The 72,089-nt window shown below is 37.6% G+C and overlaps 3 protein-coding genes across 3 annotated transcripts; 2 read left to right on the top strand and 1 right to left on the bottom strand.

The window, feature by feature from the left end:
- The first annotated feature begins 5,075 nt into the window (after positions 1-5,075).
- Positions 5,076-9,236, top strand: LOC113302051 (protein phosphatase 2C 29-like). Its single transcript, XM_026550895.1, has 4 exons — positions 5,076-7,152; positions 7,823-7,936; positions 8,426-8,690; positions 8,929-9,236. Exons 1-4 carry the CDS (start codon positions 5,224-5,226, stop codon positions 9,051-9,053), a joined length of 2,433 nt encoding a protein of 810 aa, XP_026406680.1. The 5' UTR covers positions 5,076-5,223; the 3' UTR covers positions 9,054-9,236.
- A 380-nt stretch (positions 9,237-9,616) lies between these two features.
- LOC113302052 (pentatricopeptide repeat-containing protein At5g46580, chloroplastic-like) lies at positions 9,617-12,202 on the bottom strand. Its single transcript, XM_026550896.1, has one exon. It carries the CDS (start codon positions 12,174-12,176, stop codon positions 10,029-10,031), a length of 2,148 nt encoding a protein of 715 aa, XP_026406681.1. The 5' UTR covers positions 12,177-12,202; the 3' UTR covers positions 9,617-10,028.
- Positions 12,203-64,234: 52,032 nt separating this feature from the next.
- Positions 64,235-66,866, top strand: LOC113302584 (NAC domain-containing protein 71-like). The gene is made up of 5 exons (XM_026551518.1): positions 64,235-64,938; positions 65,224-65,504; positions 65,602-65,925; positions 66,032-66,314; positions 66,411-66,866. Exons 1-5 carry the CDS (start codon positions 64,782-64,784, stop codon positions 66,521-66,523), a joined length of 1,158 nt encoding a protein of 385 aa, XP_026407303.1. The 5' UTR covers positions 64,235-64,781; the 3' UTR covers positions 66,524-66,866.
- Positions 66,867-72,089: the final 5,223 nt, after the last annotated feature.

Raw genomic sequence — 72,089 nt, 5'->3', positions numbered from 1 at the left:
AATGGCATCTTCACCTTCAGGCATTAGCGAGTAATGGAAATCCTCTGAAGGAGACTCAACCGCAGACTTCCCCTTGGCGGTTATCTCCTCACCCGCGCAAGTCTCGACATTACCACCCTCAGCATGACCACCTGCGTTCTCAGCTTGCTGATCAGTGGTACCTTCTTTGCCAAGATTCCCAAGCACATCCCAATCATCATTTGGGAAAGCAATGAGAAGTCTTCGGCAAGACCCATGGAAGCATTCACATCAAAGGATTCCCCCGCGGAATATATCCTACCGAAAGAAAATTCAGGGGAAATAACGGGCAGAGTACCCACACCAATAATATCATCGCCAACAGGTGCAGATCCACCCCCGCCAGTACCACCAACGGTAATATTATCCTCAGCCTCACCATCACCACCCGCGGCAACTTCTTCTTCACCATCACCACCCGCGGAAACTTCTTCTTCACCATTACCACCTTCGTCATCAGGGTGAGAAGTGTCGGTACGCTCTTCTCCATTGGACATTTCTTCATCCTCACCATACCCTTCGTTTACGGAACTCGTAACCTCCTCATAACCCTCAGCCTCACCGGTAACCGCAGTAGAAGATTGTTTGGGTCCAAGTTTTTTCTTCTTCGACACCTACAAACCAGTATACATCCCACAAAGGCTCATTTTTTCCCTCACTTCAAAAATGAAAATTATTTCAAGTAAGGAAAAAGGGGAAAATAGATAGAGAATATAAGAAGAAACTATACCTTGGCAGCAGCAGCACTCTTCGTTGGATGGGTAGCACCAGAACCCTCCTCCTCATCTCCATCAACGACATCAAGAGCATAAGGAAAATTCATGCCCACGAAATTCGGACGCTAAGGACAGAAATCTCCATAACGAGGAGGAGGAGTTTCACGAGGCTTGCTATTTTCAGAAGGACGCCAACCGCGTGGACCCGGAATCCATCCATAAGCCCAAGGACCAACTACCTCAGTAACAGTAGCATGCCATTCATAATCATGGTCACGCTTAATCCTTTCACGAGCAGGAAAGAGTTTCCGTTTAGCATATCCCTCAGTACCAGGAACATACTTCAGCTTGGCATCACTCACCTCACTCAAAAGACGAATTTCACCACGGGGAGCAACAATATTACGAAGACTAACACTCCACGGCTTACGGTTTCTGCTGTTGACATAATCCCCAAAAGAACTGTTAAAATTCTGAGGAGTGTACCACTCTCTCTCAGCAGGATTTGGAACATAGCAGATTATCATAGTCTCTCCTTGCTTCGCAGGTAACATTCCTTCAGTGAACGAAGATAATTCCCAGATAGTTGTGACACGGAACGATTATGAGTGTTCGTGGAAGAGCCTTCGCGACTAGCCAACACGTCATAATAAAAGGAGTCACCCGACTTATATAGGGGCAACATGAGACCCACCTCGAAGGCTCCAACCGTAGTCAACAGATGAAACTCGTCAAACTGATAATTAGCAAGGAGCTCGTAAGTGATATCATCGTCAGGGGGATAGAAGCGAACTTCAAAAGCTTGAAGTTCATGTTTTTCCTTGAACATCTCAAGATCAATATGCTTGAAAGTGACCTTCTTCTTACCAACTGAAATGTTGCGTATCACGGGGACAATTTCTTCGTCGTCTGTGGAATCAGAAGTAGGACTCAATTCCGAAGCTTTCCTTTTAGAAGGAAGATTTTTAGACGGATCAGCTCTCAACATAGTACCCTTGGAGTACTTCCCTTTGAAAGAAACCGCGGGAGGAGGCGGCAAAGATTTCTGCGGAGGCACTGAAGGAGGAGCCATTGAACGAAGGGGCGGAGCATCCACTATTTCAGTACGAGGAGGAGGAGCCCGCGTACTCCTAGAGTCATCACGAGGAGGAGCCTGCGTACTCCTAGAATCTTCACGAGGACGAGAAGGGGCGCGGTTAACAGCATACCTAGATCCAGAAGGACCCTTCGGCATATCCCCTTTCTTAGTAGGCACAACCTTCGCACCGGAGGAAGATGAAACCCTATGACCCCGAGGATCCGATTGCGAAGACTTGTAAGGACCTTCCCCAAGTGGAGATCTGTCAGAATCTCGACGCGGAGGGGATCTTGGCGGACTAGACGGCGGGGTTTGGTAAGGAGCCCGCGGACGATCAGACATATCTACAAGGAAACACAAAAACAGTTCAGAGAAGAATACGAGGAGATCACTAAAGATCAAAAAACCCATAATTGATGGTTCATCCGGATAAACATTAAAAACCCTAAGAACTAAAAAATACTCCATCCGACCCCAGGGATAATACTCAGATACAGACTCACAGACGTTGTAACAAAGAACAGGGGCAAGCATATATGCTTCGACATGTATGATCTTCATCGCAAAACCAAAAATACATCAGCAGGAGACAAACGGGTAGATACATAGATAAATCAATGATGAACAACTAATGAAAAACCCCATACCTATATAGAAGAGGACGACAAGCACCAACCGCAGTCGAAGAAAGGAGGATCGGAGATATCAAAATAATTGAATGTTGTTATCTTCAAAATTGAATGCTAGAGAAACAGAAATAATACCCCTTTCAGATGATAATAAATTGAATGATGTTATCTTCCTCACAAGAATGATGATAATAAATGACTAAAGAACAAGAATAGAAAACAAGAAGAGAATGAACACTGACAAGAAGAGGATAAAAGTTTTTTTTTTCACATTCTCTTTCATATTTATGAAGCTAGAGAAGACAATAACTGCTCCTCGTACCAAGGAGAAGTTACGGGGAAAGTTAATGCAAAGTGGGAAACGTGTAGGACTACCTTTCTTCTTCAAAATTGCAAAATACTCCCAAGTTAGAAGAAGAGGGGGAAATTGTATGTACACCTTTCATCATCCACCACGTGTACAGAAAGAGACACGTGGAAGGCATGCAAAACAAGATATCAAAACATGATAGCAAGCATCTCATCAGAAGATGCCACCGGTCAGCAGATCTGATGGTCAGGGACAGAGGATCACAGAGGTATGATGGCTCAGAGGAGCACCAAATAATACCCCTTGGGTGTTATCACACCCAATCCCGAGGAAGATCCCAGATCAACGGCCGAGAGGAAGTTTGGCTGACACAGATGTGACCAGACAAAGAGACACTTGTCTGACACGAGCAGACATCCATCTACCCACATTAAATACCAAAGAGATATACACGTGTCAATCAGCGCGTGGAAGAGGCGAGGATAATCCTTCGTATTCAAGCTCAGGCCGCGGCATATGCCGAAGACCTCTGCGTAATAGGCACAAAGCACAAGAAGATAAGATTACAACGGCGCCTCAGAAATGGGACCCACGTTCCAACCCTATAAATTCCCCTCTCCATTAAGAGAGAAGGGGTCGACCAATTGAGGGCAATTATAGGAGAATATAGGAGAGAGAAATAGGAAGAGTAAGTAATTCCCCTACTTACGCAGACCTATGTATACTCTAAAGTCATTCGACTATCTTTGTAACCATTCAATACATAGTGAAACACCAACCCCGTGGATGTAGGCCTTAGTACTGAACCACGTAAATCTGTCTTATTTACATTTCAGCACCTTACATTCAGCGTTAAACTTCATATGCTTTACATTTATACTTGATTCTTGGTTTATTCCTTTATACGAACATTTTTTATGATAATATTCGACTAGACAATGACAAACCCGAAGGCTTCGAGTCGATGAATCGATATAATCATCCCCGTTACGCAAACGACGTACAATTATAGAATTAGGATGTATGCGAATATTGTTTGTGAACACGTGGATGGCTTCGTGATTTATGTGTTCACAGATAGAATTCATTTTCGCATCTTTTAATGTGTTTGCTGATGACAAAAGGAAATTAGCGGGATATTCTTGTGATCAGGGTATCTTAGGGCCTTTGATAAAAGTTGAGATTAAAATATCAATTCTAATTATTATGACAAGAACATGTTTGTGAATGAAAACGAAATCCTTAACCAATGCTTTCACATCTTCGATTTGATTTGTTTACTTTTCTTTGTTTTGCTTTTATTTTATTTTAGTATATAAAAATCAGAAAACCCTCCATTATTTTATATAGGAAACCGAAACATCTTAACAACCTAAGACCTCTCTGTGGGAACGATCCTTTCTTGCCCTTGCTATATTTTATATTTTGAGTAGTGAGAAAGTAATTTATTTTTGACGTATACGACAACGATCATTCTCTATCTCGATCGACATATTCTTTCAATCTCTCTCTCGATCCGTCCGTATCTTTCATCTCTGTTTCTAGATCTGCTTCTCTGAAATGAAAAATGAGAAGGCTATTTCAAGTATATTTATTTTTGTTTAAATGACATCAGTTATTGGCTTTATTTTGAGACCCTGACAATTTTTCTTTTACCCCTCTCTCAGCTGGGCTTGAAAAATCCGAATCCATCTGAAATCCAGGACCAAAAAAATAAGAGAGTAAGGAGAGGATCAAACACTTAATTCCCACTTTATTTATTTTGATAGTATGTAATATTAGCAAGAAAGAGGTGGAAGTAGAGTTTCTCATTAAAAAGTGCATGTCTGGAGACACTCAAAAGATCCTCCTAAAATATCAAAAACGACTATACCTCCTTAGATTGTAGTGGGAAAACATGACAAAACGTTACCAACTAAGATGTTTGCTAGCTGCAGCTAAATACATCTAAAATAATTACACTCACCTCGCAGAGAGACGATACATGGATAAAAATCTTCGGTCCTATCTATTTAGACTGGCTAGATAGGACGCTGCGGCGTCTTATGTTGTGTACATCAAACTGTTGAAACACACTGATATAACGAAGAGAATTTTTAGTCAGCTTCAAATTCCGGACTGGATTGTAGAGCCTAGAGACGACGGGGGACACAATTACAAAAAGTTAAGAAAAATAATAGATACTTTCCACACTGGACCTGGAAAGTCAACGTGGCATAAGAATGACATGGATATCTTCAACCAAAACAATCAGATGTGACCGTCCATATAGGTAACCCAACAGTAGCAAACAAAGAAAAAACACAGAGTTTTAGAAAGAGAAAATAAAAAGAAAGAAGAAGAAGAAACAAACAAGAAATTAAGTTACTACTACTTCACTAGAACTAATTCTTTTCTCTCTCATAAATTTTTCAAAAAAAAAAATTGTTCAAAGGATTGTGTGAATACTTAAACTTTGAAGAATCAAATGTGATGGGAAGTGGATTATCGCGCCTATTCCCATGTTTAAATGGAAATCAAAATCAAAATCATCATCAAGATTTGATTTATACAGGTACAGAACCATTGGATGAAACCCTAGGTCATTCATTTTGTTATGTACGTTCATCAGCTCGTTTTCTTTCACCAACAAATTCAGATCGTATTTCACCTAATTCTCAATCACTTCGTCTTTCTCCTTCTCATGAACCCCAAAATATTACTTTGAAAAGTAAACCTAGTAGTTGTTATAATGGTGGTGAACCGAATTCTTTTTTTAAATCTATATCTGGTGCTACTGTAAGTGCTAATACATATACTCCTACTACTATACTTCATCAGAATGATCATAATTACGAAGATGCCATTGATACTAATAAACCAACATTCATCGATGGTTTTGAAAGTTCTTCATCTTTTTCTGCACTTCCGTTACAACCAATACCTCGCGGTGGTGGAGGAGGAGATGCTTCTGGTTCTGGACCACTTGAACGAAGTGGGTTTTTGATGTCAGGACCGATTGAACGAGGTGCTCTTTCTGGACCTTTAGATTCTACTACCGCAAGTAATAATGATTCTTCTGGACAAATTCATTTTTCAGCTCCTCTTAATGGGATTTATGTTAAAAGAAGAAGAAGGAAGAAAGCATTATCAGGAATTCCAAAAGCGTTTATTAGAAATTTATCTTCCGAGAAAAAGAGACCTTGGGTTGTTCCTGTTTTGAATATTTTTAATAAGAAAGATGATGATAATAATATTAACCATAACCATAGTCATGGAAATGATTCTGAGATGATGATGAAGAACGAAAGCAGTAATGTTCAGTGGGCACATGGTAAAGCTGGTGAAGATAGAGTTCATGTTGTGGTATCAGAAGAACATGGTTGGCTTTTTGTTGGGATTTACGATGGTTTTAATGGTCCAGATGCACCTGAATTTTTAATGGGTAATCTTTATAGGGCCGTTTTTCATGAGCTTGAAGGTTTGTTTTGGGATGTTGAATCAAATGAGCAGCCAATGGGTACTACTAAAACTGAATTGAATTTAGAGAGAGAGGTGGTAATTGAACCAGCATTGAGAAACTGTGTTGGAGAAGCAGGGAACGATGGTGGAGTAGCGGAATGTGGTAGCGACAATTTGAATTCTGAGAATGCTAATTGTGGGTCTGCGAAGAAAGTAACATTTCAATCTGATGAAGCTGTGCCAACAGGAGTAAGAAGAGGGAGATCTCTTTGGGAACTTCTTGCTGAAGATTATGCAGAAGAAGGGCTTGATTTATCGGGTTCTGATCGGTTTGCATTTTCTGTTGACGATGCTGTACGAGTGAGCAGCTCTAGTCCCATTGTTAGTAGGAGATCGCTACTGTTATCTAAATTGAAACATGGGTTCTTGAAAAACAAAGATAATCAGGGTCACAGTAGGAGGTTTTTCCCTTGGAGATATGATATGGAGGATAATAAGGAGAAAACAGAAATTGATAATAGAGTTGAAGAAAATAGTTGTAGAAGCTATAGGAAACGCCGAGTTGGTCCCGTAGATCATGAATTGGTTTTGAGGGCTTTGTCGAAAGCTCTAGAAGTTGCCGAGCTTGCCTATTTGGATATGACGGATAAGGTCCTTGAAAAAAATCCGGAGTTGGCATTGATGGGTTCGTGTTTGTTGGTTGTGTTGATGAGAGATGAGGATGTGTATGTGATGAATCTTGGTGATAGTCGTGCTGTAATTGGTCAATATAAACAAGAAGAAATTCCTTCTAGTACGAAAACTATTACACGAGGTAAAAGTCAATCAGATGTGGAGGGAATTGTTGAAGACTCCACTGTTGTTGGTGAAGGAGCTACTCCTGTAGTGATTAAAACTAGTCACACAATGAACTTAAGTGCATTGCAGTTATCTACTGATCACAGTACAAGCATTGAAGAAGTAAGTTTCAATTTCAAAACAGCATGTTCTGGTTTGGAACTTTTGAGAACCCACTTGCAGTATCTAAAAGTTGTTTTTTCTATCTTTCACCCAAACATTGACTATAAAATTACCAGGAATCCTTGGTGGTTTTCTATTCTGTTGGAATAGATGCTCAACTGACTAGTGCTTGTAGGAATTTCTTGGGAACTGAGATGCTGTAAATGGGAACTCCTAGAAATTTACCAACATTTAGTTACTGGTATGTTTTGTAACCTGTGGATATGATCTATCAAGTAAATTTCAGGGTTCATGACAGACATTTAAGCACTGTTCAAGGTTAAGTGGTAGGTCATTATTCACACTGGCCTAGCAGTAATACATCAGGTATAGGATTAAAGCCCTTGTTAGTGTGTTTAGACTTCACCCTCTTGAATAAGTGGACATTTAAAATTAGGATTTCCTATGCATTATGGCTTAAATTTCCTGTTTTGCTACACTGTTGTCAATGTTGTATATCAGGTGAATTTCCCTTGAGGTCCTGGTGAGTCATATCTTTTGTATGTGTTACTCATTGCTATATAATCTTTGTGATCCGCATGATGTATGTATAAGTCTTCTTTAATAATGTATCTTATTCTTTCATTAACCTACTTTCTGCACATTCTAATGCATGCTAAAAAAAATGCAGGAAGTCCTCAGAATAAAGCAAGAACACCCCGATGACAGCCAGTGTATTGTCAATGATAGGGTGAAAGGTCGTCTGAAGGTCACCCGAGCCTTTGGGGCTGGGTTTCTTAAAAAGGTTAACCTTTTTCACTCTTATCCCAAGATCCACCCTTTTACTATTTTAAATTTTTTTAATGGCTGTCTATCTAAATATGAAAAATTCTCCCTAATGACGACGGCTAGGAATTTTGGGTCTCTAGGATATACTGTTCTGTGTCTCCTGCTTAAACGACCCTTTTCTATGCGCAAAATCAGATGAAAAGATAGTTGCTAAGTGGCCTGCGGATCCCTTGTCCTCTAGGACCCACTGCAAGGTGTCTTGGCTATTGAACTGGGATCCACTGGCCTCATAGCAGGCAGGTTTAAAATCTTAGCTGAAAACTTCCATGCAGTTTCCTTGCGCCATCTAGCATCATAGATTGTCAATGCGAGATAGTCATTCTCAGTATTTGAGTTTGATTGGTGACTTCCTGCATGTGGGGTATAACTGAGAAGTACCTCTGATGCTTTCATCCTTGATAGTTTTGGTTGTTTGCCTGACTCGTGGTGTTTACCTGCACTGCAGCCCAAGTTGAACAACGCTTTATTTGAAATGTTTCGGAACGAATATATTGGTACGGCGCCGTACATATCATGTTCTCCTTCTCTCTGTCACCATAAACTCGGTCCTAGTGACCAGTTTCTAGTTCTCTCTTCAGATGGTCTATACCAGTATTTTAGCAATCAGGAAGTAGTTACTCATGTTGAATCATTCATGGAGAAGTTTCCTGATGGCGACCCTGCACAGCACTTAATCGAGGAGCTTCTTTTCCGTGCAGCAAGAAAAGCTGGTAAGAAACTTTCCAATGATACCTCTGTGTGTTGCAATCATGTTATCCTTTGCGCTCATCAGCCAATTTCCATATTTTCATACTCAAATATGACATGCATGGGATTTTGACAAAATTTCTCAAAGTTCAGTTGGACAACTTTCATTTATGTAAAGATTTGTATTAGTCTAAATGACTAAAATTTAAGACACAGACTTTTGCAATTCTGAGATCTGAATGGTTGAGCTTCTGCTTGTAGGCATGGATTTCCATGAATTACTTGACATCCCACAAGGAGATCGCAGAAAGTACCATGATGATATTACTGTTATGGTGATATCACTTGAAGGAAGAATTTGGAAGTCGTCAGGGAAGTATTTGTAACATCATACCTTTTTGTGGTTTCTCAAGTAGCTTCAGCATTTTCAGGGAATAATCTTTAGTGATGTGGGTAGTACAGTTAATGGGCATTGGCCCATTTTCCATGGGTTTCAATGAGAATTCTTTTCCCCCGTTGGTGTTATCCAAGCGGTAACTTCATGGTGATTGCCCAGGCAATTTTTTTGATGTTCATGAAAGCTCTTAATTACTCAATTAGTTGCAGAGTTGGTTTCAAGACGAAACGTAGGAACTTGGAGATTGGAATTTGGAAGTCTTCATGTTAGATATTTAGTCGTCGGTAGAAAATCCTGGTTTTCCTTTTTCTTTTCTTTTTTTGGTTTCTCTCTTTCCTTTTTTCGTCTTTTTCCTCTTTCTCGGAGGTAATCAGAGGTAATTCTGTGTCTAGTGGGGGTTGTCAAAAGTGATTATTGTAATCTTGGTGGTGGGTTTTCAGCATAGCGGTTTATATGAAGAAAAAATGGAAATTTTCTCTATACTTGTAGCTACCAAACGAGTAAAGACAATAGAATGCCCAATTTAAAAAAAATAAAATGACATGAGACTACTAAAAATAGAATGCCCAACAAATAAATAAAAACCCAACACGAAGATTTCCAACATTTTGTTACCGTAAGCCAAGATTTTACTAGCTCGAAACATTGACTGTGAAAGCCTGAAAGGTAGTTATGAATAGCTCTCTAACAAACGTTACACTAAATTCTCATATGGATACAAGGATTGCAAACCCAAGAAAAAGGTTTTGCGAAGCGACGACTGACTGACGCACAGTTGATGGAAATTTTGCCGCACCCTTGTTTCATGCAATCCCAAGATCACTTTAAACCACCTCTACTAGGTGCATACTGCATTCCTAAGCCGAGAAACAAAAAGGTTTCAAGAACTGATTCTTGGTGAAGACTGGAGAAATCCTTCTATCGTTCAAAATTTGATTGCCGATGAGCACTGCAAAGCTTCCTCTCACTGGACAACAGCAGTGGGTTGAACACTAGACTGCACCCATGACAACAAATCTTCTCTGGTTGCAGTGAAACAACCAGCTTTTTCGTCACTTTGCCTAAAGGGAACACCTAATCTCTTCAAATGGGAATCAAGAGACTGAGCCAATCCTTGAGAGAACTTGTGTGTTCCTGCACCAGTATACGCGGAAAATACCTCTGGCAATTCTTCTTTCTGATTCATAATTTTTGTCAGAGTTCCCATCCACTCTTCAAATGCGGTATGAGCTGCACCAACAGACAACGACCTAAGATTCAATGTCCATTCCTCTGTTGTCTTTGAATGTAAACCTGGGTACAGTCCATAAAGAGTTCCCAGGTAAAGCAACTCATGGCCTCTGTCATGGAGATTTGTGTTCCGACATATATCAATTAAGCAATTGCAGTATGGTCTCCTCACTTCTACTGCAGCTTTATTTAATATCTGTTTGAACTCCTCTCTGATTTGATCAAAATTAACTTCTTTGTCACCAAGCATTTTAACAAATGCAACCAACTTCGGGTTGCCTTTCTCCAAACAACCTAAGACCATCTCAACTTCCTCCTCTTTTTCGCAAAATGTAACCACAGACAATAAACAACCACACAATCTATCATCGGGTTGAATTCCTCTTTCAACTGCATACCTAAAAACCTTCACCAGTTCCTCAACCCTCTTAGCTCTACCTAGACATTGAATCAAACAAGTACAACCCATAACATTAAGCTTGACTCCCGTCTCACGCATTTCACCAAACAATTCCATTGCATTATCTACTTTCCCTCCTCTACCATGAATATTAAGCATCGCTGTATAACTCCAACTATCTGGCCTACATCTCTTCGAACCCTTCATTTCTTCAAACAGTTCTTCTGCTTCTTTTTCCAAACCAAGATCAGCACACATGCTAAGCAAAGTATTGTAAAGCATGAAATCCATTTTCCACTCATTAGTCTTCATTCTCTCCCAAAGCTCTAAAGCATCCTTCCCCCACCTTGCTTTACCATATATCTTAATCAAAGCTGTCAAAGTTTTCTCATTTGGTGTAACACCAGATTCCACCATTTCTTCAAAAAGAGTTCTTGCTAAACCTGGTTTTCCAGCCTTCCCCATTGCTTCCAACAATGTATTATAAACAACCAAATTTGGCTCAACTTCAAGTGACTTCATTTCCTGCAAAACATACCTAATCCCATCATAATCACCGGCTTCACCAAACATTTTACCTAGTATTGAAAATGCAATTGCATCAGGCTTCCAACCACTAGCTCTTCCCCTTTCATATAAACTCAAAACTTCTTCAACTTTCTTTAACTTTGCATAAACGTCTAAAATAGCTGAATAAGTAACTTCATCAGGAATCAAACCAGTTTTATACATCTTCTCAAACCATTCAACAGCTTTATCAAAGAGCTCACATCTCTTAGCACAAGTAATAATAGTGGAGTAAGTAATATTATCTAGCTCAATTTCTTTCTCAATCATTTCATAAGCGAGATCTTCAATAAGCTGAAATTGTTTACTAAATCTTAAAGATTTCATAGTAACATTATAAAAGATTGTATCCATTGGAATAAAATCTTCTTGAGTTTTTAACCAGTTGAAGAAGAAGTAAGATTTTGGCCATGGTTTTAAATAATTAAGAATTGAAAGCGCATTTTCTTTAGTTAATGGTTGTGGGTTTTCTTCAAGAATAGCCAAGAATTTAGACTCAGAAAATGGTGTAATGTCATTTAATTTTCTGCAATACTCTCTGAGGTCTTTGAGCTGAGGATTATAAGAGTATGAAGGACGTTTATGACGTTGTAAGTTAAGTACAGAACGTTTGGGTTTAGATGGATTAACCCAGATTGATTTAGGTTTACTAAGAAGATGTGGTTCTGGGTTTGGATTATCAGATAAAAAGTTTTCAGATAAGGGTTTTAATTGATCGGAAAGTGAAGGGTTTTGTTGAGATTCTACAGATTTCGTCGGGGAATTGGTACAGAGAATTGTAAATCTCTTTTTGATTGGGTTTCTGAAATTATTAAGAGAAGAATGATGAAAATAAACTGAGGGATTTTTGTTCCGGTGTTGAGAAATGGTGAAATGAAGATCAAGAGTAGTAGAAACAGTAGAAGAAGAAGCCATGGTGTTGTTAGAGCAGACAGAGGGAAACAGCAATGGGGAAGGTAACATTATCCTCTTCTTTTGTATTTATTTTTGGTGATGCCGTGCTTCGCGCTGTAGGGTTTTGTGGGAAGTCCTAGACTCTTGGCCCTCCTTTATTAAGGCACTATTTGGGCAGCGGTATTCGGTGACAATACCGAATACATACGACTTAAAGGCCTATGCAAATAAAGTTTCCATATTGAACGGTGAGGAAACCCTCACTTTTTATTAGCCGAAATAGATTTTTTTTTTGAGTTTTGTGAAACAAGCATTTTGGTGAGGACACTTAGTAACATATGATTGATTTATGAAGAATAGGAAAAACATAAAAAAGAAAACCAAATTCAATTCGGAATTCATGACGTGACAATATCTAGGTGAGGACACTTGGCAACGTATGATTGGTTTAAATATTACAAACTCAAAAAAAAAATCTAACTTACCGTATTTGGAATTTTATGGAAGCCAAAATTCAATTTGGAAATCAAGTACCTACTATACTATATTATATGACTCTTTTTTTCCAAATTAATATATCAAGGAGGAAAATAATCAACATATTACCACATATTTTCTGCAAAAATAAATAAATAAAATCTGCATTTTATAGAAAAGTACTTAAAGAAAAACCTTCAAAAATCTTAGTGTTCAAACCCCAGCTATATAGAGTACATTTTACCGATACTATCAATTGGTTGATGTTCTTTCTCTTGTTATTATAAAGCCTGCAGTTTCGCTCCCTCCAAATGTTCCATCAAATTGCAAAGGGAAGAAATCCCCAGATCTTTTTTTAACATTCTGCTACTCTTTTTAGTAGACCATTTTTATACTCTCAGAAAAAACTCATATAATTCTGAGTTTTCTGATCCACATTACACAATAAGCAAGTACTAAAATTCACCTTACCTGCTTTCTATAAATAATCCAGGGTTGGCGCACCTTTGTAACAAAGACACCAAACTAAAAAAAACGGACCTTCAAAGGGATTTTGGGGTTTCATACCTGTCTATGAGGAAAAACCAAAAACCTGTCAACACCCAGCGAGACGTAACAGTTGGCCACGGAGAAATCTGCTGCTAAATTCTACTTTCTATAATCATCCTCTACATTGTTGTGTAACATAGTCCCAAAATTTTCCAACACCTGAAGCATTTCAACCATTTCACCTGATTCTCGATCCCTTAGGTTTCTCTTAAATTCAAAATTCCATGCCGCATGATCAGAAATCATATCCTTAACAGTAGAGTTTTTAGTTTTAGAAAGCTTGAACAGTTTAGGACATCTGTCCTTGAAAGTATTCTCACATATCCAAATGTCAGTCCAAAAAAGAATACTGGATCTACTCCTTAAAACGAGAGTAGTATTATCTTGAACTTAGTTTTTGGATTTAAGAATTCCCGCCCACAAATTATTATCAGCAGATTTAGAACAAGTATTAGGGAATAAAGCATTTGAGTTACCTCCAAACTTCTCATGGATGATTTTTCTCCACAAAGCACATTTCTCTTTGTCGTATCTCCATATCCATTTGCAGTCTAATGCTTTATTAACCAAACTGATCTTTTTAATACCGATACCACCACGCGACTTTGGTACATTAGACTTGGACCACTTCATCCAACTTCTCTTCTTTGTAGTTGTCGAAATACCCCATAAAAAGTTTCTCATAATATTCTCAATCTTCTTCACTACGGAAATAGGAATCTGAAATAACGAAAGATAGGAAATTGTAAGGCTGGCTAGAATGCTATTAATCACAATTAGTCTTTGACCCTTAGATAGATATTTTTTCTTCCAAGTACAAAGTTTTTGCTGGCACTTTTGAATTATCACATCCCATGTAGCTTCGTTCTTTGATTTACTGCCGAGAGGTATGCCTAAGTAGTTGATAGGAAATGCTACCAATTGAGAACCAAAAGCATTAATTAGCACAGTATAAGCCATTATGGTCTCGAATACCACCGATAACACTTTTCCTAAAGTACACTTTCAAACCAGTCACTAAATGAAATCCAAATAAATTATTTTTCAAAGCTGCAATTTGTTTTTCCGAATCATCAAGAAAGACCATCAAATCATCCGCAAACTGTATTTGATCAATAACCTATTAGCCGCAACTTGAAATCCAGAAATAAGATCCAAAGAAGCATACTTCTTAACCATCTTTGAGAGGATTTCAGCAACCATGATAAACAGGAAAGGGGATACTGGATCGCCTTATGAATACCCTTTTGACTGTTAAATAATTGAGTAGCCTCACCATTAATCAAAACAACAAATCCCGGGTTAGAAATGCACCATTTATTCCACTCCCTCCAAACATTCTCAAAACCAAACTTTCCATCACAATATCGAGGCAATTCCAGTTGATATTATCGAAAGCCTTCTCAAAGTCGATTTTACATACAATACCAGATTTATTTGATTTCATTCTTGAATCAATAGTTCAGCTGTTGTTAGAATCCCATCACTGATCTGCATATCATGAATGAAATCCCCCTGATAATTATCTATGATTGTCGGCAAAACACATTTCATCCTTTCAGCTAACAACTTAGATATTATCTGGTAAACTCCGCCTATCAAACTAATGGGTCTGAAATTATGTAGTGATACAACTCCATTGCACTTGGGAATGAGTTTAAGGTTGGAGCAGTTTAACCTTCAATCCATTGATCCCCTACTCTCAAATTCTTTTATTACTAGCATTAGGTTAGTTTTAATGATATCCCATGAAACTTAAAAAATATTCCATTGTAAAGCCATCTGGTCTCGGGGCCTTATTTGTGCCAAAATGCATAATAATCTTCCTTACTTCCTCTTCACAAAAAGTTCTTTCAAGTGCAATTCTGCCATCTAGAGAGTTTTGAGGCAGTTCAAGATCATCAAATCTAGGTCTAGTGATATGTTCTTCGTTAAATAGAGAGGCAGAAAAGTCTTTTGCTTCAATTGCAAACTTTTATTTGTCGTAGCATAACTTATTATCAATTAAAAGACAGTTAATACTACTGCATTTGTATTTAAAGCTAGCTAATTGATGCAAATACCTGGAGTTGTTTTCCCCATCCTTGGCTCATTTCTCTTTTGCTCTTTGCTCCCATTTCCTCGTAAGATTCAGAGACAACGAAACATGTTTGGCTTAGGCCTCTTCTCTTGCGACATCATCTGCATTTGATAACTGAACATCCTCCTCCTGAATATCCAAAGAGTCAATAAATTCTTCCAACTGATCAGTTTGAATCTGCAAGCCACCCATTGATTTTTTCCAAGCCTTAATGAAGAATTTTAAAGAATGTAATTTCTTTGCAAAAATGTAACTAGGGATACCAGAAAAAACCAAAATTTTCCACAAAATCTTCAAATTAGGAAGGAAAGAAGGATGAAAACGTAACTAAGGTGGTTGCTGGGAGTTTTTCCAAGTAAATTTACCACCAGATAGATGAATATCAATCAATTCATGACTATTAAGAAAATTCCTGAAGTAATTCCTACTAGTAATACAACCACTAGCACAGTTTCTTTCAGATTGTGACAGGATAGCATTAAAATCCCCTCCTACTAACCATGGTTCAGAAAAAATCAATCTGATATATGACAATTCTTGCCAATACTGTCTATAATCACCACTATCAGAGGCTCCATAAAAAGATATAAAGAGCCACTCAGAATTATCAGAACAACTTTTGAATTTAATTGACAGAGTAAAAGCACTTAGAAGATAATCCTCCATATGCACAATCCCTTCCTTCCACATAACTATAATACCCCCAGAAGCACCAATAGAAGGCAAATGCAGAAAATTACAACCATTATTTCCCCATAAAGTCCTGATTAGGGATTCATCAACAATTTGTTTCTTAGACTCCTGAATTGAACAGATTGAAACATGAAAAAGCGGGGTACAACAACCACACCCAATATTTCGCTTAGCAATCTGTATGGACTAACTCCAATATACTTTTAAGAGAATCAACTAGACAATCAGACTCAATCTTAATAAAAGTATATCAAAGAGTTATATCTCACTTTCTTGATTCAATACTTACTCAAACAAATAGAAATCTGCGAATCTAACTGAATACAAGAGAAAACACTTGAACGGTACCAAAGACCAATGTTCAAGGATCAATCAATTTCAATCAACAACCAAAGGTTGGATTTCCCAATCGATTGATTCAAACGCACAACCTGTGATATTTCAATTATATAAAAAAATATAATGTGGAAAAGAAATAACACATACACCATAAGTTTTGTTAACGAGGAAACCGCAAATGCAGAAAAATCCGAGACCTAGTCCAGATTGAACACACACTGTATTAAGCCGCTACAGACACTAGCCTACTACAAACTAACTTCGATCTGGACTGTAGTTGAACCCCAATCAATCTCACATTGATCCAAGGTACAGTTGCGCTCCTTACGTCTCTGATCCTAGCAGGATACTACGCACTTGATTCCCTTAGCTGATCTCACCCACAACTAAGAGTTGCTACGACCCAAAGTCGAAAACTTTAATAAACAAATATGTATCACACAAAAAGTCTACGGTGATAGATAAATATGAACATGAACCAATTGATAACCCGGACTTATATTCCCGAAGAACAGCCTAGTATTATCAATCACCTCACAATAATCTTAATCGACTAGTGAAAGAAGATATTGCGGAATCACAAACGATGAGACGAAAATGTTTGTGACTTCTTTTATATCTTTCCTATCGGAAAAATCAATCTCAAGCCAATCTTACGATTGTACTCAAATATGATAGAAACAGCAAGATCAGATCACACAACTACAGAGAAAATAGTTGGGTCTGGCTTCACAATCCCAATGAAGTCTTCAAGTCGTTAACCTACAGGGTATCGAGAAGAAACCTAAAGTTAAAAGAGAAACGACTCTATCTAATACAACTAGTATCACACAGAAGGTGTGGGGATTATGTTTCCCAGTTGCTAGAGTTCTCCTTTATATAGACTTTCAAATCAGGGTTTACAATCTAAGTTACCTTGGTAACAAAGCATTCAATATTCATCGTTAGATAAAAACCTGATTAGATTCAAGCTAATATCTTTCAACCGTCAGATCGAACTTAGCTTGTTACACACAAATGAAATGCACGTTTATTTAGGTTTGTGTAATCATACCCAAACATGTACACTTAGTTGGTTCAACAATAGTTAACCAAATAGTTAGCCATATGAGCACTTCCATATCAACCATATTCTTCTTTACCACAACTAGTTCAAATGACTCAAATGAACTAGTTAGAGAGTTGTTCAATTGCTTAGATCTTATAGAAGTATACAAGACACAATCGAAACAAAAACTATTTGATTCACTTGAATCAATTCATGAACTTTATAGCCACGTTTTCAATTATGCATTCCTTAGTTTATATAAGTTTAAGTTCACAAATAATCGTTTTTAGAAAATAACCAACCTAAGTACGCGAACTGGTACGCGGACTTAAGTACCCGGAATGAGTTTGTTTTCAGTTCACAAACTCCAGAAGAATTTCACGGGACGTGAACTTCCGATGGTGCGCGTACTGGTACGTGTACTTTAGTTCCGGTTTTCCTGAGCAACAAAGTACGCATACTTTGGTTCAAGGAATAAGGACTTACACACATATGTGTTACTACACAATGTTTATATCCTTCCAAGGTTATATATTATAAACTCTCATTTCGATCATTGAAACATTCTTAGAGGACGTTATATGATTGTTATTCACAAACCATTTTTCGTCAAAGCCATTTTCAAATAATTGAAACTTAATATGACTTTCGCCATTAGTAAAGATGAACTTGGCCAAAGCGAAAGCTTACCAACACATATTTCGAGAAATAGATACACGAGATAAAATCGGCTCGAAATAGCAAATGTGTATAGTCAAAGTCTATATAGCAATACGACTTTTGTCTCAAGATAGGAGATAAAGTAGATAGACTTTTGAGTGATAGATAAGTTCAAGTCTCCACATACCTTTTAGTCGATGAAGTTCCAAAAGTTCCTTGAGTAGTTCTTCGTCTTTGTATGATGATCACCATGGAGTCTTGAGCTCAACTACACTTTCTATCCTAGTCCGAGATTTAGCTATAAGTAGGCTAATAATCAAGACTTATAGTTTTGATCACTAACATTGACAAACATGCTTGAGATAGCAACACATGCGAGTTCGACCGAGCAGTGCTCTAACAAAACATTATATCTCCTAATTGCATTCCTAATTGCAATTCTTTTATCAGCTTGACCCAAACCCCTTATGTTCCATGACATGATTCTTTGATCCATCAAGAATTTAAGAAGCCCTATAACAAGTAATTGGGATGAAAACATTTATCTCAGATGAATCTTCAAGCAATGGAGATCTAACAACTTCAATACGGCCATCTTCAATTGAGTCTTAAAATGGGGAATCATCCTCCTCTGCATCGTACAATCCGAGACTATCATCAATTAGATCAGTAGCTTAGATAATTGGTGCAGAGTGCGAGTTCCTCCTTACCAAACTACGACACATATCTCTTAAATTTGGTAGGTTACTCGAGATGCTAATTACCTTATTAAACTTCATGTGGGAATCAAATTTTGATTCTAAATATCCATTATCAGTGTCAAAGTTAGCAGCAACTGAACGAGGTTCAGAAACTGAAGGAGATGAATTATTATAATCTGCAACAAAAGAGGATGAAATCAACGCTGTAGAAAGAATATACTTATTAGTCAAACTAAGATCCGAGGAAACCACATCCAACGGTTGTAGATTGGTTGAAGAGTCATGGACGTGATCAAGAACAAAAGATGGATCAAAAACCGCATCCGAATCTAACACCTGCCCTACCTGTTTCTTCATATGAACTATTGTCCAAGGGTTAGGATTACTATCTAGACCTAAAGGTTCATGCCCGTGTACCATAGGAGTCTCAGTAATCTGGTTATCCCTTATCACAACGTCTGAAACTCTTTTCTATACCCTGTTCAAATTTCTTAGCGTCGAAATTTTAGAAGAATTTGAATTGGTGGACTGATTTTTAGGCGAAGAAAATGAGTTTGAAGATTGATCCTTTTATTGAGCCTGAACTATCGTAATCTCCGAACGAATAGTAGGTGCAACAGATATCTTGGCATTATTCACTGGTGATGATCCATCAATTAAGTGACTCTGAATCCATTATAGACTTAGCCAACTATCTTTAAACAGAACATCAATAGTAACCAAAGACAAATCTTTTAAAAATTTATTCTACAACAATTGAGTGTTATAAAATTAACCGTAGGATGACACACTTCTATTACTTTACCCCAATCATAGAAATTCTCTTTAAATGATTTTAAATCCCAAAAATGGAATGGTAAGCCCTTAATTCCTGACCAAAAAGATGATTCCATATAGTGACCTTTAAAAATATAAGAGTCTTCAGGAATCCAATGACATATTGAAACTGAAGAATGGCCAATTTTGATACTCTTATCAGACGAGAACTTCTTGTAGTCTTCCTCAGACTTTTCCATAAAAAATGCAAGCCTCCCATTGATACTTGTCAAACCTAGATCAGGTGATAGGTTGAAAGCCTTCGAAATACTATTCGTAATAAAATTCCAACTCTTATGGACATTATGTACCTCAACTGCGACGCCCGGTACATATCTATTGCCTACTCATAAGCCTCCTCTCAAGGCTTCAATTAGGATTATCCTTTGTAGCGTTAGGCAACGAAGATTGGAGTGCCGGAAAGGACATATTTTGAGGAAATCTTGAACTACAGGTAAAGAATGAGCAACATATGACCAAAAATTATTCCATATGGAACCATCCTTCCCACTTGGTATACATATGAACCTTACTTTCAAATTTTTAGAATGCTCGATTCTAGAAATTTTAAGAAGAAACCGTAAGAATTAGACAATAACTCTGTGAGAATGACTACCTGGTTAAATCTTCGATACCACCTTGGAGAAGATTTGGAACAAGAGCTAACTGCCTCCAACATAGATTGATATACCTATTGGATAGATTCTTTAGGTAGAAAAGTCCAATTACTCAAACCTTTAAACCTCTCTAAAACTTTTAACTCCTTATTCTGTCCTTTTTGAACCCATGAAAGGTCGAAAGATTTCAACTGCAACATAATTGTTGTTGATGATTTCATGAAGAAAAAGAGAAAAACTAAGCAAAAAATATCTAGGAGAAAACTCTAGTAATCAATAAATACCGCCCCAAGGGGAAGGATCATGGATCCGTCCTTGGACGGCGGAGAAGTTTAATTAGCATACTCTTACCCTAATTTAATCAAGAGATCAAAATGAGAAAGAGGCGGAGTTCTTAGGGGGGAAATCGCCATGAAAGACCTTGTTACACACTCTTCCATACTCAAGAAGAATTCATATATGCGTCTTGACAAAGTTACGCAGCTAAAATATGAATCTACCAAAATGTCAGAATTACAGTGATCATCGAATCAATACATTCAGTGAAGGACTATATGATCAAAACTTAGTGTCAATCACAACTAAGGTAAAATTTATAAGATAATGTGCTTTTGTTAACTTAATAACTCATTCATCCCTTGACTACAAACACATGCAGTAAAATAGCCAAATTTCTTGTAGCAACTCACTACTGGTTTCACATATGAAAATCTGCTAATACGACAACGTGGGTTTTTCCACAGGTTCCTACAATTGTTTACAAAATTTGGTAATTTATACTAATTGGAAGTTCTAGAATGCCCTTATATCGGAGTAGAAGGACCTTAGAATGAACAAGAAATACGCGTCAAGAAAGTTACAAAACTATCATAAAATAAAAAAGATAAATCTAGTTTCGCATCTACCGAGGTAGAGATACTTTCAGGCTTCCTAATCCCCAAGAAGACTTTAAAGTTATATCTTGTTCCCAAAGGTTCGAAGGTTAATAGGCTCTGGCGCTCTCCAACTTAATCACAACATACTAGTTGCATGAGTTGTAATGCTTGCAGAATCCATACTTATAATATTCAACCAAGGCTATTAACTTAGAAATTAAGTAAATATTGGTTTATCTTTAAGATAAGTGAATTACGAAAATAATCACATCGTTTTGATGTTTACTTCTTATAGATATCCAAAAATGGATAAAGGGGTAGAAATTAGATTTAAGATTTAGTGTGAGCTGCTAGAGGTTAAGTACGAAAAATCTTCGCCTAATCCAAGATATTGGTCGTTCGAAGACTGCTTCAATCACAGGAGAAAGATCAGGGTTGGTCTTAGGGAGGGAAGCGAATACAAGGGAGAAGTCAGAGTAGTTCTGGTTTACAGAAAAGTACGTTGTGTGATGTGTTTAGCAGAGTCGATTAATGACATCTTTATAGATGAACCATCTGATTTCAAATCGGTGAGATTAGGATGGAGTGACGTGAGGAACACTCCTTGCTTGATTAGAGGAATAACTAAGGATGATTGGAGCTAATCCTTTGATTCTCGTAAAATCATCGACGATCTGTTCTTACATCTGGGTATTTTCCGCACATGTCGTAGACCGAAAAACCAAAATCTTAATTGATAATTCCCATTTGCATGACTGATTCAACCTTTTTGACAATGTGTTGGTAAGGTAACAATAGTCTGTATAGCTGATGTGTGATTAATATTGAAGAATATTATCTGAATTGTGCGTCATGACTAGGATAAGCATGTGGAAAACACGAGATTACATGTGGATCGTGTGTGAGACACGAGAGGATCCGAGGTTGTTCCTCATCTTTGTATGTCCTTCCATATATGGCTTGTAGGGGACGAAATTTGTTGGTGAATCCTTCTTGATGAATATAATAGATTAAGGTATATGCTTGAGGATGTGGCTTATGTATGAGGCTTAATACGTCTGAATTTCAAGCATGTAAAAGATAAAGATGAGCTCGTGGAGCTTAGGTCACATTAAGTCACCTGGGAAATACTCATGAGGCTCGTGGATTCAATCGGGACATGCGCATAAGACTGGGAGTGAGGCATGTATATATGCCTGAAAGTGTCTCTTATTTTCCTAATACTATGAAACATTTTGATTTGACCAGTGAATATTGGGGGGAATGTTACTATGAGTCAGTCATGAGTGTGTTATTTTATAAAGAAGTAAAGAAGACATGGCCAGTTTATCTCGGGGGATATACTAGAGCCACTCACGGGGCTTGTAAAACTTGATTCGTGCTCATGAGACCCAGGCGCAAGTTTGCTTACCGGAGACCTTAGTCTCGCTCATGCTTATGGAATAATCCATGGATGCATCTATGAGGATAATGAGATAACATGACCAATGTATCTCACGAGGACGTACTAAGAGATGTGTTTATTGAGGCCATGAGTCCGATTACTGAGTCTCGATAAAAAAAGAGATTGACCTTGTTCATGAGGCCGAAAGTCGAGTTTCAAGAGGTCGGGAGCTGAGTTTCTCTCATGAGGCTGAGAGATGAGCCTTGCTCATGAGGCCAAGACTTGGGATTAGACCGATGAGTCTAAGTTTTTTGATAAAACTCGAACAAAATCTTAAAATGACCATTTTTTCCTTGTCACAAAAATCACCATACACATTTCCATATTAATTTACTTAGTCAGGTTTTCTAGGATATATTGACATGAATAACTCATTCGCAATAGATGCAAACATACTGTTTCAACTATGGTATACCAGAAAATCTAACACTTCCCAATGTTCAATATATCTTTTAGATTTATTCTCATTTATAGTTTCATGCATAAATGCATTTCACTAATTAAGGACACTAGATCTCAATATGTGATTTACAAATAGCAATAATTGTACCTAAGCTATGCAAGAGTAACATAAAATTAATTATTGTGGAAGAAAACCCAAAATTGGAGGGATATAACACTTGACAATCTTATTAGCATCCTAAAAGAAAACAGGCATAATTGAAATCAACATAACTTCAAAACTCAATCATATTATGAAAAAAAAATATTAAAACTCAGACTTAGCCTTGTGCAAAAAATTGTGGCATTGAGTCATTTCATGAAGCATAAAAAAACTTATCTTCTTTATCATGACATTCAATTGATGATTGAGAATATCTTCAACATACCATGTTGACTTGGTGCTATAGCAGTTCTAACATTTTAGGCAGTACCACTAAAGGAAATAATCGAAGGAAGAACCCTTTTAACTTAGTATGGCAGAAAGGTCCGAAGATAACACCAATATAACTGTCACTAGACCATCATCTCTTGTCGCATATTGAAACGAAAACATATAATTACTTAGTTTTAATAATCTTAATTGGTTAATAGACTGGCGCCGAACTCTTAGAAATATGAACAAATTCATACTAATTATTGTTATAGATGATAAAATATTACATTTACCAAATAAGAAATTGTTCATCAGGTGAGAGCTACTAAAAAACTGGAAACCTGAGTATTCATAAGCTGAGAGATGGAAATAAGCTCGATACTTGGAAACTATTTAGAACCACTGAAATAATTAGCTCCCAACAAATAAAAGTTGGCAGGAAAGCAAGACGCGAATTGGAAGGTCTCATACTTCACATGATCTTTACATGGGATAAACTAGAAACCCACAGTTTATATGCTAGGAGAACATGTCAACAACATCGTACTTGTATAAATAGCCTTCAAGGTATTGTAAATCACAAGAGTTAATAGAATTCCATATTATTACTTTTAATTTCTCTCTTTTTTGGATTCTCCTCTCATTTCTCCTTTAATTTCCTTATTAATTCCTTATCAACTTTCTAATTTGATTAAACGATTTAAATAAATAATAATGTGTCGTAAAAATTGGTAATAAGAAGTTCGATTCTTAGACTTGTTAAAATTTGAATTTAAATAAAGAAAACTCTATTAAAAGTTGGTATCAAGATTGTAAAAACACTGAGACTTAGGATTCCATTAATTTCCAATTTTCATGTGATTCAATCAATAATTATCATGCAACTCATACATTCAAAGTGATTCTAAATATTGCAACAACAACTGTAAATCGAAAGCATAGAACATGAAAACCCTAGACTAAGTATGCTCTATCAAAAGAAATCACAATTGCTTAATCAATAAATCAACTTTGAATCAAGGTAAATAATCATAAAGAGAATTACAATAATTGATTAAATTGAAATTACCATAAAATCTTGGAAAAATAGCTTTCTCCGTCTCCTCAACAAAAGGGGTTTAGCTCCTCATATTAATCACTCGCTCAAAATATGTGTTCATAGCCCAAAAAGTGTGCAAGGAGGTGAAAATTGAATAAAACAGATAAATCGCAACGTTTTCTAGGCATTACAGATTCACTGTGTTACAAGTTGCAGTTACTAAAGGTATCTCTCAATCACTAATGGTCTTTTGCAAGTAACACCGGGAGCGACAATTTACGTGACTCTCTTATGGATCTGCGACTGTTCTGCTTGGTCTTATGTTATTCGTATTCTTGAGTCTCTGCAGCAGTAAAAACTTTTCCTGTTGTTGATGGTGGATTTTCAACAAAGGTCAAAACCGTAAAATCATGATACTGCATGTTTCTGACACGGCTTCAGGGATCCATGTGATGATTCGTGTTTTACGAAGTATGATGCATATGTCGCTCGAAAGGCCTCTCCGGAGCGTTCGACACCGGGCGTTTCATCATAGCCTCTATGTAGAATAACGTAATTGGGAGGTTCTCCATAATATTGAGAGCTTAACGCCTTCAGGATGTCGGTGACACTCACTGTTCCCTGACTACATAGAGGAATTCGCCTCTACATAGAAGAACGATTGGGCGGTTCTCCGTAAGATTGAGAGAAATAACACCTTCAGGAGGCCGGTGACACTCACTGTTCCCTGACTATGTAGAGTGTCAGTGTATAGACTCAGGCGGTCCTCCATACATGAAATGTTGAGAGGGCAAAATGTCTTTGGGACATTGGCAACACTCGCTGATTCACTGACTATACACAAGATATTAAATTCTACGTCGTATTCACCACTGAATTCCTATAAGATAATCTATCTTATCTTATTGCTCCTATTCCATGGTCAAACTCACGACTGGTTATACGGAATGGTAATAGATAAATGTATTACTCCGATTTCATGATCGAATCCACGGCTGATCTCATGAAATGGTAATAGATATTAATCCGATTTCATGGTCGAATCCACGACTGATCTCATGAAATGGTAATATTACCACCTATCTTATTACTCCGATTTCATGATCAAATCCACGGCTGATCTCGTGAAATGGTAATAAACAACCATTACTCCGATTCTATGGTCGAATCCACGATCCCGTGGAATGGTAATGCCTGTTTTATTATTCTGAATTCATGGTCGAATCCACAGCTGATCCTATGAATTGATAATAAATCACTACTCATTTTTATTACCCCGTTTCATGAATTATTCTCCACTGAATTTCATGAATTAATAATAAATACCCAACAACCGGGCATCTTGACCATCGCTGAGTAAGCCCACAAAAATGGTGCAAGTGTACTCGACAATGATGCACGACTGAGCACCCGGATGCACAAACGAGCATCCAAAAACATGGAAAGACGAGGAATCCTACGCAAAACTGGAGAAAACGACTTATAGTAATAAAATAATAAGAGGCGCTCAGGGACCGGGCCCACCGGCCGGACGACCATGCCCTAGCAGTGGCCGGTCCCATGCCTCCTTTATTCTTTTGCCCTATTTTGTTATTTTCATGAACTCATGAAAACTCCTTGATTTTAGCAACTTTCCTTGTTTTTGTGCAAAACTCATAAATTTACCATAACTTCATGGATTCATGAAATAATATTATAAAATAGGGAAAGGTGTGCGGGATCGGGCAACTTATCCGGCCAGCCATGCCTTAGCCGTGGCCGGTCCCATACCTTACAATCCCTGGCCTTTTTATAATTATTACTCCCCAAATTCGTGAAACTCCTCCGTTTCAACAAAACTCATGGATCCTCCGTATATCCTAGTTTCATGAAAATAATAATATAAAATTAGGGAAAGGTGTGCGGGACCGGGAAACATAACCGGCCGGCTAGCCGTGGCCGGTCCCACACCTTGCAATCCCTAATCTTTTATAATTATTATTTTCCCCAATTCATGAAACTCATGGGTTTGAGCAAAATTCATGATTTCTTCATATTTTCTCATATATTGCTCAAATCACGAAAACCAAAAGCCAACATGGTCATACGACTGGCTAGCCTCTCACGGAAATTTCTAATATTAAAACACTTTTATTTTAATATTTTCAAAATATTGATGAATTGAGCATATATGCTCATTCCAACAAAAATCAAGAATTTCAGTCAAGATGAAACTCTTCTGAAAATTCACATTGTTTCTCGAACGCACATCAGAAAATACTGAAACTCACAGTACGGAGACATGGAGACCACGGCAACATGTGCATGCCTTCATGACCGATTAGAGTCATCCCTATACTACACCATTTTTTCCGATTCGAAACGGTTATTGAGCGTTACGAATCGGGGTTGTAACTGTTCCGGACCGTTACGAAAAGGGGTGCTACAATTTTTTTGTAACGGCCCAGCAGCCGTTACGATTTTTTTTTTGTAACGGCTCTTGTAACAGCGAAGAGCCGTTACTACGTGGCACTGTCGTAACATGCGAGAGCCGTTACGAATTTATTTAGTAACAGAACGTTGTAACAAGCTGAAGCCGTTACGAATTTTTTGCAACAGTAAAAAAATTACTGCCGGTCAACCTTGACCTGGTCAAAATCAGTCAGCAATGACCAATTTTGACCAGGTCAAGGTTGACCGGCAGCTCATTCTCGGCCGGAATACGCCGGAATTTAAAATAACCACCTGCATACACCTTTCATTTATCCTTCACAATCAACAATATTTTTTTCAATCAATTCTTATCACACTCAAATGGATTCATACAAAGGATTCATACAAAATAGAACTTAAATTATTCTAAGTATCAAATAGTAGGGAATGTGTACAAATTCCCATAAGTATCAGTTCATAGAAATTCCTATGTTCACAAATTTATATAACTTAGACTGTACATAGAAATTTACTGCAAATTTTCTATGTTGACAGCTAGAGCTGATAAACCAACTTGAAGCTGCAAATTTTAAGACTTCAAGTTCGAAATCCATGCATAAAGTTATAGATGAAAAGTATCTGCTAAGTTTAAACTTCCTAAGCATATATATCAACCTATGTTAAAAGCAGACAAAACTTCAAAAAAATATAAATTGGGGAGAAGAACAATGAGAAATACTTACTGTGGTTTTGTAATAAGAACAAGCCCATGATTTAGTCATCAAGAGCTTCAAATGAAACTGCAACCACTGATCCAGGCCATCATTGCAATTGGTCCTGAAACAAACCAAAGTCCATAAGCTCTCTCGCACGTTCAACAAACAAAAGTCCCGTAAGAAACATGGAATCTAGAAATATACAAGTTAAGTACTTACCCGGTATTCTAGCATGTACACAAGTTGATGCCAATCCAGCTGTAGTTCACTTCCCACCAGCATAATACCTCGCAAGTATAAATTAAAGGTCAGAAACCACGCCTATTAAAATTTATAGTACAAATATAACCAAGTGAAGTACTTACCAGGGATTAGGGATGCACAAGACCCTCCCACGATACCCATACCCACCCGTACCCGCTAAACCCGTGGGTTTTTAGTCCATACCCGTCCGTTGTGGGTGCGGGGTTGGTTATGAAAAAAATACCCGCTGTCCGTGGGTGCGAGGTTGGTTTTAGCTCATACCCGCCCATACCCGCCCGAAAAACCCGCAAAATATATATCTTTAGATAAAATTAATCCTAGCCGTCCGATCCATTATGAAACCCTAATCCTAATAAACTCTCATTCACTTTCAGAGTTATTTAATTAATTTAATATGTTTTGCATTGACAAGAAGAACCGACGTGAACACCCTTTTCTTTTTTACCTAAGTTATACAGTACAGATCGTGCCTTGGACGTTCACATGGAGTTTGATTTATTAGGACTTATTCACGTGCACAGAGCGAAACCAATGAACCTTGAACCACGCATATCCATCCCTTTATTGGTTTGAGAAGTTTTGCTGAAACAGAGAAGATGGTGATTAGCAATATGACAAAACAGTTGTGAGAGCTACGCACAGATTCTACAAGTTTTGGATCAAATATTTATCTTGATTAAGAACGATTGAAGAGAGGGTTGTGTCAAACAAAAAAGAAAGAGAGAATGAAAAAATAACGAGTAGCTAAAAAACAGTTAGGCAGCAAATATACGACAGTTAAATAGTCGGGTTAAACCCACTTAAACCCATACCCGCCCAACCCGCAGCGGGCGGGTGTTAACACCCGCCCGCTGTTTGTGGGTGCGGGGTTGGTTATAAAAAAAAAACCCGCAGCCTATGGGTGCGAGGTTGGTTTTAGCTTATACCCGCCCATACCCGCCCATGTGCAGCCCTACCAGGGATTGATATTTCCCCAGCTGGCTACTGCTGCTTCAGATGACCTTGCGAGAAGTCCCCTGTGCATTCACATATAAAAGAACAAAATCCACCCACACATATACAAATAAATGATGAACTGAAAGTTCCTAAGTCCAGTCAAAAAAAGGTACTTGCCCACCTTGATGATCCTCCTTGCAATGTTGAATTTCCCATTCAAACTCTGAGCAGTTCTAGCATCTTCAAGACGACAAAACCGAACCCTTTGCACTGTCCAGTCTCTGGTCAAGAGGCACCAGCTCCACGGCCCGAATGGTTCAAACACCTGGAAAAAACAATATCACCTTAAATAAGATCAAGTTTGGACATCGGACATCTTACTTATTACACAACATAGCACATAGTAATCCTTACAAGAAAAGGAATGTTATATTAGAGAGCCATCGAAAGAAACCAAAACATAATGAAAAAAAAAAGATAAAGAACCTTGTCCAAGGAACAGGTTCATTGTCACATCGAAAAGAGAAGAAAAGATAAGTAAAATGGATAGAAGGAGAAAACAAAAAAACTGCATTCATGGAGGGCATTGTTAAATGCACAAAGTTTAAAACTTACTGTCATAGTTGACTCTTTCAACACAATGTTTCTAACCGTAATCTGGTTTGAGTATTCAGTAACTGGCAAAACTAGCAGTTCTAGAAAATGGGAAAAAGAAAATAAAAACAAATGCATATACCTCTCCTTCGCTTGAATTTGACTTGAAACCTCTTGATGTAAGCCCTTGGTTTCTGTGATTTGATGAATGCCTGCACACAACCAAATTAAAGACTACATTCTCATGAACACAGTCTTATCACCAGTGTTAGGTGTACAATGAGATGCAACCCTATAATTCCATGGATGCAACTTAAAACAAGAAACATTTTTATTAAATGGTTGCAGCTTAAAACAAAAAATGGTAAGGAAAAGGTTGTATCAATTTAGAAAGAAACCTGTAGGAAAGGCAATGCCTGTTTCTAGACCGTTCTCAGTAGAACCACCATTTCCTTATCCTTCATATCCTCCATCCATCTCACAACAGAAACTCCACAATTCCATACTTTCCCTGCATTTAAATCCAACTTTGATCTTGGTAAGACAACCACTTATATAAACTCAAACACACAGACAAAACCATGGACATGTTATAAATCCAAGCATCTTATCATATAAATGTTACTACTCAAGCAACTTCCTACCCCATGAACTACTCTCCCACTTCTTCTTCACATCTATAAAATCAAAACCAAAAAACATCAAATCATCAATCCACTATAAAAAAAACATAAATAAATAAGTATTAGAATTTAATGGAAACGAAACTATCAATATACCTGCAGTTTCCATTCAGCTTCAACTGGAACTCCCATTTAGAGCATCATTATGCAGATTCAATTACTTCCCTGCAATGTTCATCTAGTTGCAATCCCAGCTGCAACTCATTCTGTTATTCCCGACAATTCACAGCCAAACAGCCGCCATTCTGCAACTCATTCTGTTATCATATAATTCAACATCACTACTCTTTGACCTAAAAATCCTTCCTTATGACCTCAAACTGCATCACAAGAACCAAGCACTTATTTCAGCTACCTCCTTTCATCCTTCCTGCAATATCAATTCACCACCTAACTCAGTTGTAAATGCTCAAACAAGCACCCATTTCAGCTATACCTCCTTCCATCATCACAGCAAACAACACATTAAATAATCAAAAGAGTTGGCAGGCAACATTAGCTTCTTACTAACTCCCCTCTTCTTCTTCAACAACAACAAGAAAAATAGTTGCAATTAAAACACACACAGTGATATATCAACAAACAAAAAACTAATTTTTTTTACAAAAAATAAAATCTCACATGTTGGATCCTTAGTTGCACATAGTTTTTCTTCAACCCCTTCTTCTACATACAAAATACCAATCCTATCTTCAAATCTTCATACATGTTCACTCCTCTCTCATCGGTAACAACATAATCAATCAAACTCTATCACCATCTTCAATTGTTTCTTTTGTAATCCTAAACACAGAAAACCCTGGTAACTAAATTGGGGAACCCAAAAAATAAGAAACCCCTAAACATCTATCCATACTTCAATTAAGAACAAACCCCTCAAACACTATTCATTTTATAAATTAATTACACACAAATCAGAATTAATCTGAGTAACCCTAAATCAACTTACCATTTCTGCCAAGTTGAATCCACACTTGATTTAACAGCACCGCCAAGAATCACTTGCGTTCTCAACATATCCATCATCTTCTCATGATTTCTTCACCTCAAGAATAAACCCTAACCCTAACTCTCTCCCTGATTCATCACCTCACACAATGAACCTAAAACTCCTACTTTTTCTCCTCCGTACATCAACAATTACATCATCACTCTCATCATCTATACAGATTCATTCATCAACAATCAACGATTTCTGTGATAAAACTAGGGTTTTATCGCCTGAGAGGAGAGGAGAGGAAAGAGCAGGAGCAGAAGAGAGAAAATAAAAAACTGAAAATGAATCCCGATCTGTCGAACAACTGAGATATCCTCAAACGCACGCATGTGAATCGCACACGCATGGGAGGAAATATCCTCTGGTATAACTCATCGTGGGTGGAAACATAATGCCATGCATGTGAATGACACACGCACATTTTAAAGGTGTTACGACCCAAGTGTGACCAAGCGTGTGACTCGCATGCCTATAAAAAAATTCTTAACGGCTCAGCCTTGTTACAAATATTTTAAAAATTAGTAACGGCTACCACTTGTTACTAAATTTTCGTAACGGCCTTTTGTAACGAGAATTTTGTAACGGCCACAAAGCCGTTACGAATTCCTGTTACTAATCCGGGAATTTGGTGTAGTGCTAGGGCTTGCACAAAGCCGGTCCCACACGTTTTCATAATTCTGACCTAATTTGCTCAATTGCTCATATTAGGCCCAAACTCTCTCCAACCAACCTGGGGATTGCTCAAACGGCCAACGTGCCCACAAGAGTCGGTCCCATGCTCTCTTGGTCGGTCCCCATCTTTCATACCTAGGTTTTATCACCTAATGCTGAACCCAGCAATATTTCAGTAAATGATGAAACCGACATTTAATCATCATTCTTTCACCAACTCTCGAACTGAGAACCATGGTGCATGCTCATTCGAGCAATGTGAACCACATGGAAGCCCATTATCCCATGTGTTCGGTCCCTATATCACTCATGACCTATTTTCAGCGACCCATCAACTACGATCTGAAATTAGGGTTTCGAATAAAATTTTCTACGAATCATCATTCTTAGCAAGATTCAAGAACTAATGAATTTATACTGATTCAGCAACCAACGTCTGAATTAATCATATAATATTTGGTAATCTACCAATATTTTAATATTTTATTGGGTCACGTCACCAATAAATATTTCGTCGAATTGAGCATACTTGCTCAATTGCTCAAATATTGATCCAGCTATCGATATTTAGTGAATTATCAGTAATTTGTCAAATTGAGCATACTTGCTCGATTGCACGATAAATTATCAACATTTAGTATTTTGTCGAATTGAGCAATACTTGCTCAGTTGCTCGTCAAATTCTCAATATTCAGTAATTCGTCGAATCGAGCGATACTTGCTCTCGCTGGTCAGTAATTCATCACTGAATCTACAATACTGACACCATTTCAGATAATTACATGTTCGATCCATGAATCGCTGAGCATTCACCACTTATGCTCGATTCAACAAAACCTAGACTCACTGTCTAATCAGTCAACAATTGACTAATCAATACACGTCTGTCACTCAGACTCCACGATTCGTGAGACATCAATCACGTCAAATTAGGGGATAACAACTAGGGTTTTGGTCTGGCGGCCTACAACACGTGGATTCATCCACAACGATAAATGTGAGTAAGTCATGTCAACGGTTGGAGGAGTTAGCAAAGTAGTGGGTAAATGATCAACCCAGTCTCCGCACGACCTGGAACTGGTTGTACCACGATCTCCCACTTTCCCACTCTTTCACTCAAGAAACCATTACACTTATAGGGATCAAGGTGTTCACAACTCTGAAAATATAAATAAGTCTCTGAATCCATGATTGAAGAAGGAGAGACAATGAATGATCACTAATCATCAGTAATCGTCTACACAGAATTTCTCGAGTAACTATTCTCAAGAATTCATCAATCTACCAGAACTTATTCAAAAACTTCTCAAGTTTACCAATTATTGCAGAAACCTTCAACACATCCACAATCCTTGATCATAATTTATCCCACATAATTCTCAGCTACCCTCCTACAGATCAACCCATCTCCCTCTTTGCGACCGAATTGACTCTGAAACGACCATTGACTTGGTTTAGGCCAGAGTCTTACAGATTGATCTCTCGAATCTAAGCACTCCCTTTGTAGTGCATCTTTGTGAGGATTAATATTTCGCCCGGCTGAGGAGTCTCGACAGCACGCTCGTCTCTTCACTTCCCAAAAAATCGGCCACTCGTTTTTCCCCATCCACAGATTGGAAACCACGGCGGGAGATCATTCTCTCGGTTGCAATCTCAATTCTCACAAAGATGGTCGATCTTAGGTCTGTTTCAGTTACCAATCCAGATTCAACACCCGACTCTAACATCGCAAGTTCTAGTGGTACTGCCACCGCAAGTACTACTGCACTCGACGTTGCAGGCTCCAGTAGTACCGCTAATACCACTCCTCCGGCCAGCAATCTGACGCCACATGTTACTACCACTCTTACGAGTGCTGGTGCTCCAGTGATCACTCCTGTCAATGCTGCAACAATACTACTAGCACTATCAACAATTCATCTCCTAGCGAATCTCCTGAAGAAACCAGAGGAAAGCTTATCTCATGAAGGTGCAAGAGACTCTCGCCAAAAACCATATTGACATGGCTGCAACACAAAAAGAGTTGTGCAATCATCTCAAAACTCTCACTGACAAGATGTCAGAAAAAACTCAACAGAAGGTAAAAGGACAAAAAGCAGCTTCAACCGTCGATCCAGAAGTTGTCCCAGTCCATGTAGTCGACGATGATGAAGTCCACAAAGCTGCGGAGAAACCGACATCAAAGAAGACTGTCGGTTTCATCACTCGTGAAGATCTGGAACGCTTCATGGAGGACCGTGGGAAAGGAACTACGCCAACTGTCCACCGTCATCAACCTCCATACCATGTTGCTACACAAAAGATCCCTCTCCCAAAAGGCTACACTTCTCCAACATTCACGTTGTACAACGGAACGGGGAATGCTCGATAACATGTCTCTCGGTTCCTAGAAGCGCTAGACGAACATGAGCACAACCATGTCGTCCGTTTGAAAGAATTTTCAAAATCTTTGACGGGCCAAGCGCACACATGGTACAATAACTTGCACCAGGAATCATCGCAAGTTGGGGATAAATGGTCAATACCTTCTACAGGAAATACTTTTTCGTCTCAGAGCAGATTACTCTTTCTGACTTAGGAAGGATGACTCAGAAGAACACTGAACACTCGGACGAATATGTGAAGAGGTACAGGGTTCAAGCCTTGGATTTCCATGATCTGAATGTCACCGAACAACAACTGGTAGACTTGTGCATCAATGGGATGATCCTTGTCTACAGAGCCTTGCCGGAGAATCTGCGATTCCAAACTTTTTCAGAACTTCATGAAGCAAGCAAGCGATCAGCAAATACCGCGCATGCTTTACTTAAAGAGAAAGACCTAGACTGAAAACCTCGTGATACTCAGCATCGCTTCAACAGACAATAAAACCTCCAACCTTCCATGAACGTTGTTGCTGAAGGAAACAAAGGAAATCCGAAGCACCACAGCAGAATCATACTTCTCCAATCTCTCAGGATCCTTCGGAAGCTGAAAGAAAGGATAACCAATCTTGAAATGCACAAACCTCAACCCTGCATCAACAAACGAGGAAATGATCAGACAGATTCAAACTTCTCTCTTCTCATTGAAGAAGTGATCGAGTTACTGGAAGTCTGGATTCAAGATGTTGCAACCAAATTGACATTCATCAGGAGACAGCCAATTGAAGAAGAAATGAATAATCCCAGGGGAAAGAGATGTTCAAAGCACCAAATTACATTGTGTCAGACGTCCGTCCATCTCGGGAATATTCCTTGAACCTTCATCCACAGACAAGGAGATGCACGACTGGAGACTACTTTCCACAAGAGGAAATGAATTCGAAAGAATGTTGATCGATGCTGACACCGTCATCAACATCATTCCACTGAAATACCTTAGAGTCACAGGCATCAGTCGACAAGAAGCTACTCATGCACCCATCTCAATCAGAGACCATGAAGGAACGGTCAGAGATGCTTATGTCTACATCACTCTCAAGGAGAAAATATGTTCAACCTGAACATATAACAAGTTTCACATAATCAGGAAAATCCAAGATATGACGTGATAGCATGGACCCATGCTGAAAACATGACTACAAACAAATCGTCTTTTGTTGCACATCTCTCCAACAAAGAAAGTTTCGATCCAGAAGATTTGGCGGATGTTCCATCATCAGATCACTTGGAGGAAATTCGAACTCTGACGAGGTTAAAACAATAACCTGCAAAAGATACATAGAAATTCATCAAGAGGTTTCGCATTCAGGCAAGTCTCATTCCTTCAATGTCTATGTCTTTCATTCTATCGCATGTTATTCTAGCATGGGGACTCAATTCAGCTAGCATCTCTGGTATTACAAGACGCTATGAGTGGGTAATCTCACTCCAGCAATATTTCACCAAGTGGTTGAACCTGACACCGCTTCGAATCGAGCATCTCACCGTGACATTCACCAGTGAGAGATGACGGAAGCATGGCAAAGAACACTTTGGGAATTTCTCCATAGACTTGTAGGAATGTCCACGGGTGCCACAAAATCAGAAATCTCTGATGTCTGCACAAGTGTTGAATCCCTCGCAGCGGAATACTGAATCGGCAGAAGATACACGGAGCCGAGATGATCAAGCATAATACATTTGACGCTTCAGCGCTCAAGCACATAAGAAGCCTTTGAATTGTACTCCCAATCAAAGAGTACACCTTCGATAATAACGCTTCTAGCTTCAGCACAACATCTCGACGATGACACGTTGGTTCAATACCGACACGATCAAAGTATAGATGAATTAAAATCGATAAGTCTTCACTATCCCATGATAAGACTTCCGAAGCAGATGCAACATTATTCATCAATGGATGATACAAACTCCTTCAACTCTGCTAAGTGAATGAGGGATGCACTGGGGACTTGATTTTATTGGAAATATCAATTCAATATATTTCAATAAATTCTATCCACATAACAAGTCATCGCAACCTGATGTGATTCCATGAAACGTCGTCAAACAGAACCTCTCTACATCACAAGCCCCTGCACGACTGGGGAACTTCCTCTCTTCACCAATCACATCCAGAATGGAGACTGCCGCTGTTATTAGCCATAACAACATTGATTCACTGACAAAACCACTTCACAATGAAGTCATATTCAGGAGAATTTGGGTTGAAATCCTAGTACACCTTCATCTAAGGAATTCTCAATTCACCAATTGGTTCGTGCATGTAAAGGCTCACTAGATGGAAGAGCAAAGACTATCATTTTCGGTCTCTGGAGCAACTCCAACCATAGTATCGGCATCAAAAAGGACGTGTGGAGGAACTTCGTTCATGGTCTCATCATCAACAAGAATTTCTGGAGAAAATTCAACTATGGTCTCATCAGCCTCAGACGCAACATCCGGCTTCATCAACTATCCATTCTCTGAAGCGTTACTCTATGGATCATACTTATTCAAGCTCTAATGATTCATATCAAGATGTTTATACCTGAAAATATGATAACATGAACGTCTTCCTAAAGCTTACACGACAGACGGGCATAAACCAAAGTCTTCTACAAGATGTTTTCATCACTTCTACAAATGAAATACAACACACTTCAGGTCATGGGTTTACAAAAACGTACCAATGGGTGGGGAATGGGACAATACTTCCTCAACGAAAGATGTTCGTATATGTCTCTTCTACAACATACCAAAAGGTAGCATCAATCGGACATACGAGCTGAAAGATATGGCCTTTACCGTCAGGTCTACGAAATCTGAAAATTTTGTACGGGATTACAAATTACAAATGTGCGCGCTTCGTTGGCTGACCTCTGCAACTTTGAATTGAGTGATTCTTTTCTGATGTGATAACTCAGTCTCTTAGCTTCAAAATTTGGGGTCAAGCATCGAATTCCGACGTCGTATGAGGTTCCTACAACTTCCAGAGCATACAACATGCAAGCAGCAATTCTTAGACGGAATTCATAACTTCCACAGACGTCTTCCCACTAAGTCCTTCTTCAAGCTACCTCCAACTTCGACCACCTAGGTCTTTACATCAATTTTTCTACCCGGGTCCTCTATCTAGGTCTCACCAGAAGAAGGAAAAACGAAAGGGAGAGACTTAACAAAATACTGGGGACTGACGGTCCACTGGTCAAGACGATCGATTTCACAATCCAAAACCAATCAAGAAATCAAAACCAAAATAAAACCTCGCATCTCTCAGAATTCCAAGGTTCAAGATATCATGGAAATAAAGCTAAAGAAAGTCATTAAAATAAGATTTCTGTTTTTATGCATCCTCCAAGACTTGCAAAGCAGCTTTCTCCGCCCCCAGCTTCTTGGTCAGCTCAGCAACTTCATCCATCTTCTTCAACACGGCATCACTGGTGGTGAAAGGAGTGTCACCTTCCACTACTTTCCTGATAGCATCAATCTTTTGACGAAGCCACTTCAGATTGAAGCCAAGTTCTTCAGCTTTCTTCAAGTTGTACTCCCAATCAAAGAGTACATCCCGGGTGACATCATTTCTAGCTGTGATGCGGATATCATTTATAACATGCAAGATGGATTCTACTTGCCTCGTCAAGAAATAGCTATGCTCCGGATCCTTGGTAACGACGATGTGCCCATATATCTTCCACGGTTTCTTGTATATAGCAGCATATCCAATGGGAACGATAAATCTACCAACAAACCTGTGATACGGGAGTATCTCACCAAATGGAGGAGTAAAAGAAGTCCCTACGTTGGGATACTCATGCATATTATCCGGTTCTCAGTCGCTGGAGCAACGTCAGCAATCATAGGAACAACTTCGGTCGGAGCAGCTTCTTCCATTCTCGATTCGGGTTCCAACATCTCATGCACAATTGGAGTTTCAGTCACCTCCACGACATCAACAACAAGCGTTACATGACCTTGAGGTACAGGTATGGAGGTCTCATTATCAACGGCTCCATGGTTTCTCAAGTCATCATTGTTGGATCCATTATTCCCAACTTCAGCATTTGGCACCTAATGTGAAGATTACATGGGATTAGAATGATTCAAGCGTGGAAACCCTGTTAGTTAATTGAAGAATAATTAATTATTTCCTAAAGTTAGCCGTGATATTTTAGGAAAGGGGTTTCCTAAATCGGTTATAATTCTTGGTGGCCAAGTTTGTAACCTATATAAATAGGTAATTAGGCCTTGTAGAATTTGTATTATTATGCAGAAACCGATTAAGAGATCGGTGAGAGATTTCTTGTATAGCTTTTAGGGCTAAAGCTAGGGTTTCGTGGTGAGAGCATATTGGTGAGGAAAAAGAGACAAGGTTATCGTCTCGGGTAATTGTTGCGGTGTAACCAAGGGTTTGCTGGGAATCACACGACGTTGTAATCGTTTTTCTTCATAGTGGATTTGAGTTGGTGCGGCTCAAAGTGGACGTAGACAATATATACACGTTGTATGTATTGGTCGAACCACTATAAATCTTGTGTCTTGTGAGTTGATTTGTCTTTCTCGTATTTTCATAGTTGCTTGTGCTTGGTTTACTTATTATTCATCATAATATCTCAAGATCCGTTATTCCGCGGTTGTCAGTGGTTTCATAAGAAAATCCTGATAACTGGTATTATAGCGAGGTTAGAGCTTCAAGGTTTATCGTAGTACGATTCGAGTGGGAGTTATGGGTGATAATAACGAAAGTACGGTAACTAGGGTTAAAGTTTTTAATGGGAAGAACTTTGCGTTTTGGAAGTCTCGGATGGAAGACTATCTATATGAGAAAGACCTTGCTGATCCATTGGATGGAGTTGCGAAAAAGGGAGCACGCAAATACGATAAATGGACAACTCTTGATCGCAAGTGTGTAGCCGTGATCCGTAGATGTCTGACGGAGGAAGTATACAATAACGTACAAGAGGAAACTAGTACAAAGGATCTTATGGATAAACTTGAAAAGTTATATCAAAAGTCATCAGCCTCGGGGAAGATTATGTTGTGTGAACAATTATTTAATCTGAATATGCAAGAAGGCGAAGCGATTTCAGCACATCTTGGGAAGTTTAAATCGATTATTTCTCAGCTTTCAAAAGTTAGTATTACTTTTGATGATGAAGTTCAAGCTTTACGGTTGTTGTCGCCATTACCAAAGAGTTGGGAAACCGCAAGAACAACCATTAGTAATTCCGCAGGTAGCGAGAAGTTGAAGCTTGATGATGTGCAGCAAAGGTTAATTGCTGAAGAGGAGAGAAGAATAGAACAAGGTTATGTTTCTAGTTCTTCAAGTTCGTCCTTAAGTTTGCAACAAGAAGATAGAGGCAGGAGTTCAAATAGGAAAAACAACAACAAATCCAGATGGAAGTCTAGAGGAAAGTCTAGGGGAGATCTCAATCCCGTCCTAGAGGTGTTGTTGAGTGTTGGGCATGTAAGAAAGTAGGACACTACAAGCGCGATTGTCCGGAAAACAAAGGTGCTAATATTGGTGGAAACAAAGGTAATCAAGAAGAGGTTAACGTAGTTTCAGCTGCGGAACCGGTGAAAGTCCTTGTTGATAACAAGAAGGTGATTACGGAAGGTTTTCTACTAATCTCTGAGGACAAGCAAGATGAGTCTTGGATTATAGACTCGGGAGCTTCTTTCCATGCGACAGGTGATAAGAGTATTATGATCTCTTATAAAGAAGGATACTATGGCCAAGTATTCTTAGGTGACGGTGAAGCATGCGACATCATTGGTTTGGGTGATGTGATCTTGAAAGTCAACGGTTCGACATGGAAATTGAAGGGTGTACGACACGTTCCAAATTTGAAGAAGAACTTGGTGTTTGTGGGCCAATTTTGTGATGATGACTGTGAAGTTGTGATTACGAAACACAATTGGAAAGTGAAGAAAGGAGCTATGGTATTAGATCGTGCAGTTAGAGTCCGTACTATATACCGGACTTCAGATGGAACTACTTTAGTAGTGGCTAGTAGTGGTGAAGACATTAACTTATGGCATAGAAGATTAGGGCACATGAGTGAGAAGAACATGAAGATTCTATGTTCGGGAGGATATCTACCTAAGGTGAAGTCGGTTGATATGAGTTTTTGTGAAGACTGTGTTCTTGAAAAACAAAAACGGGTTAGTTTCATCAGAGACGGCAGAGCCTTGAGAAGTGAGAAACTTGATTTGGTTCATACTGATGTATGGGGGCCAACTGATGTTGCATCTCACAGCGGGTTCCAATATTATGTCACCTTTATTGATGATCACTCAAGAAAAGTGTGGCTTTACTTCATGAAGAATAAGTTCTAGGTGTATGAAGTGTTTAAGAAGTGGAAATCTTTGGTTGAAACAGAAAATGTTCTGAAGTTGAAGTGTCTAAGGTCAGACAACGGTGGTGAGTATGACAGAACAAAATTCTTACAATTATGTGATACAAATGGAATTCGTTTGGAGAGGACGGTTCCAAGGACGCCACAAGAGAATGGAGTAGCAGAACGTATGAATTGGACATTGAATGCATGTGATAGGTGCATGAGGTTGCAGTCTGGTTTGCCCGAGACCTTCTGGGCACATGCAACAGAGACGGTTGCTTATCTAATCAATAAGACACCTAGTAGTCCATTGGATATGAAGATACCGGAGGAGGTTTGGACCAGAAAAAAGGTAAATCTTTCATATTAGAAAGTTTTTGGTTGTGTTGGTTATGTTCATCTTAGTCCCAGTGAGAGGTCTAAGATAGGTGCTCAAGCAAAGAAGTGTATATTTCTTGGTTACTGAAATGACGCTTTTGGGTATAAACTTTGGGACTACGAGGGCCACAAAGTTATTAGAAGTAGAGACGTCACTTTTAATGAGAGTGAGCTATACAAGGACAGGAATAAGACACAAGTTGAAGATGTCGGATCAAGCAACATCGATAAGGAGTTGTATATCGATATTGATGATGTTTCTGGAAAAAGTGTGGTACAATAAGAGCACGATGTTTCTGATGGCGGAGAAGTACAAGAAGGGACTTCTGCTGCAGTGGGAGTTACTCATACAATTCCACAAGAAGTACGAAGATCGTCAAGAACTCCGAAACCGAACCCAAGGTATGCTCTGAATTATCTATTACTTACGGATGGAGGTGAAACTGAAGATATTAAAGAAGCACTAGCGGCTGATGATTCAGGCAAGTGACAACTTGCTATGGAAGATGAGATGAATTCACTTGAGTAGAATGACACTTGGGTGTTAGTAAAATTACCAAGAGGTAAGAAGGCATTGCATAACAAGTGGGTTTATCGGATGAAGTCTGAAGCAAATGGAGAAATTCGCTACAAGGCGAGGTTAGTTGTGAAAGGTTTCCAGCAAAAACCTGGTGTTGATTACAACAAGATATTTTCTCCAGTTGTGAAGATGACTACTATTCGAGTAGTGTTAAGTCTAGTGGCTTCTGAAGATCTCTACCTTGAACAGTTGGATATAAAGACAACTTTTCTTTATGGTGACCTAGATGAAGAAATTTACATGAAGCAGCCAGACGGATTCATAGTAAAAGGCAAGGAAGAGATGGTGTGCAAGCTAAAGAAGAGTTTCTGTGGTTTAAAACAAGCCCCAAGACAGTGGTACAAGAAGTTTGATAACTTCATGCATAGAGGTGGTTACTCACGGTGTAATGCAGATCATTGTTGTTACTTCAAATGGTGCGGTTCTGATTACATCATATTATTACTGTACGTGGATGCTATGTTGGTTGGCGGAACATCTCTACAAGAAGTTGAGAATTTGAAGAACCAATTAGCAAGTGAGTTTGCTATGAAAGATCTTGGTGAAGCAAAGCAGATTCTTGGTATGAGGATCATAAGAAACAGAGGTAAGGGTGTAATTATGCTTAGTCAGGCTGAATATATTGAACGAGTGTTGAAAAGGTTCAATATGGAGAATGCTAAACCAGTTAGTTCTCCACTTGGAAGTAAAATTCGTCTTTCAAGTATGCAGTGTACGAAGACAGATGAAGAAAAGGAGTACATGGCTAACGTACCATATTCTTCGGCTATTGGGAGTCTAATGTATGCTATGGTGTGCATGAGACCTGATATTACACATGTAGTGGGAGTAGTGAGTAGATATGCAAGCAACCCAGGAAAACAACATTTGGAAGCTGTGAAGTGGATTCTCAGGTAATTGAGAGGTAACACAAACGTACCATTGTGTTATGAAAAAGGTGGTTCTATCTTGAGAGGTTATGTGGATGCAGACTTCGCAGGTGATGTAGATAAAAGGCGAAGCACGAACGATTATGTTTATATTATGGGGTCAACTGCAGTGAGTTGGAACTCACGTTTACAAAAGTTGGTGACATTGTCTTCTACGGAAGCGGACTACGTAGGAGTAACAGAAGCGAGCAAGGAGATGATTTGGTTACGAGGTTTGTTAGATGAGTTGGGAAAGGAACAACAAGATAGTGTTCTGTTTAGCGACAGTCAAAGCGCTATACATTTATCCAAGAACTCAGCCTATCATGCTAGGACGAAGCATATAGATATTCGTTATCATTTCATTCGGGATCTCTTAGAATAAGGAGAGTTGAAGCTCGAGAAGATTCTTGGTTCGAAGAATCCGGCGGATATTTTTATCAAGGGATTTACATCAGACAAGCTAAAGCTCAGCAAGGCTTTAGTTGGTCTCTCAGAATGAGGATCTGGGAGGGGAGCCGCACTGACATGAAGATGTTTTAGCACCATCAATCCAAAGTTGAAAAAAAAGAAGAATTAAAGACAATCAATTAGTCTTCAAAGTGGGAGATTGTTAGTTAATTGAAGACTAATTAATTATTTCCTAAAGTTAGCCGTGATATTTTAGGAAAGGGGTTTCCTAAACCGGATATAATTCTTGGTGGCCAAGTTTGTAACCTATATAAATAGGTAATTAGGCCTTGTAGAATTTGTATTGTTGTGCAGAAAATGATTAAGAGATCGGTGAGAGATTAATTGTATTGCTTTTAGGGATAAAGCTAGGGTTTCATGGTTAGAGCATATTGGTGAGGAACAAGAGACAAGGTTATCGTCTCGGGTAATTGTTGCGGTGTAACCAAGGGTTTGCTGGGAATCACACGACGTTGTAATCGTTTTTCTTCATAGTGGATTTGAGTTGGTGCGGCTCAAAGTGGACGTAGACAATACATACATGTTGTATGTATTGGTCAAACCACTATAAATCTTGTGTCTTGTGAGTTGATTTATCTTTCTCATATTTTCGTAGTTGCTTGTGCTTGGTTTACTTATTATTCATTATAATATCTCAAGATCCGTTGTTCCGCGGTTGTCAGTGATTCCATAAGCAAATCCTGACAAACCCAACACAACCATAAAATCCAGCATGTAAGTGAACTAACATCATCTAAGTTCTTTAATATGCATCTAAAACGTGAGAAAATAGTGTAGAAGCCATGAAACACGAACAGGCTCATCTGAAGAGATTCTACACCGCCCTATATTAAACGATAAACTGGGAGAAATTAGTAAGGAATTTAAGGTTGGGTCATATACCATCCTCTTCGTATGGATGTTTTATAAAACATATCAAAATTTGATAGAAATCGGATGAACGAGCTAACAGATGTGGCCAAAACATCGGACAACATGCAATCTGGAAAAGTTCTGAAGGTCTCCTGGAAGTTCACTATTTCGCCTTTTTCAGGCCCTAAAAATGCTCAAAATTCAAAAATCTTCTTTGATAAATCTTTGAAATTTTCTGGGCTTGAAGATACATATGCAGATCGCGAAAACCCTACTTCGGACGAGGATTCTACAGCATTTCTAGTAAAATCTGAAGTCTGAAATTTTCTGGTGACGTTTTTCGGCAAAGTTATCCATAAATTTACATGGATTCTCATTCATTCATTCACAAATCAACAATTTCATACTTCTATGAAGAAATTACAGTAGATATACTTACTAAGGGAGTCTCTAAATCATTTGAAGGCTCGACAATGCCGGAATCTCCGTTGACAACGCCGCTATCTCCATTCGGTTCGGGATTTCGGGAATCCTCCATATTCCCATGTCCCAAAGAAGAGTTCTCTTCATCAACATGCTGCTTATATACAATGGTTTCTTCCTGGATTCATCAACAACAATTATTACTATTTCATGCAAGGAGATGCCACGATCACCTGCACGAAAGAGATACTTACATCGAGTTCTTCATCAGTGCTGGATTCCTGAATTGTTTGCCCGGGAACAAGTTGAATACCGTCAATCGATGGAGCAAAATTTTGAAAAGAAATAACAAACCTTGGACTCGTGATCCTAATTGCACGGGCAGGGAAAAGTCATGACACAAAGAGCGCTAACAACTCACCAAAGAAACGGCTGGGGACTGCACGTCATTTGCTAACATCCTGTAGTCCTTACTTCTGGGTTCTCCGCTCCCGTAGACTTTCTTCCATTTCCGAGAAGTCCACATTGATCCGAGATCTTACTTACGATCATCCCGTAGTAAAGCTAATGGAATAATCAGGAGTACAACTCAGTATGAAGGATCTCTCACCATCACTCAGAGGTCCCAGAAGTACCATTTCTTGAAGTTGCATCCGTAGAGATGTCATCTCTGGAAACACCATCTTTGGAAGTATCATCATGGGAGTCAGTCGTTCTTGCAAAGTGGCTATTTCAGCACATCGTTCATACAAAGCGCAAGATTCGACAAAACAATGAATCATTAAATGAAGGTGCTCACAACAACATCTACAAAATGGTAACCATCCAACTCTTACCTATTTACAATTTCACTAGCTGTAGTAATTAAATCTCGAGAATTTGTTCGCTCCTTCAAACCTGCAAAGACGAACAAAATTCGTTATTCAAAACCATAACATGATTTTTATAAAACTGTGAACAATTCACGAAACTTCCATCATGTGAACAGTTCACGTTATTTTCACCGTGTGAGCAACTCCCATCGAGTGAACACTCATTAGTTTTGTGCATACACTACCAAATCACAAAATTCATGCAAACAGTATTTCATCAAAAATTGTTTACTTCTAGCAATTGCTGAAAATCAAAAACTTAATTTCACATAAATTTTGACTGTTTTAACATTCACTGGTTTTTAAAAAATTGGACAGACGTCCATTCTACAATTATGAAAACTCACATACAGACATTATTTCACCATGAATAATTGTCTATTTTCAACAGTTGTTCAAAATCAAAACATTGATTTTATAAAATATATATTTTAACGTGAAACTCACGTAACTTTGAAAATATATGTATATATTTTGCTCCCTCTCGCGAGCATCCACCTTTGAAACGAGATTTTATTCCCTGTTGGAAATCTCACATATTTAAAAAAATAAAATTTTGGCTTCCGTGAAAGCGCATAGACAAAGTCTTTATCATTAGACTCAGTTCTATTTTGTTTGTTTCTTAAACTAACAAACGAACGAACGTCTGTTCCTAAAACAAAGATTTCTTTTTTGGGCTCGGGGCCGCAAACGCTAAACCGACCAAAACTAGACCTTCGGTCGCTCAAATCAGCAGCGCCTCATCTCTCCGTGCTCACGGGATGACGCTCTATCACATTACCAGGGTCTCCACCCGAACATTTGCTCGCATATGGCGTCATTGGAGATTCTGAGAATTCCTTTGTAGACTGACTTCAACCACTGATCTCTTGTCGACTGAAAATCACCATCTAGTGCTTACTACGGAACATGATTGTCCCTCATTAAGCAGGGGACTTAATGTTGATGGTGGATTTTCAACAAAGGTCAAAACTGTAAAATCATGATACTGCATATTTCTGACACGGCTTCAGGGATGCATGTGATGATTCGTGTTTTACAAAGTATGATGCATATGTCGCTCGAAAGACCTCTCTGGAGCGTTCGACACCGGGCATTTCATCATAGCCTCTATGTAGAATAACGTAATTGGACGGTTCTCCATAAGATTGAGAGCTTAACGCCTTCATGATGTCGGTGAAAATCACTGTTCCTTGACTACATAGAGGAATTCGCCTCTACATAGAAGAACGATTGGGCGGTTCTCCGTAAGATTGAGAGCAATAACGCCTTCAGGAGGCCGGTGACACTCACTGTTCCCTGACTATGTAGAGTGTCCGTGTATAGACTCAGGCGGTCCTCCATACATGAAATGTTGAGAGGGCAAAACGTCTTCGGGACATTGGCAACACTCGCTGATTCACCGACTATACGCAAGAGATTAAATTCTACGTCGTATTCACCACTGAATTCCTAGAAGATAATCTATCTTATCTTATTGCTCCTATTCCATGGTCAAACTCACGACTGGTTATATGGAATGGTAATAGATAAATGTATTACTCCGATTTCATGATCGAATCCACGACTGATCTCATGAAATGGTAATAGATATTACTCCGATTTCATGGTCGAATCCACGACTGATCTCATGAAATGGTAATATCACCACCTATCTTATTACTCCGATTTCATGATCAAATCCACGACTGATCTCGTGAAATGGTAATAAACAACCATTACTCTGATTCTATGGTCGAATCCACGATCCCATGGAATGGTAATGCCTGTTTTATTATTCCGAATTCATGGTCGAATCCACAGCTGATCCTATAAATTGATAATAAATCACTACTCATTTTTATTACTCCGTTTCATGAATTATTCTCCACTGAATTTCATGAATTAGTAATAAATACCCAACAATCGGGAATCTGGACCATCGCTGAGTAAGCCCACAAAAATGGTGCAAGTGTACTCGACAATGATGCACGACTGAGCACCCGGATGCACAAACGAGCATCCAAAAACATGGACAGACGAGGAATCCTACGAAAAACTGGAGAAAACGACAAATAATAATAAAATAATAAGAGGCGCTCAGGGACCGGGCCCACTGGCTGGCCGGCCATGCCTTAGCCGTGGCCGGTCCCATGCCTCCTTTATTATTTTGCCTTATTTTGTTATTTTCATGAACTCATGAAAACTCCTTGATTTTAGCAACTTTCCTTATTTTTGTGCAAAACTCAGGAATTTCCCATAACTTCATGGATTCATGAAATAATATTATAAAATAGGGAAAGGTGTGCGGGACCGGGAAACCTATCCGGCCGTCCATGCCTTAGACGTGGACGGTCCCACACCTCACAATCCCTAGCCTTTTATAATTATTATTCCCCAAATTCATGAAACTCCTTCATTTCAACAAAACTCATGGATCCTCCGTATATCATAGTTTCATGAAAATAATAATATAAAATTAGGGAAAGGTGTGCAGGACCGGGAAACATAACCGTCCGGCCATGCCCTAGCTGTGGCCAGTCCCATACCTTGCAATCCCTAAAATTTTATAATTATTATTTTCCTCAATTCATGAAACTCCTGGGTTTGAGCAAAATTCATGATTTCTTCATATTTTCTCATATATTGCTCAAATCACGAAAACCAAAAGCGAACATGGTCACACGATTGGCTAGCCTCTCACGGCAATTTTTAATATTAAAACACTTTTATTTTAATATTTTCAAAATATTGATGAATTGAGCATACATGCTCATTCCAACAAAAATCAAGAATTTCAGTCAAGATGAAACTCTTCTGAAAATTCACAATGTTGCTCGAACGCACATCAGAAAATACTGAAACTTTCAGTACGGAGACACGGACACCACGACAACACGTGCATGCCTTCATGGCCGATCAGAGTCATCCCTAGGGATTGCACAAAGCCGGTCCCACATGTTTTCATAATTCTGACCTAATTTGCTCAATTGCTCATATTAGAACCAAACTCTCTCCAACCAACCTGGGGATTGCTCAAACGGCCAACGTGCCCACCAAGAGCCGGTCCCATGCTCTCTTGGTCGGTCCCCATCTTTCATACCCAGGTTTTATCACCTAATGCTGAACCAAGCAATATTTCAGTAAATGATGAAACCGACATTTAATCATCATTCTTTCACCAACTCTCTAACTGAGAACCCTGGTGCATGCTCATTCGAGCACTGGGCACCACATGGACGCCCATCATCCCATGTGGACGGTCCCTATATCACTCGTGGCCTATTTTTAGTGACTCATCAACTATGATCTGAAATTAGGGTTTCGAATAAAATGTTCTACGAATCATCATTCTGAACAAGATTCAAGAACTAATGAATTTATATTGATTCAGCAACCAACGTCTGAATTAATCATATAATATTTGGTAATCTACCAATATTTTAATATTTTATTGGGTCACGTCACCAATAAATATTTCGTCGAATTGAGCATACTTGCTCAATTGCTCAAATATTGATCCAGCTATCGATATTTAGTGAATTATCAGTAATTTGTCGAATTGAGCATACTTGCTCGATTGCACGATAAATTATCAACATTTAGTATTTTGTCGAATTGAGCAATACTTGCTCAGTTGCTCGTCAAATTCTCAATATTCAGTAATTCGTCGAATCGAGCGATACTTGCTCTCGCTGGTCAGTAATTCATCACTGAATCTACAATACTGACACCATTTCAGGGAATTACATGTCTGATCCATGAATCGCTGATCATTCACCACTTATGCTCGATTCAACAAAACCTAGACTCACTTTCTAATCAGTCAATAACTGACTAATCAATACACGTCTGTCACTCAGACTCCACGATTCGTGAGACATCAATCACGTCAAATTGGGGGATAACAACTTGGGTTTTGGTCTGGCGGCCTACAGCGCGTGGATTCATCCACAACGAGAAATGTGAGTAAGTCGTGTCAACGGTTGGAGGAGTTAGAAAAGTAGTGGGTAAATGATCAACCCAGTCTCCGCACGACCTAGAACTGGTTGTACCACGATCTCCCATTTTCCCAGTCTTTCACTCAAGAAACCATCACACTTACAGGGATCAAGGTTTTCACAACTCTGACAATATAAATAAGTCTCTGAATCCATGATTGAAGAAGGAGAGACAACGAATGATCACTAATCATCAGTAATCGTCCACACAGAATTTCTCGAGTTACTATTCTCAAGAATTCATCAATCTACCAGAACTTATTCAAAAACTTCTCAAGTTTACCAATTATTGCGTAAACCTTCAACACATCCACAATCCTTGATCATCATTGATCCCACACAATTCTCAGCTTCCCTCCTACAGATCAACCCCTCTCCCTCTTTGTGACCGAATTGACTCTGGAACGACCATTGACTTGGTTTAGGCCGGAGTCCTACATATTGATCTCTCGAATCTAAGCACTCCCTTTGCAGTGCATCTGTGTGAGGATTAACATTTCTCCCGGTTGAGGAGTCTCGACAGCACGCTCATCTCTTCACTTCCCAAAAAACCGGCGACTCGTTTTTCCCCATCCACACCTGCAACTCCTCTAATTATTCTCTGCAGCTCTCTCTAAGCCTTCTAATCACTCCCAACTCTCGATATCCCTTCTATGCCTCACTAACAACCTTTTTATACTCAACAGACCCCAAAAATCCCTCGTAATAACTCACAGTGATCTTCTTTCCTTTTCTGCGATAACACGAGAATAATTTCCTTATTTAATCCATGCACGTGTTTGCAGCAATCCAACATTCCTTATTTATCTCCGGCATGCTCCAATTTAAATCTTGAGTCCTTAAACACGTACAATTCACATATCTACCCTGTTTTATAAAAACTCCTCCAAATCTTTTCTTTCCTCGATTTAAAAAGACTTAGCAATCCTGTTTTGATAAAACAAGTGGTACTGATCCAAATCCGCTATAAAATCTTACCAAATCTTTTTTTTAATAATCCAAACATAATCCGAGAATATTTGTTACTCTGTTTTTTCAAACTCGGCGATCCATCCCAAGTTGATTGAATCGAAATGAGTTATCAGTCTTATTTTGCCTTAACAGGCCCAAAACAATAAAAATCTGTAATTGAGTCCACGAAATTCTCGACCAAATCTTCAACAGAAAATTCCCGCCAAAATCCAATTTTAAATGTTGAAGATGGAGTGCCCCGATCCAAAAGTCGGGTACCTTTAACATCTTGGGTTCCCTGAGGGTTCCCTTATCCAAAGTGAAGGTCCCTTTAGCAATTTCTGGGGTGCCTTTAATACTTTTCGAGATGATTTTTCCGAAAATGATTCCTTCTCAAAAACACCTACATGCACATTAAACACCATAATAACTACAAAAATGAGCACTAACAATATATAAAATTTAGACAAATCAGACACAAAAATGTGTCTATCAATAAACATTTAATGCGACCCAACAAGTTTAAGTAATCAAACAATTGATGCAAAAAATATATCCAAAAGATGACATGAAAGTTGGCATGCTCTTAACAGCTTCATCTTTAAGATGTCAGACAGATGCAAACCTTTCTTTAGGATTTTTCAATGGGTCGAAGAATGCCAACTAGCTCTGGATCAAATGAAGATTAGTCTCTCAGTTTTGATCTTACCGTCTTCAATTAGGAGTGTAGAGTTTTTCTTTACATGTCAATTACAAAAATTGCAATAAGTGTTGTCCTACTATGTGTAGAAGAAATTAGAGAGAAACTCATTAACTTCATCATCAAATCACTTACAACGACAGATGTAAAATACCCACAACTCGAAAAGTTTTCTTTGCTCTACACTTTTCTTCCATAAAACCGAGACTTTATTTCTCAAGTTAGAAAATATAGTCGTAAACGAATATCCAACAAAGAATGTTCTTGCCAAGGAAACAAAAAAAATGGCAGGAGGATTACAAAATGAGAGTCTACCTCAACTAATTCATCTTAGGATATTTTTCCAAAAAAACTATTAAAGAAAAAGTTGCACAGATGATTTTGTAGCTTACTTTCCAGTAGAAGATCCAAAGTTTGACCTAATCTTTAACGACGAAGAATATTGGAGAAAATACCAAGTTGTGATGACTCTACACTCACAACACTTATAGTGTGGAAAGTTTTTGCAGATGGAGCATCAAATGATAGAGGTTCTGGAGCCGGTGTAATAGGTGTAACACCTGAAAACAACTTCATCGAATTTTCCTAAATCTTAGCTCTCAACCCAATTAATAATCAACCTAAGAACGAAACCTTACTACAAGGTATGTTATAAGCTAAAGCTTTACAACTGAAAGAATTCATGTTGTATAATGATTCTCAGTTAAAACTGAGAAAGTCGATGGGAAATATGAAGCAAGAGGTAGCTTCATGATCAAATAAAGAGGAAAAGTCCATCAGCTAATTGCCAGCTTTGATAAAGTCAACATCAAACAGGTCAGAAAAAATAAAATGAGACACACATATGCTCTAGATTTTTGGGATCCATGATACCATGAATTACTGGAAGAATAATTAATATTGGATACTTGTAAAGGTCAACCATTATCGAAGCATCGGCTGATGAAATACAGGTTCATCAAACAAACCTGACAGAGGAAGAAGTTGATCAATCTTGGATGAAAAACATCTAAACTACCTGAAGTACGGAAATGTACCATAATCAAAAGGAAGCTCGGAAAGATATGAATTTTACATGGGACCACTATTAGAATGTGTAAATGAAATGAAACCACGTAAGAAAAAGATCTCTAGCCGAAAAAGTTAAAATCACACTGAAAATTTATTGCCACATATGAAAAAGACACCTAAATAGATTAAGAAAACCATTGACAATTGCCAAAGGTAAATCCATCTTTCTTTATCTTCTTATCATTTTGAACATTACTCAGCATGGTAAAAATGTATCTCTTATCTCAACAAAGCTCAAAGGTTAAAACTGATCAAAATGGTAACAACACTGAACACCTTTGAAAGATGAAAAAACTGATTACTCAAAAGCTAAATTATGAGCAACTAAATTTTTGTAACAATATGTTAACTTAGACTAAATACTACAGGTATGACCACAAGATACATGCTCCAGCAATACAACATCTTGATCCCTTGCACATTCGTGCAACATGCACTAAATATAATGAGCCGCTTACAGCGGTAATAAATTTCTTATAAATTCTATTTAAGAGCAGTTTAACTAATATAGCTCACTTAGTTGAAAAACTGAAAAGCTTACACACCAATAACGCTAAGACACCTGGTGAAAGGAATTTTTTGCTGGATGCAACTGATTTCTTCTTTAAAGGAGTTGTAAAGCAACAACAACTTGAAACTTTACCCAGACTTATCGCGTTGTACTCTTTTTTCCCTTCATCAAGGTTTTCAACGAGGCAACATATGATAATCCAACTTCGTTTTAAGTTTCTTAATATTATATTATGTTTTCTTAGTTTAGGTTTTGTCCCGCTATATTTTCCGAACAAGGTTTTAATGAGGCAATTTAACTCAGCACAGTCCCCATGAGGAGAGTACTACATGTAAAACATTACAATAGAAACACAATGTGCAAGACATTATATGTAAATAACTACGTCAAGATCTTATTCCACTGAGTTTTTCTATAATCAACCAATAAACATCAAAAGGAACATTGTACTTGGACGACACACGGGGAAGTGTTGTAGATTTTAATTCCCATGCATGTACGAACCAATACTAATGTAGTGGATGCATGTACGCATGTCAGTCGCAACTCTATAACCATACAATTAGTATGCGTTGTAAATGCTACTAATGTAATGAATCCCCTCTCTATTAGTTTAGCATATAAATATACCTACAATCTATGTTCCAAATGGATACCAATCAATAAGATTTTTTTTTACACTTCTCTCAATTTATCTTCATATTCACATTATTTTACGAAAAACATATATTTAATTATATTTTTTATGTATAGTTTGATTAGTTTTTATATCCAAAATGTATATTGGTCATACTAAAAAAGAAACATTAATTCATTTATAAATAGGGATCACTATTAGTTTCTTTGTTTGTTTTTGGAAAGAACTCACGTTCATTAGCTAAAATTGCATGTTTAGCTTCTGCAAGTGTCTTGCAGAAGGTGCAACCCAAATAAATTAGATAGTGGTAAAAGTGGTTCGATTCTCAGACTTGTGAAGGATATTAATTAGACTTAAATTATAATATTAAAATAGAAAACTCACTAAAAATTATAGCAAACTCAATCAAAGTTGATATCAATATTAAAAGAACACCGAGGTTAAGATTCCACTATTTTCCAAGTTCAAAGTGATTATACCAATACTTATATTTATGCAATTTTCTCGTTTAATTTGATTCTAAAATATTGCAACAAGTAGATTTTCAAAAGTAATAATTGTAAATACCAAGTATGAAGCATCAAAAGTCTTAAAACTAAGCATACTCCATCAAAATAAATCACAATCACTCAAATAAAAATCATATTCAATAATAGTTCAAGGCAAATAATCATATAATTATTGCAAATAAAAAGATAAAATAGCATATATCACTTTTTGTTGGAAAACTAGCTTCCTCTATCGCCTCAGCAATGGGGTTTAGCTCCTCATATTAACCATGTTCTCAAAGTATGTTTTATAGCTCAAAAGTGTACAAGGAGGTGAAAAAATGATAACACAGCCGATTCGCAACAGTGTGAAGGTGTTGCAGAATCTCTGTTACAAAGAGGAAACAGTAGTTAAAGACCTAATGCAATTATTGTTGATAAATGATAGATGGGTTCTTCTATTGAATAACGACAGTGTTCTGCGACAGATACTTGTGCGTCAATGTTCTTCGTGTTCTTCCTTTTCAGCAACAGCAACAAAATATTGTATTTTCCTGCAACTCGATCTCTGGTGCTCTGTGGTGTTCTAAACTTCTCCTAAGGTTTCGTACCCCCTATATGAGACTCGAAACAACTTATATATACTCTACAGGTGACGATATTTCGAGAAATATTTCAATTATCTTCTCGTTCTTTTCTCTGCAAGTCACGGACTTTTCTTCACAGAAAGTTACGGATTCTTTCCCTTTTCTTCTCTGGTTTCCGTCGTCAACCCTCTTCTTAGGATAGAATCAAATCCAACAGGTGATATTCTCTTCCCTTTCTGTACGTATTTACTAAAAATAAATCAACTTCCCATAATTTCTCTCTTGCCCTGTTTTCACGAGAACCACATCACAACTTCTCCTGGTTCGATTTAAACTCTACTACCACTCCTGTTTTGTAGCAACGGGCTAATTCGAGTCATATCCATGAAAATATCCAGCATAATCCACGTAACTTTTCAACAGCAAAAAAAAACGAGATTATATCACTTTCCTGTTTTGCTTCATACTAACAATCCAGCCCAAGTTCATCAAATAAAACACCCATACACGCCCTGTTTAGTCCACTGGAGCCTAACCCAAGAGAATTCAGTGGTTGAATCTCTCCATAATCGTTCCAAAATTAAACCCTAATATGCTCCGCTGCAAAAATAATTCCCGCCAAAACTGATAATTCAAATGTAGAAGATGGTCGCCCCCTATCCAGAGTAGGGTTGCGATTAGAAGCTGCCTGGAAATGGGATGCCCCTTAGTAATTAGGTTACCCCTTATCCAAAGTGAGGGTCCGAATAGCAAATGTCCTCCCATGAACACAAAAAACACTTTTCGAGCCAATTTCGCCGCAAAATCTTATTTTTCCAAAAACACCTACAAAGACATAAAAAGCCAAAATAAATACAAAATCGAGCACTAACAATATACATAATTGAGAACAAAATAGACATATAAATGTGTCTATCAGTACACACGACATAATATTACACATATGGTTAAGAGCATACTTTTCCAGCATATCCGCAGGATGATTACAAGTTCTATGTATCTTAGTTATAGTACAAGAAGTAAAAATATATAACATATCTCTGATATACTTGATGACCTGAAATTCTTCACTTCTGCATCACAAATCAAGTTTAGGAATAGCTTCAACCACTCCTTTATTGTCTGTTTGCATTTACATTTCTTTTGTTGAGCCCATTTCAAACTTTCCAAAAATGCAATAGCTTATGCCTGATCAATAACACGTGCAGTTGTTGAGATGGCTTTGGAAGCTAAGGAAATTCCTGCACCAATACACATAACAAGACCCATACCAGCAGAGTTATTATTATGAAGCATAAAAGCATCAACAGTTATAGAGAGCCATCCGTGAAGAGGAGGAGACCAATGCAATGTAATGGGTGCCTATAATTGTGAACAGATTCAAGATGAGCTATACAAATATCTATAGACAGTTTTTGGAAATAAATATATATAATTCTTATAGTACTGAGTGGGTTAGGCTTAATAGCCTGGAAAACTAATGAGCAACGAGATTTCCAGATATACCACGTCGTAATAACCACCAATCTGGAGAAATGAGATGTATGACATGAGACTGAATTATGCTTTTGAGTCCATGATGAAAACCATTCTTGTAAGCCGTTGATCAGAATTAAGTGATACCATAAATACTCTGAAACAGCAAACCAAACTGCTATTACAAATGTACACTTTAATAGAAGATGAAGTGCAGTTTCAATCTTATTACTACATATGGTACAGTTCTGAGATTTATTAGGAGAATATTTATACATCACAGCTGCAACTGGTAGGATATTGTGTGATAGTCTCTGCATGAAAAACTGAATTTTATATGGGATCTTCATATGCCATAATTTTAACCAGTATGTTGCAGAGAATAGTGTTGTGTGATTCATACCTTGGTGATATTTCCATGTTCTTGTGAATGACCACTGCAGACAGTCCACCACTTGAGCAAACAATGAAATCTTCTATATTCGTTGATGTCTGTAGGATTGAAGTAGATTCAAAGTCGTTACAAGTCCCACCGATTATTATTGGTAATAAATTGAGAGATAGTCAGTTGTTGATGCTGATCCAAACTGAGATGAAGGAGAGATTGGAGAAGGAAATAGCCAACGGTATTTCCATGGTTGGATTAAGTGACCATTCCTAACAGCTCAAACGTAATGTTGTTTAATTATCTCTAGTCCTATGAGAATACTTCTACAAATCCAGACCCCATTTTATGGTAATATATCTTTCAATAAATCCTTGTTGGTGTCATATCGAGCTCTAAGTACCTGAACCCACGGAGCATCAGGATCTGTTAACAACCTTCATGCAAACTTTGCTAGCAAGGCCAAGTTAAATAGGTGTGGATTTTTGAAACCCGGGGCACCAAACCTCTTAGGAAAGCATAATGAATTCCATGATTTATAGATATTACCTCCAGAAGTTGGCTTGTTCCACCAGCAGCTCCTTTGAATATGATTTATCTTTTCTATGGTGTTGTTCGGCATACGAAAATAGTCCATATGGAAATTAGCCATGTTGCTTTTGACAAACTGTATTTGGGTAGATCTTTCAGCTTGGTTGATAATTTTTCCATGTCTTCCTTGTAACCGAACCTTCATCCCATCAATTGTTGGAGTGAAACATTCTGATTTATTTCTGGATGTGAACAAGTTAATGCCTAAATACTTCTCACCAAGTGGCATTGGTTTCATTTTGAGCATTTGTGAAATATCTTAACACGCTGCTGGAGACAAATTTGAACTGAAGGAAGCTCTTGACTTAGAACAGTTAATCAAGTGACCTGATAGAAGACTGGACTTTTGAATAATATATTTTAAGTGTTGGATATAGTGATTGCTTCAGTAAACATCAGACAATCATCCGCGAAGAATAAGTGGGTAATGGTCGGGATGTGCATTGCTGGTTTCAATCCTTTGATGAGCCCCTCGATTGAGCATGTGGAATCCTTCCATACAGAGGATAAGAGATACAGTGATAAAGAATCACCTTGTCGTAATCCTCGAGAAGGATAAAATGCTTTCGTTAAAAAACCATTAACCAATAAGGATATAGAAACAATGCTAATGCATTGAGAAATCAGTTGAATCACTATTATATTTGTCCAGTGATCATGGTGGAGAATGAAGTTTTCCCATCCATGTGAACACTAAAACAGGAAAAATTACCTTGTCCAATTGAATTTGCTCTAAGTTATAAGACTAAGTTAGTTCTTACAAGGGCGAACTTAGGGGGAGTCAACGTAGGCTGAAGTTTGGGCCTCTTCACAATTCCATAAACCTTTTTTTCTTCTAATTATTGGGCTTGATCAAAGCTTTTAGTCCAAGCCTATTGTTCCAGCTCCTTGATTCCATCTCCGGTCTTTTGTTTTCCTAATTTCCTTTATTCGAAAAGAAAATAGAATCCACAGATCCACCATATCCACTTCGTCCACCCGTTACATCCACGGTGATGAACTAGGCACGGATAAAATTTAGCTTCTGTCATTTAGATGGGTCGAATACGAGTGGCACCGAACTCACGGATTCACCTAGTGCTCACCCCGCTCTGCATGTATAATTTTTTTTGGTAGTTTAACATATCTTTTTTTCAGGGCGGAGCCAAGGATTGACTAATCCTGGCTCTAGCCCCCTAAAATTTCCAAAATCCATATTCAGCCCTTAATTTTTTTAGGTTTTTACTTTTAATCCTCTAATTTTTAGAATTTAGTCCCCCTGTTTCTAAAATTCTTATAGTCAAGTCCATCTAGTTTATCAATTTTTTTTACTCCCCTTAAACTTAAAAGCTGGCTCCGCCACTGGTTTTTTCGGACAAAAATCTTTCATCCCAGAAACTCGCGAACTCATTTACAGAAACTATACATGTAAACAGGTATGTGGATCCAGATAAAACCCCAACTTATAGGAGCCGGAGCAATATCAATGTTATTGGCAGCCAACAAACAGTAAACCACGTGAACCACATGAAAAAAAAATGAGTCCAACTATTTGAAAAGCGTTAGCCTTATGGGCCCAATACAATGAGCGTGACTTGTTAATCACCAACGGTAGAGCTTTGTGGGCGATGACATCAAGAAAGAAAGTGCCGTTAAAAATGGACAAAGTGGGGGCCGAAAGGACAAAAGTTCTCATTACCCAGACAAGTTCTTGATAATGTTGTCGCCATCTCATTCCATTTTCATAAAATTAAGAGCAAAGAAACGAACCATGAGTGAAAACTCAATAAGAAAAAGAATGAAACACAAGTTTTTTAACTTTCAAACTTTCAAGTTTTCGATCAAAACTACATTGGAAAACATTGCCCTTTTCTTTTCTGTTCACTTCCATTTTCTAGTTCATAGTTTCACACTAGCTTAGGTGCATTTAATTTGGTGTCTTAGACTCTTAGTCACTACATTATCACCACCAATATTCATAGGGAAAAAAGAAAAAAAAGGATATTACACATGTCAGTAAAATGGAGTCAAGTTATGTACATACTCCTCTAAAAGTGTATATTTGACGTGATATTTTGATTGGTTGATTAGTTAACCGTTAGCCCATCCATCATCATGCATGTTTAAATTTTCGATCTTCTTTACACAACTCCGTAAATTAAATCAATGGTGCAGATTGAAATGTTACGTACACACTCGTTAAGAGTGTGCACAAAATCGGATTCGGTAAAATGGTTTAACAACCTCATATCGGTAGGCTTAAATGAAGCCAGTTTTTTTCTTCTTTCCAAATAGTATTAATTCGCTATCCTCGTTCATTATAAGACGAAGGCTTCTCTCCTTGTTGGGGTTAGTTGTAAAGAGAAATCCAAAATGTGTAACAAGCTACCACAATTATATATTTTTTTTTCTAAGAATTGTTATTACAAAAGCAAAGAATCCGTAGGAAATTTCACAAACTATAATATACATTTTGTGCTAGTTGAAGAAAAGAAGTACAACAAAGATTAAATAAAAATGCGCAGAGAGACAAGTTTTTTTTCTTCCTCAAACGATAAAAGATTGTAATCCATTGATTTGAAAAGAAAAAAGAAACATGGAGGAGAGCACCTAAGCGAATCCATAGGAAGGGCATAAGCCAGGTTCAAAACCAACAGAATACAAACAATGAGAAGGGTAGTAGCCAACTCCAACACTAAAACAAACCATGACACACCACTTGTTATTGTACAATTGTCATAACTTGGAAAATATAGTGAGAGCAGCCAATGCTTTAAACCTTTGTTTTCAAAATATGCGTGTCTTGAGCAGAAACACTACTTGTTAACTGTTACCAATATAGTGAATTTCGTATCTCGGTTTCGTCTCAGCAGAGATCGAAACACCGAGATAACTTTATCTTTATAAGATTCTCGGTAAAATCTTAGAGTTTTTATTTTCAAAATTTAGACCACTTAATCAAGTAGTTGATAAAGACATTTGGAATTTTTGACCAATTTAAGCTTTCCCATCGTGATATGAAAGAAAGTAGAGTATTTAGGGATAATTTTGTTATTTTAATGAATTTATCATGTTAACCATTGACTCAGAAACTCATCTTGATGAGATCACAACTGTATCAGCAAGTTTCGGGACCGTCTCGGCGAGTTTCTCAACAAGATCTCGTCTTGCCAAGATTGAGAAACTCGTCTCTATCATGGACTTAGACCGGGAATCTCAGCCGAGATTGACAACATAAATTGTTACATGTTTAAAAAAAGTAAGGTTGTTTTGATAATCTAGATAACCTAATATAAATCCATACTTCTCATATCTTCTTCTTTCCAGCTTCCGCTTCCTCTCTACCTACTACACCTTTATTGTCGCCACCTTCATGACCCCTTCCGCGACAACCACCACCTCTACCATTTCTCTACCTACTACACCTTTATTGTCGCCACCTTCATGACCCCTTCCGCGACAACCACCACCTCTACCATTTCGACTTCAAATTACTACACTTCTCTCATAGCTGCCATCACTATCACCATAGTTATGTTAATCTAATTATTTTTTTGAGCTGGAATAAATCATTGTTACAGCAATCTAAGATATTTTGGATGTATAATCTATCACCAATTCACCATCACCATCACCAACACGACTATCTCTTTTTAGGCACACGAAGGAATCAAGAAATCATCAGTTCCGTGACCATCTCTTTTAAAACTTTGATGTGGGAATGATGAAAATTACACAAATCAGTCAGGATTCACATTGATTTTTATTTCAAAATCTTTTTTAAAATTTTAATTGATTTTTTTTTAATTTTGCTTCTCATTTTTTTTATCTATTGATTGGATGATAATTTTGATGTTTGGATGATGAAAATATTAAAATTGTGTTGTTTTTCTTATCTAAATTACATCCACGCTACCAATTTATTTATGTATTGTGTTGGATTTTGACTAGGTCAGCATAAACCCACCATCTTCTTTTTTCTTGTTGCAAATTTTAGTACCAATTATTTGATTCAGATACAATTATGCATGCTTATAAATTTTTTTTGCAATGATTTATCGTTGTTACAATGCCATTGTGAAAAAACTGCAACATCGCGTCTTGTTACATCCAACTGCTGTTGCAAGCCCGATTTACTACAGAAAAAGCCCGTACAAAATCCTAAAATGGTGTAGTAAATTTTATGAGGATATAAATAAGCTGGTCCGTGAGCTTACTTTTTCCCAAACAGAGAATATGTGATTAGATAGATGTGTTTATGGAAGCTTAGTTGTAAACTTGTAATGAGTGTATTGATGTTCAAAAAAACCCAAGATATACTCATAACCTAAAACTGTTTGTACCATGTATCTGAGAGGTCATCTAGCTGTTATCCAAGTATGCCACCGCAATCTATCGTCCAAGTGTGTCGGCCCAATTTGTCAGCCAGTTGTATCAGTTAAAGTTCGACGGCTAAAGTCAACTATCTGTCTATGGCCAAAGTTAATTGTCAAAGTCAGCTACCAATCAATGTCAGCATCAAGTGGTCAAGACCTAGTTTGCTCGACCTGGTCCACTTATCCATTTATCCGGCGTAATTCACCAGTCTACTCCACTCGGTCCATGGACTCGATTTTCCAGGCCCGATCCATCAATGTTGCCAACCACGCTGCCAGCCAGTCTCTTCCAGTCTGCCAACCCATTCTGCCATACATCTCGTCAGTCCATTCTGCTAGCAATTCTTGCAAGTCAGAGCTCGATAGCCGCAGTCAACACCTAATGAACACTCAAGGTCAAAGTCAACCCCGTCGGTCAATATCAAATTACGCCAGTCAAATCCGCTGATCCATGTCAGTTTGGATTGTTTTCACTGACTTAATACCAAAACCCTAGAAGAAGGTTCTTGAAATTTCTAAATTGCTTGCTGACTAAGTCATTTGGGTGGAAAATTCCGGAACATTCCAGATATCTTGTTGTCCAAGTTACCACAAATGAAGTTGATCTCGAATTTAGGGTTTATCTTATAAACTCAACTTTATAAATACATGGGTCTTGAACCCTAAATCAAATAAGAAACAGAGGAAAAGAAAACCTTAAAAATCATATCTCGTTCAGTTATGAAAAATGTTATCTTGATACAAGTTACCACAGATGAAATTTATCTCAAATTTAGGGTTTATCTTATAAATTCAACTCTATAGATACAGGGGACTTGAACCCTAAGTCATATAAGACACAGGGGGAAAGAAAACCCTAAACATCGTATCTCGTTCAACCATGAAAAACGCTATTGTATCATGAAATCAATAAAATATCTCTCCATTCGGGGATTTGTCTGTGGAGTAGGCAAAACTTTCCGAACCATGTTAAATTTGTGGCTCCTTTGTTTATCTTTAATTCGTGTCTCCTTTATTTTTTAGCATCATCATCATCTATTCATGTTTGGGTAGGATTTATTTTTGTCCAAACAAAAGCCTACGACATATGCATCACTCTACACTATTTTACCTTTTTGTTTATCTGCATATCTCTCCTCAAACAAATTTTGAATACAATGAAAAATAAAAAAATATTGGAAAAAGAAAAGTTATTAAAAAAATTTCATCTAAGTTGTTATAAGTTCATGCTCGTCTTCAGTACTGTGTGAAAATTAGATTTTTTTTTATATGAGAGTTAGGAAAAATTTGAATTTTTTACATGAAAATAAAGTGAAAGTTTGATTATTGTACCTTAAAAATTCCAGTTGAAAACCCATGTGATCAATGAAACTTTCGGTTTTCACCCGTGCGATTAGTGAAAATTCTAGTATTTCATGGTGGAGATAAGAACAAGGTCTACCAATGGTGCCATGTAATGTGTTACTTGATTGATAGAAGAAGATGAATAAGAAAATAACCGTAACAGATAGCGGTTCAAAAATAAAATTAAATTATTTAACTGAAAAATAAGAGGATACATATTAATAGGTAAGTATTTTTTCTTATAGATTTGTTAACGAACATGATAGAATAAATGATGCTTTAGCCGTCCAAAACTACTAATATACAAATCAACTCAAAACTTCAAAGACTTTGGGAGTTAACTTGTTTACTTCAAGAAAAAGAGATAAGTGTTTCGGCAAACTAGTTGAAATGATGGAGTTCAAGTTGCAAAAATGGCAAGGAAATCTCATAAATCAAGCTTTACTGGCTAAGCTAGCTTGGAGAACGGTCAATGAAGAAAATAAAGATTGGGTTAACTTGCTGAGGCTAAATATTATAAAGACAAAGATTCTCTCACAGATTCGCTTACAACAAAGAGCATTACATATCAATAATGCTATGTTGACTGTGGAATCTTTCGAGGAAAATTCTGGGAGACACAATCTCGGATGGCCCACCTGGAGAAAACACAAGGTACCGTTAGAGCTGTGTCTCCTGACATTTTCCCCGAAAAATTCTCACGGTGTACAAGGCATTTCCGATTACAGATGAGATGTTGGAGATGGATCTGCCATATTAATTATGGATAATTATCATTTACAGACACTAATCTAATATATCATGTGATTTTTAAGAAAGATAAAAAACCATGTAAACAAAACTACTAATAAGATGGCAAGAAATGTGCACCCCCAGTTTTTAGGGGTGCCGAGATTTGCACTCCCTTAATTTCTAAACAATTCGCACCAATGTATTTTGTAATGTTAGGTACTATTAAAATTTTATAACATGCAACATCTACAAGCAGATTCATAGAAGTCACCATATCTGCTGATCTTCTAGGAAGATCAAGGTTAGTCTCCCTAGTTTGTATAAATTCTAATAAAACAAATTGTTGTTCCAACAATTTTCTAGAATTTTTTATTTTATTTATTTCTGATCAATCAGATGGTTTATGTATGCTATCTTGATTTCTTATTATATGTCTGTATGACAATTTCATATAGCCTTCCCGGCAGTTCAATCGATTATTACAATCGTTTCAAATACATCTTCAAGGACGATTCACATTGGCTTGACGTTGATTTACATTACTGTGAAGATCCATGACTACCGGATGTGATCGCGTTTTCGATACACAACGCATATTACTCCTCTGTTACGGGAGTATCACACCACCCCTCAAATAGCATCGATTTCCTCGACGAACTACATGAATTTAATACTTTTGTTGTATTTCAGAATACATAGATTTTGTATTTGTCCATGTATTTCAACTAAGATATATTTGATGCCTGTAAGAATTCTTATGAATATATGAAATTGGGAGCATTTGCTCCTGTTCCTTCAAAAACAAAAAACAAAATCTCCGGCCTGGTATACTGCCCGGGTTTGGGGCTTTTAAATAATTCTCGATAAAAACAATTGCAGAAAAAAGTAGGATGTTTGGGGGCATCCAGTGATTACCCCAGAGTTGGAGCAACCCATAAGATAGGCGGATACTATTCATTAAGTCCACAGGATCCGTTCCCATAATGACTAGTTTATGTAATGGCGGTTTCTTTATTTGTTTTTCCAACAGTTGAATTGAAGATTATGATAACCAAACTTTTAAGTACATCCTAAGTGAAACATCCTCATTATGGATTGCCATATGAGTGCTAGTTTGATTTAATCAGGTTTTCAACACTAGACGATAAAATTACAAATAAATGAATCAGAATCAAGTTTGAAAGGATTGTTTGTCATTTTTCATAAAGCAACTTTAAAGCCTGCTTAACTACATATAAACATCTAAAGCATCTCTTTAAAACACTTCTTTTGAACAACAAAAGCTCCATCCAAACATTTTTTGATAATTAATAAACATTTAAACCAATGACATAGAAACTACTGTAATTAAATAAATGAAAAAAGTATTTTTGTCCGACTCAAGCTTACGTGCACCGACCCCTAATAACGGTAAAATTTTATTTGGCGGGAACCCGACTCAGTGTAAACGGGTTTTTACATGGGTCCACCAACTTTGGAATTTTTGTTCGTTTTCAAACAAGCAATGTCTTCCTCTCTCTTTCTCGATAACTTTCGGTTTGTCCTTTAATTTTCCGCGTCTCTAGTCTCATCTAACGCTTATATAAATACAGAGCTAATAACTTCAGCATCCTCTCCACTACAATCCTCCACTTCCTCTCTCGCTTTACTACCTGACAACTCCATCAAGGAATTCTACCATCTAATTAATCTTTTGGCGAGTTTTAATTCCTCCATAATTAACTACAATTCTTGATAACTCGGACAATTTTACAGTCTGAGTTTCACTTAAAAATCTTGTTTTTGCTGATTTTTAAACTGAATTTAGTAAGAATCAAATTTTTTTTTGTATTAAATAATTTAAGAAACAGAATTGGGGTTTAAGGGTTTAATTGTTTGAACAGAATTTGATTTGTGATACGGCAAATGATGGTTGTATTGTTCAACGGTTGTATACTTTGGAAATTTTACACAGTTTTAGATAGTAAGTTTTGCATTGATGAAAGTTTTTATTTCTGGATCTTCCAAATTTTCAATAGGTACACTTTAGGTACTTAGTTATTGAAATTTAACTCTGGTCTGCTGGTTTTAATTTTGCTCTAGTTTTAGTCTATATTATTTATTTATTTTCGGCTTGTGTTTTCATTTATCATCGAAGACTCGAATTTTTAGTGTGAGTTGAGATGGGTTCTTCATCATTACCACCTGGTTTTAGGTTTCATCCTACTGATGATGAATTAGTAAGTTATTACTTGAAGAAGAAAGTTGAGGGACAAAACTTTGATCTTGAAGTCATTCCGGTTATCGAGCTTTATAAGTACGAACCTTGGGAATTACCAGGTATGCTGTTACTTTATTTTATTTTGATATACATTTTTAGTTTCATTTTGTTGTTGTATATTGTGCAATTTTAAACAGTGTAAAAGAGTTCTTTTGATGGGAGTATTTTTCACTTTATTCTTTTGAAAAAAGACGGTTCAATTGGGTTTCCTTTTCTGTTCTTTGATTCTTAAAATGATTCCGATCAAACTAGTGAGGAAAAGCATCTGCAACAGTGATCTTTTTGAAACTTGGTTTGGTAGATTGTAGCTAATGGAAGTGTGAACTGTTTATATTGGGTTTCAGATAAGTCATTCCTTCCAAAGAGAGATATGGAGTGGTTCTTTTTCTGTCCGCGTGATCGAAAGTATCCAAATGGTTCACGAACAAATAGAGCAACAAAAGCTGGATATTGGAAAGCCACTGGAAAGGATCGCAAAATAGTCTGTCAGTCAGAAGGAATAACTGGTTTCCGGAAAACATTAGTATTTTACCGCGGAAGGGCCCCTGCTGGTGATAGAACTGACTGGGTAATGCATGAATATCGCCTAACTGATGATATTCCACAAGGATCATCTGGCTCTCAGGTAGTTTTTGATGAAGTCATACAGTGATGCAACATAGATTACTTTATTTGTGAAATTTCCAAAATAATAAGAACTCACCGTTTATCTTCTGTTCCAGGGAGCTTATGCTTTGTGTCGAGTAGTCAAGAAGAATGAGCCAGGTCAGAAATATGGTGAATTCCATGGAGAATCGAACTCCAAGTGGGTTGGAGGCCTTCCTTCCACTGTAAACGCCAACTCATCTGCATTTCAAAGCGGCCTCTCTAGCACCTCTGGCGACAATACTTCTCACATTAGTAGTCCTAACAATGGGAGTAATTATTTGACTCCTGCAGCTTCTCCTTACGATAGCAGAATGACAGTGAATTTTGGTCTAACTTCCGTTGACACCGGGGTAACAAACGAATGGATGTCCTCTGATCTAATACTCGATACTTCAAAGGTACTAATAATAAACTTTGATGTTGAATGTAGTTTGATGTGCTTGACATTTTTAATATGGTTTGTTGTTTGCGTACATTCTTAATGATCCATAAAACAACTTGCAGGCTGGCCCGTCCGGTGATGCATCTGAGTATTTACAGGATTACGAATCTACAAACCAGATAACTTCTTGGAGCCAATGTCAAACTGATTCAATAGAAATTATGCCAACTCCATCCTATTCAAACTTTATGGCGGAAGTTGAACCAACGTATGATTTTGCTCAAAACAATATGTCATCTTACTTGGGAGAAATGAACTACATGGGATTTTATGGGGAGGAAGATTCAACCTATCCAACCTTAGGAACAACCGACTCATTAAGAAATTTGAACTACACGATAAATGGTGAGAAAGCTGTTTTATGTAGCTTAATTGATTTTGATTACGATGCCCATAGACTTTACAAATATTGTAGCTTAATTGGTGTTGTTTACAATGCAGGTTTCGAAGCTTGGAATCCTACTGGACCTAATCCTATTTGCAGACAAACTAGCGGAGATGGTAGTCTGGTTGAGCTGGCAAATTCTTGGATGCAAGAGGAGATAGCATGGTGATTGTGATCCATTCATGTCATAATCTAAGGCAACACCTTTAGCGATTGCTCTTAGAGTAACATAAAAAGCATTTAGTACTTATATTTTGATTATATGCATAATAAGGAGGAAATATCCATGCCAAGATCACTATTAACGATCCCGCATTTGGAGATATATCAACCATGAATAGCATTATTATACATTCATGAACTGGCCTTCTCTTAGAGAAGTCGATGCTTGTAGGCCGTACTGTACTTCTGTGTTAAGAAGATTTCTGTACTTTTCGTTATCACATGTTTATGTAATTTGTCGTTTGGTACTTGGGTTTTAATCATGAACCTACCAAATGAGACTTTTAAAAGTTTTTTTTCTTTATTGTTGGTCTTGGTGGGAATACCGGAAACTAAATATGCAAATTCTCCGGGATTTTCAAAATAATCCGCTGACAATAGCACCAAAGGTGATTACATCCATCTATGAAAACCTCCACAAAACAAATCAATTTAAACTAACTCTCCTAGTTTAAATCAGGAAAACAATTTGATCTCTCAGCGCCAATTCAAAAATGAATTCGCAGCATTATAATCATTGGATACACGAGATGTGACACCATCTAATTGAGAACTTAACTACAGTTATATGTAGTTGGATTTTTTAAAATACTACCGTATTTTTAGAATATCTGGTTATGTAAAGAATTTTTTCGTCACCAGCTGAAAGCAAAGCCTGTTAAACTGTATTTTTTATTAACAGATCTTAATCTTAATCTTGCACGTTGCTTCCTCTCCTGATTCTTTAGGCCTAAACTGGGAGTTAGCTAGGGAACCACGCAGAAGACTTTATGATTCCGAAATTGAAAAAATGGCCAGACTCCTCAATTACTTGGACTCCGTGTCTCTAAACTCGTAAGAGGATGATGACATTTTATGGCTCGGCAATAAAGATGGCCAAATCTCTGTTCATACAATATACGAGCAGTGGTAATGATCTCAAGAAAATATAAACTAACCAAAAAAAATGGAAAATAAAAGGACATATAATGTAACAGCTATTATAGCCATTGAGTTTACATGATCTACATGGATCGTCTTTTAGTTTCTTTTGTCTTCGCTTGTCGCAGTTTTGAAAGGAGTAGACAATTAGGATCAATAGATATACATAATTGGGTGACCCTATGTATTCGTATACAGTCATTAACATATTATTAACTTGGTAAACTAATTGATTATCAGAAAAGAAAATGCGACCGAAGATCATCTGCAACTATAACACAACTGTAATGAAATCAAGATATATTTATTATCGATTACCTCTAGTACTAGGTCTGCAAGACGTATTGAGAAGCTTGTTTTTGCAAGCACGAGGTCTTATTTTGGAATTTGTAGGATAAAATTCCAGAAGAATAACAGATTTGGAAGATCTCCTCTTCACGCCAAAAATAAATACTGTGTAGTAAATTCTAGTATTAGATTAGATACATGACACCTCCTGTATGTATTAAGGATAAGTTGTTTCCTATGTTGTAATTTCTGTTCTCTGTTTCTGTTCGGTTTTTAATATAATGTTACTTTAAAAAAAAGATTAGATACATGAGATATTCTAAAGATACATTGAAAGTCCAACTATATAACTGTAGTTGAGTTCTTAGTTAGATGATGTCACATCTCGTATATTCAATGGTTACGATGCTCCAAATTCATTTTTGAACTCGTGCCGCGAGATCAATTTTTTTTCAAACCGAATAAAAACAAAAACAACTCCACCTCAGAAACTCTCTTCTCACGCCACCATCACTAACACCACCTTACTGCAAACATTACCGACAAAACCACCAACTAGCACCATTATCAACCAGCACCACCACCAAAAACCAACACCATAGTCATTATTATCACCATATCCACAAGCAGTAACACCAACACCGCTATGGCCATCAACAACAACCAACACCAACCAACTATCAGCATCACCACCATCAGCACTAGTACCACTGTCAGTACTACCTCCGCAGTGTTGAAAATTTCACCACGTGGGTCAGAAAATTATAACATGGTTTGTACGCCCAAGCCTACAAGGGGACTGAAGACTTGCAGACTCGACCCAGTCCAAAAGGGACTTCGTCGGACGATAAGTATAATATCTGAGGGTAAAGAGAGGAAGAGAGAGTCAATGAGAAGTAAAAGGACATTCAATAAAATAGTCAAACATGACTTGACAAGAAAGGAATGTCATTTGGGAATTTTATTAGAGCATAGCTAGGTTGAACCCGCCAAATTTTCTATAGTAACCAGTGAGGCCCAAAAATCCTCTAAGTGCATTGATATTTGTAGGAATAGGCCACTCAACCATAGCAGAGAGCTTCTTAGGGTCAGCCTTAACCCCATTAGGAGTGACAATATGGCCCAAATACTCTAATTCATATTAACCAAAACAACACTTAGAGAAGTTGGAAAAAAGCTGATTGTCTCTTAGAATATCTAGTGTTGTTTGTAAGTGAAGTATGTGAGAATATAGAGAAGGACTATATATTAAGATATCATCAAAAATCACCAGAATAAACTTCCAAAGATGTTGTTGAAAAATAGAATTCGTTAGGGCCTGAAATGTAGTAGGTGCATTGGTGAGGCCAAATGGCATTACCTTGAATTCAAAGTGGCCATGATGTGTCCTTAATGCAATCTTGTGGATATCAGAGGGAACAAACCTGATCTGATGATAGCCTGACTTTAAATCAATCTTGGAAAAATACTTAGATCCATGTAGTTCATCCAAGAGCTCCTCTATGACAGGTATTGGAAATTTGTCCTTAATGGTGAGGCTGTTTAATTTCCTGTAGTCAACACAGAACCTCCAAGAATTGTATTTTTTATTGACAAGTAATATTGGAGATACAAAAGGGTTTTTGCTTGGCTGGATGATGCCTGATTGGAGCATTTCTTGTACTAATCCTTCTACAACTATTTTTTGAATATAAGGGCACCTATATGGCCTGACATTAACAGGAACAACACCATTTTTGAGAGGAATTTTATGGTCCAATTGTCTTTGAGGTGGTAAGGATTTAGGTTCAGAGAACATATCAGGATATTGGTGGATGACATTAGAGATTTGTGGGGGTGTTGAGGTGGATTGTATATATGTGGTTGAGATGGGAAAAAGTTGTCCAATCACTCCATGTGAATGTTTTTTGAAAAACCTCCTAACTGATCCTCCACTCATCATGTTTAAATAAGACTTTTGTTGTAGACCAGTTAAGATTATCTTCTTGCCTCTATGTTTGAAGGTAATGAAGAGCTTGGACAAGTTGAAAAGAACATCACCCAGATTCCTTAACCACTCAGCTCCCAAAACTGTCACAACCACCAAGAGGAAGTAATCTCAAATCACCACAGAATTTGTGACCTTGCATAATCCATTCCAATTGGGAACAAAGACCAGAACTCACTGTTTTGTCACCATTGGCTACTGTGACCAATAAACTAGCAGTCTGAGCAATTGGACAAGCTAAGATGGTAGCCAAGGCAGAATCAATAAAACTGTGTGTGCTATCAGTGTCAATAAGAATTGATATAGCTTGTTTATGGAGAATACCAAAAATTATGATAGTATCTCCTGAGATAGTGCCAGTTAAAGCATGTAGTGAGATCTCCATATCACTTTCCATGGGAGGGTCTTCATCAGTATCAAGTGGAGTCTCTCCTCCTTGGTCAAAAATTTCCTCAGCTTCTTCCCCTATAAGGACACATAAATACTGCTTTTTACAAATATGGCCTCTCTTGTAAGTTTCATCACAGTTGAAGCATAACCCTTGTGTCTTTCTATCTTGTACCTGATCTGGAGTGAGCCTTTTGAGTGGTAAAGCTGAGCTAAGCTTGGGTGCAGGATATGGAGTAGGTGAAGTGGATGGAACAAAAGAAGATTTAGGGGAAGGGTTGTTGGGTGTAAATGATCTAGAATTGGAAAATGAGGGAGAGAAAAATTTGGGTGCAGGCTTGTTGGTTTTCTGTTGCAGGGTAAGAGTTTTTTCTTGCATCTTTGCAAGTGAAAAGGCATGAAGTAGTGCTTTAGGATCAAACATGAGAACTGAACTTCTGAGTTCTTCATTTAAGCCACCAATAAAACTAGCAATGAAATATGTCTCAGGAAAATCATGATGAACACTCAACAATAATGCCTTATAATATTCAAATTCTTCAAAATATGCATCAACAGTGCTCTGTTGGGCCAATTTATTGAACAAGGAAACTATGTTATCCTGAGCAGGACTTTAAAATCTTGAACAAACATTAGCAGAGAAATATGACCATGGAATATCATTTTTATTAAGGCAAAAATTGTCATACCACTTATTTTCTTTACCATCTAGATGTATGGATGTCATCTTTGTCTTGTGTAAATCCTGGATATTGTGCATCTGGAAATAGTATCCACACTTCTGAATCCAGCTCTTTGGGTTATCGCCATCAAATCTAGGGAAATCCAGCTTAGGCATTAGATGAAATTGATTATAATCTCGACCATCCAAATGAAAGTGAGAATGAGATCCACCAGTATTAGAACCTGAAGCTCCATTTGGATCTTTGTTTAGATCTCGATTAGAAAAAAAAATTCCAACTGAGATTGAATTTTTTTTCTATATATGTCTTAAGTGATTGCATACTAGTATCAAGTGTAACCTTCATAGACTGTAAATCATCTTTGGTCGATGTTGTACTGAGTTGCAGAGTAAGATTGTTTACCTTTGAATGTAAGGAATCGATCTCAATTTGTTGTCTGTTGTTGGTTTCTTGTAGCTCCCTGCAAGCATGATGGTAGGACGGAACAACTTTGATGCCAGTTGTATTGTTCTTAGTAAGATTGAGAGTGAAATCAACTGAGAAGGAACGGAAATTGGACAGAGATTGGTCGGAGAACAGTAACTCTGCCGTAGCAGCTTTAATGGTTCATTAATTCATTCTTATCCATAATTAAGTTTCATTACAGCTTAAATACGCATATGATTGGGGAGTAAACCCTAAATGAATTCCCAATCCTAAACAGACACGTGCTAGCTAACTAGCGGTCAATAAATGCCAAATGACTCAACTACACATCACTGTTATTAAGACAGACTGGAAGACTATGTACCCACAAAATACAAGTCACATGACATATTTGTACTACACATTAATTCTCCCCCTTTTTGTCAATATAAATTGGAAAAGGTACGAAAACTAGTGGGATCATAATGAAATTTTCATAGAGATACTTCATGACTAAAAGAGAACATATCAACTTTGTTTCGATGATTTCACATAGTCGAAACTTAGTGTATTCATCAAGGAGTTTATAAAGATACAAGAAAAGTCCTACAATATTCCACAGCCGCACTCCCCATAAAGATTTGGCAATTCAACACAAGTTCAATTAAGAACTCTCCCCCATTAAATATCATTCCCGAAAGAACAAGAAGAGCGACCTTACTTTTGCAAGAAAAGAAGGATTTCTTTGGACATTAACAAATCACATGAAACATGAATTTGTATCCATAAAACTCAATTAAATTAACCACAAGAGAACCCATGATTAATTTAATTGGAAATGC

The sequence above is a fragment of the Papaver somniferum genome, chromosome 8, assembly GCF_003573695.1.
Source record: "Papaver somniferum cultivar HN1 chromosome 8, ASM357369v1, whole genome shotgun sequence".
Classification (NCBI taxonomy): Eukaryota; Viridiplantae; Streptophyta; class Magnoliopsida; order Ranunculales; family Papaveraceae; genus Papaver; species Papaver somniferum.
Note: the sequence above shows the minus strand (reverse complement) of the source record. Positions and strands in the feature narration are given on the sequence as shown.

Coding starts and splice junctions, on each gene's coding strand:
- LOC113302584 (XM_026551518.1), top strand. CDS start 64,782: ATGGGTTCTTCATCATTACCACCTGGTTTTAGGTTTCATCCTACTGAT. Junction 65,505..65,601: donor AAGGATCATCTGGCTCTCAG/GTAGTTTTTGAT, acceptor CTTCTGTTCCAG/GGAGCTTATGCTTTGTGTCG. Junction 65,926..66,031: donor TAATACTCGATACTTCAAAG/GTACTAATAATA, acceptor AACAACTTGCAG/GCTGGCCCGTCCGGTGATGC.
- LOC113302051 (XM_026550895.1), top strand. CDS start 5,224: ATGGGAAGTGGATTATCGCGCCTATTCCCATGTTTAAATGGAAATCAA. Junction 7,937..8,425: donor GGGCTGGGTTTCTTAAAAAG/GTTAACCTTTTT, acceptor CCTGCACTGCAG/CCCAAGTTGAACAACGCTTT. Junction 8,691..8,928: donor CCGTGCAGCAAGAAAAGCTG/GTAAGAAACTTT, acceptor TTCTGCTTGTAG/GCATGGATTTCCATGAATTA.
- LOC113302052 (XM_026550896.1), bottom strand. CDS start 12,176: ATGGCTTCTTCTTCTACTGTTTCTACTACTCTTGATCTTCATTTCACC.